A 66,087-nucleotide genomic window follows, 5' to 3' on the forward strand; every position below is an offset into this window, starting at 1 on the left:
AATTTAAAGCATAGAAGAGTTTATTATTGCTACCTCTGTACAAGAATCTAGTCAACTAATGGTCTACTTTTGACCATTAGAATTGTGATAAATAATGATCAACAGAATTCATGGGGAGGCTGGACTTGGGTCTCTTGTGGCAACACAATGATTCCAAACTGATGCCACATTTACTGTAACTCCAGCTTCCATCTGAACTTGCTCTTCTCCTACCTAGCTCAGCAATTTAAGTAGGAATGTTCCTCTCTCAAATACAGGAGGGATTGCTCCACACATGTTAAAATTAATTAAGTAATATTCATTTCCATTAGAAACAGGGACTCCCCAAAGTCTAGATTTAAAATTCCCTAAATGCATCAACTGGTCAGCCATCTACAGCTCTGAAGATACAGTGGGACTGTGGATTAGAGAATGATTTATGTGACAAAATGTCTAGTCTTACAGCTCTGTTTTGTCTTAGGGTCCTGCAGGATTAGCCTTGCATCTCATTAAGGCTTTCCTGCCTGAATCCTAATTCCCCCTTAGGAAAAAGACTGCTGCTGGATTACTGTTATCCTGCAAAAGTGGGTCAGTCTGAAATGTGCAGGGTTTATATGCAAAAAAAGTGGCGTGGTGGAAATAAAAGGATATGGCATAATGAAATTTGAAGTAGAGAACTATTTTTCTTAATGCAATGGTAAACTTGTTTCTGGAAAGTATCCCTTTGATCTGTTTGGGCAGGTAAGGAAGAATCACATAGCTTAATGCTCTTGTGCACAACAACACAATTATTCTCTTTTTATGGCCCTGTAGTCCATATTCAGGGTAGAATTGGGGCAACTGAATGGAGCTGTGCATTTACTGGTTGGATGCCCTTCTTGATGCCTATGCGGAGTGCCCAGCAGATTTTATTTTTGTGCCCTAGGAGAGAAACATCTGCCACTACATAGGATTGAACTCTCAAGTGGGAGATGACTGTCTTTACCATTAGGCCACCATGCTGCTCTGTGCATAACAACACAGTACTAAAAATCCAGAAACTGCAGAGAATCCCCAATTCAAGGTCCCCATAAGGAGTACCAGAAAGAATCAGATCTTGTCCAATTTGCTCCAGAATAATCTAGTCCAGGTTGATGCTTGCATCCAGAGCAAGATTTGGAAAAGTTGAAATCTATTTATTCCATAATCTAGAATGGCTAAAATATAAGTGACAATAATTTTGTTAGGCTTTTTTTTTTACTTAAGTGGGATTAGTCCTGCAGGAATGCCAGATCTTTATTTCTAAATTATCTAACTGTATAAAATATTTAAAAGGAGTTTTGGGGTTAGCTTTCTTTTTAAAAGGTGTTTTTCAATGTAGTTGCAATAGAGTTGTTTTGGAATAATATGAGGAAAGTTCGAGTGATAGGAGTCATTATAGCAAGAAACACTTATTCTGCATTTCAGAGACAATAACTGAGGAGATTTTAAAGAAAGTTTGAGTTTTTTGAAGTCTTTTCTTGAATATGATGAAAAACCTCAGAGGTTGAGAGCCAATTGGAATAAAGTCATTTGGAATAAATTAAGAGAAGGGTAGCTGAAATGATTAGAAGATAACAAGTACTATAGGTCTTATAAGGAAAAACAGAATGAGTGGGGTGTTTGGCCTTGCAGAAAGACATCTGAAGAGGAAAGCACACATTATGATATTTCTGACTATCTTCAGTTCTACTGTTGAACTAAACTTGCTGCTAAGATACATTATCTAACATTCAGTTTTGCTATACTTTAAATCTATTATTCCATAAACTGGTATTAAACTTCTTCAATCAAAATTCCTTCCTTCAACAGTAGAACTGAAGATAGTCAGAGATATCATAATGTGTGCTTTTGGAAGCTAGAAGTCATATCTTTATGATATTTGAAGTTGGATTCCAATATCGAGTAGCGAGACTAAATAATTCCTTCCAATTGTAGCATACTGTATTTCTTCATGTCCTTCTCAATTCTCCTTAGGTCAATTTTCATGTTGACTTTGTCAACTTGAGTAATATGAAAGGCTTCGGCAATATATGATACAGGCAAGCTTTATTGTTTCCTTTAATTAGAAAAGGGTGGGTCAAATTTTTGCTTTGTCCATTTTCTGTCAATTAGTCACATTTTTATGATTATGAGCATGTCTGACCTTTAAGAGTTCTCTGTGATGACCTCATGCTGAATAGAATTTATTTCCTCGGGGTATGTAGTATTTATTTTACCAAGGCACTTTCCATATGAAGAGGTCAAAAGGACCCTTAGGATTATAAGTATGCCTCTGGTGACACAGGGAGAGGTAGTCAAAGGACCTGAAATGTCAATAGCTCTACTGAATATGCCCCACTTTTGACTGCTGCTTGGAAGAAGCAATTTCAGCATAAGAAATTACTCAGAGTGGAAATTCCTCCTCCAGAATTAATCTATAAATATTCTCCTCAACATCCACAATTCTGTTAAGCCAGCTTGATTTTTCTTTGGTTGCTGCTTCTCAGGTTTTCCTCATTCCTCTTTTAAACAATTCCTCCTCTTTACACATTGTTGAGAAGAGACGAAGGATCACAGTGGAGAATGAAACAGAGCTATATGAGCTCCCATCATTCTCAGTGCAATCTTGTCTGGTTCAGATTTATTGGAATGAAGGATGTAGCTGGCTACGGTGAGTTTCATCTGAATGTGATGCAATCTAGATCCCATCAGTAAAACAGCACCATCTTGAAGAACGTCAGAGATGGACCATCTCTGTGGCTGTCATCTTCCCTATAGAACAGGGGTGTCCAACCTTGGCAACTTTTAAGACTTGTGGACTTCAACTCCCAGAATCCCCCAGCCAGCATGGCTGGCTTTGGAACTCTGAAGTTGAAGTCCACAGGTCTTCAAGCTGCCAAGGCTGGAACCTCTGTTCTATAGTTTATCATTCTCCCTGACATTGCATGATCCTGTTATGCTATCTTACTGCTTTAAAATGTACCGCTTCCAGCAGGCCTGGGATAGAATAGAATATGAACCACTCCATAGCAGTGGATTTCTGTCTTAGAACTGTGACTTGAGTTTGATTGTCCTTCTCATATATGGAGATTCTCAGTCATCCAGGTCATGGTTGTCCCAACGGTGCTTTTTTTAAAAAAAAATGCAACTGGATTTTCTTGTTTTCCCTTGAAGACAAGAATTGAAGAAGCTTCTTGAATGAGAAATGAAACATCTTCAAGGAAAAACAAAGAAAGTCCAGTTGTATTAGAAAAAAAAAGCACTTTTGAGATTGTCCTTTTCCCACACCATTGGGTATTATTATTACTTCTTGTTGTCTATTTTCTCATTCTTGTTATTATTTTGTTGTTTTTTATTCTAATGTGTAAGCTGGCTAGAATTGTTCTTGTGAATGAAATGAAAAAGTGGAATGATTTGATTGATTAAAATGAGCATGAGTATAAGGCTTCTTAGGAAAATGGCCCCTGATAAAGAAATAATAAATATTCTATAAATAAGCAAATGTTGCAATAAATGCTTCAGAACTGTTAAAAAGAAGAGGAATTTGTCAGCAGTTTCATCATTTTGGTGAAAAATGGTGAAGTTCTTTCATTCAGCAGATGAAAATAATGTGCTTGACTCCTTAGTACCAATGGTTTCACTTGGACTAGAGCTTGGAATCTGAATTTTGGGGAGTTATTTGTACAATAGACCAGGGATCCAGGAAAGCTTGAACAGAAAAGATGTCTTTTTAATTTTCTGCAGCAATTCCTGAGAGAGCGCCATCTTGACGTTAGAAATAGTTTTATGGTGGAATCAAAAATAGCAAGTAAAACTTTAATGGCCCAGAAGGAAATTTCACCATCCTAAATATACTTTTTTTGAATCTGTTCTTTGTGTTTTTGGAAAAGTGGCATTTTCTGACTCTAAGTGCACATTAGTTCTCGTTCTAGCATAAATGTTTATTGTGGCCCAGTCAAAATGACAATCAACTTCTTATTGAGCATCATTCTTTTGTCTTCCAAGTACCCATGGGCATATGGCTGCATTTGCTGAGATCCGTTTACTGAAATCCTTCATTTGTACTTAGAATGTAAGCATCGATGCACGAAACCAGCATCCAAGAAGCATTTTTTAATCAGTAGCAATTTCTATAGTCACTTATACTTGAGATTAATTGGTGTAGGCTCAAGGCCAGTGACAAACATTTCTGCATTTTCAGAGAAAGGCTAAAAATAATTACCTATTTCCAAATTGGGAGTGGAAGTTTATTTAATGGCAAAGAATTGTCAATGTGTCCTCTTTTCAGTTGCACGTATAAACATGTCCAGATGAATGCAGGACCGAAGAAACTTTTTTTTCCAGAAATGTGGCATACGCACAGCAGATTCAAGCATGGTATTTCACGTACATAGAGAATTAGTAAACATGGGAGCAAATACTTCAAAGAAGCACGCAAATCCTAAATTAGAGTGTTCACATGGACAAAAGAAAACTTGACTTAAATGTATCTCTATTTATTAGAATTTAGGATAGGATACTACTGTATTTCTGATAGTCCTAACCTAAGCTCCTGACTACTTTGAGAAATTAGTATTTGCTAATTATGGAGGATTTATCCATAACTGATGGGTGCCAAATTTCACCTGTCAGCAGAAGTCAATAAAAACAAGGGACATGTCAATGTACCAAAGATGGTTCTTTAATAACTTTTACATCTTCAAAAATTAACTTCCTTTCTTCATGGTGCTCTCTAGACCAGCCTACAATAGGTTGTCATTTTATTGTTTTATCTGACTTTGTATGATTTTACACGAGAGAGAGAGAGAGAGAGAGAGAGAGAGAGAGAGAGAGAGAGAGAGAGAGAGAGAGAGAGAGAGAGAGAGAGAGAGAGAGACAATGTTCTTTGACAAAGAGCTGGGCATAAGATGATGGTACGTTAGGTTTTCTGTAATTGTCTTCTTCCAGGTTTTACAGTAATAAATGGGATCTGTTGCCTGGTGTATTTGACAGCCCTTGAGATAGGCTCACTCAATAATCAGGCACATCAAGAATTCCAAGAATGCTCTTTATTATTGCCAGATAAAATAATAAAAATCTTAAACCCTTCTACTGTTACTTATACCACACAAAATCACTGCAGTGTTATGTTGAGTTTCTTTCTCAACAATCCTTTCTAAACCTCCATGTCCAATCATGACTGTAAGTGTTGCACTTGAGTATTGCTGAACATGATGTTCCATTTCATGGGCAGCAACCTTGGACTTATTATTACTGAAGAGAGTGTCGAAATAAAGATAAGTAAAATAACCCAGAATCTAAATGAAACTCTAAAATTTCATTTATTTTTCTGCCTAGCAAATTGATCGTGGATTGGCACAACATACTGAATATTATGAACTGTGAATAGAACCATACTTATTATCATGTACCAATCACAACAAGGAGAAATAGGATCTGAATGACCGAAGTCTATTTCTGAAATAAATGAACACGGGATGTTCTTATTTCATCTTACACTTATTTTTCATCTTGAGAGATTTAGCATGGCCCCCAGATTTCACATAAAGCAGGCTCTGAAGCAAATGTGAGGATTGTTCTTCGGGCAAAAGTTCTGACAGAATTTCAAATGAAGGATTTTGATTTCACACAACCTAGAAAGAAGCAAACAAAGAATGAAAGAATGGTGCATTTTACTAGGCATGTTTTGATTAGGCCCTTAAAGACAGTTAATTATTTCCTCCGTCAATTTACTTAGATTAGTAAATCATTTTTATTACCCCCAAATAAATGACCTTGAGTTCAGGGTTTCCACGCTATCCATGTTTTTAAAAAGATTGTGGGGAGAGGAAGAGTTTTTTTCATTAAAGAGAAGACCTGTGACAAACCACTGGAATAGAATACCTGTTAGAATGATGAAGAGCTTGTCAGGTAGAGATATAATATAATTCTAAAATATCTGAAGGTATCATGAAAGTTTATTCTTTGTTAATTCATAGTATGTCATTAGGTTGTATAAGTGAGCCAGTTTGGTCTAGTAGGTAAAGCGCTAGCCTAGAAACCAGGAGATAGTACATTCTAGAAGAAGAGTCTTCAAACTTGGCCCTTTTATGACTTGTGGACTTCAACTCCCAGAATTCCTCAGCCAGGCATGCTGGCTGAGGAATTCTGGGAGTTGAAGTCCACAAATCATAAAAGGGCCAAGTTTGAAGACCCCTGTTCTAGACTCACCTTGGGCATAAAAGTCATCTAAGATTTCTTTTGGGCTAATCAGCAGGAGACTGTGAGTTCTAGTCCAGCTTTAAACATGAAATCCAACTGGGTGAATTTGCGCCAGTCTCTTTCTCAGCCCAGCCCATTCCTTTAATTCCCTTAAATAGGGATGCTTGCCACCTTGAGTTATTTCTAAAAAATAACAAAGGCAGAATACAAACAAATAAGTAAGATATAAAATTGTGATGAAGCAGATTATGGCTAAGCATGTAAGCAAACCTCCAAGTAGCTGACAAGTCAGGTTTTGTGGCAGTCAAAATGTTTGACCTGGTGGGCACATTTGGAGTTTTGAGTTAATGCTTTATATTTTGCCAGTAAATGTTTGTCTTGGTAAAGGGCTTGGGATTTTTCAGAACTACTACCACAGCCAACATGCCCATTTACAAAATATCACTCTATGAGAAGGTAAATGGGCATGATTACTCTCTGCCAATCCTTCCCAGGATGTTCTGTATCATCCAGTTTACATTTCCCCTTTTCTCTGGCAAGTGGACATCCTTTTGAACCAATACTGAGTTGCAACTATCCCTCCAGAAGACTGCTTCTGGAGCATATGGGTCCCAGAGGCACTTCAGATGATGCCAGAGGTTGCTTTGGTTAGCATCATGTCCATCTCTCCTAAAACAATAACAACATAACAATGTTTAAAAGGAAAGCAAATGTGGGAGGCCTATGGACATCTAGGAAAGTGTCTATGGCCACCCTGTTGTGCTCTCTGAGCTTAGTTGTTTTCTTGCAAATGTTCCATTACCAAACTAGGTAACATCATCAGGTCTAGCACTGATGATGTTACCTAGTTTGGTAATGAAAGATCTGTAAGAAAACAACCAAGCTCATGGAGGACCAAGGACTCTACAACAAGGTGGCCATGGACACCAAGGACTCCACAGTTCAACCCGGAGCTGTAAATATTTTCTTCTGTCGGACACCTTGTTGCTTGCCTTTCACTAGGTGATTCTATGCTTCCTTCTGGCTTTTCATACTCCATCACAGAGCCGTAAAGTTTGCAGATGCTTAAAGGCTTTGCAGTGGTGGTGCTTTTGACAAGATCAAGACAAGTTGGAGCAGGAGCTTGTAATGCTGACAGGCCAGAAACTTCCCTATGATAAGAGACAGGCTCCTGATCCAACTTGGCTCGATTCCAACCTGCTCCGTGTCAGACCAGAGACTGCACCCTCTTGGCATGTGTCTGCCTGTTCTTAAAATGCTGCCAAATCCAAAGGATGCTCCTGGCTCACATAGCAAGAGGCTCTTGTGCCAGAGAAGTGGTTATGTGGGATCTCCTCAGCATTAGTTACTTACTTCCATTTACTTAAATCCCATTCACTTTGATGATCTCTTTCGGGCTCCCCATTTTCTTTTCTTTTGCCCTACTCCCCATTGCTCTTACTACAGGTTTTTTTCTGTCTGAAAGTCCCAGAGAAATATCACAGGATATGGCCAACTGATATGATTTTCTTTACCATACTTGATTTCCTTTCTTGCTATTTACTTCATTCTCCTTACTCCAGACACAAATTTTGACCATGGAACCCTAGTTTCTATCTATACTACATTCCATGTAGGCTGGGTTCCACAGTCAAAAATTTGTGCCTGGAGTAAGGAGAATGAAGTAAGTAGCAGGAAAGAAAACCAAGTATGGTAAAGAAAATCGTATCAGTATTCTCTTAATTCAAAGCACCAACCGACTTCTTCCTGCAGTTCCAGGTAGATGTGTAGAAATATTTTTTTTTTTTTTGTCTGAGGATAATGCTTTGTCTTTCGAGTGATGAATCAAAAAATGCAGTCAAATGTCAGATGACTACACCCAGAAAAATATTTAAATTTCTTGAAAGCAGAATTAAATATAAAAATAAGGTTACTCTCTGGGTGTTTTAACAATTTTCCTTCTGTGTTACATGAAAAATTACAATTGGTAACTTTTTCTGTGGAGGAGTGTAGTTGTTACTGAAGGCTGCAACCTAGGTTTTCAAGCACAACGTAGGATTTTGGGGTCCCAGATAGCGTAGCTGTTAAATAGCATAAAGGTTTGTTTGAATCCTGTTGGACATCGAAAGCCAGAGGCTTTAGATGTTGAAGAGTAGTCCATCTGCACCATTTTCTAGACAGATGGTTCTGGGCAGCACCATTTTTTGGCTGGAAGACTTAGAAGAACCTACCAAACAATGCCATCCAGCATTCAGCTTGAACAGAAAGTCCAGGATTGGTTTATGGAAAGCTTTCCAGAAGTATGAATGGCAAGACTACAATTTCATCTTCCAGTTCCTAGTGAAAGGTATCCACTGAAATAATCACAGTACTCTAAGTCTACATGAACACTTAATTCAAATAATTCATTGGTTTGCTAGTTCATCATCAGAAATGGTGCATTGGAAACTAAAACCCCAATTTCCCAGCTCTTTCTGGACCAGAGGAGATTCCTTGTTATCTTGTGATCTTCCAGAAGTCAGCCTTGAACTGTATTAAAGTAAATCATTGCACTAGGTGAGAATAGACTGGAACATGTTTTTCTCCTAGTTGCCCTAGTAACAGATCTATCAGTAGGATTTGAGAGAGACCCAGGAAACAAAGAGAGACAGAGGCGATTGCATGCAAGCAGGGAAATCCCTGGATCAAGAAAAGAAAGGCAGCGTGGGTGGAGAAAGCAGTTCAAGATATTCCAGGTTGCTAGGGAGACACTTGCAGCAAGTTGCCTGTGATCTTAGCAGAAACAAGGAATGTGAGTTTGGTCCATGTCAGGTTCTGTCAATTCATTCAGGCTTTTTTTTAAATCTGAGTCACATTACTGGTTATAGGCTTTTGGTAAAAAGTCTCCAGTTCTGGGCAAGATGGAGACAACTGGACCAAGAAGAAATTGAGAAAGTAAGACCGGTTTAGCAGCAGCAAGACATGACCACACTTTTCTTTGGAAATATGAAACACATGAGACACTGCTCATCTGGTCAACATCACAAGTGTGCTTCTTCCAAGTTTCTTCCAATCCTTCACCAGCTGCCAGAAGAATATTATAATTAATTCAATCAAGATCATGCGAAGAGTTAGTACCAATTCATAGTGTTTTGGTGAAGCCACACTTGGAATATTGCATCCAGTTTGGTCAACATGCTATAAAAAAGATGTTGAGACTCTAGAAAGAGTGCAGCGAAGAGCAACAAAGATGATTAGGAGGCTGGAGGCTAAAACATATGAAGAACAACTGCAGGAATTGGGTGTGTTTAGTCTAGTGAAAAGAAGGACAAGAAAGCAGTGATCCAATATTTGAGGGGCTGCCAAAACGAACTTCCCCAAACTTCCCCAAAGCACCTGAAGGCAGGACAAGAAGCAATGGATGGAAACTAATCAAGGAGAGAATCAACCTAGAACTAAGGAGAAATTTCCTAACAGAATAATTAACCAGAGGAATGGCTTGCCTCCAAAATTTGTGGGTGCTCCATCACTGGAGATTTTTAAGAAGAGATTGGACAACCATTTGTCTGAAATGCTATTGTTTCCTACTTGAGCCGGGGGTTGGACTAGAAGATCTCCAAGGTCCCTTCCAAGTCTGTTATTCTATTAATTGGAAATGCAAAGGAAGAGGAGGCTCACTACTGCAGATTCCAGTGAAAAGACCATGCCTTTAAAAAAATATATCTGCAGGCATCCAAAGTATAGAAATATGGAGCAGACTTTTCTTCTTCCTCTAACCGAATTGCCTGTCTTTATTATTTTACTAGCAAATATTGTAGACCAAACAATAAAATGCAATCGTTTCCTACTGACAAACTCCCACACTACAGCTATTGTTAGGGCTGTGAGTGATTCTGTGTCAGTGAAGAAAAAAAGAACAGAATCACTGTGTAAACATGTATTTTTAAGGAAGACCATTTTGTGAATGAGATTCATCTCTGAGGTTATTCACTAGTCCGAATTAAATTTCATTACAAATACCGTATATGCCGGCATATAAGACGACTTCTGGAAGTGCTAAACTCGGTGCCAAAGATGGGGGTCGTCTTATACACCGAGTCGTCTTATACGCCGGAAATACTGGTAGTTTCCGGTGTATAAGATGACGTTCTAGGAATGCGGCTCGGCGATAAAGATGGGGGTCGTCTTATACGCCGGGTCGCCTAATACGCCAGCATATACAGTAGTCCTTGAATATCTAGTGTCCTTTACAACAGTTCATAAGGCTTCTGGAAAGTGGGCCAAAATAAAATCTGGTCAGTAGATGGATAAATACTTCACAACATTGCTAAGAATCAATAGCGACTAGATGGCACTTCATCAATCAATCAATCAATCAATCAATCAGAGCAATGTATCGGAGAAGGATGGATGGATAGATGAGGAATTGATGCAAACCTCCATTGGGACAATTCAATTTGACAGAGCTTCAGCAGTTTGATCTAGCTTCTTTGTTTGTTGAACTGGATCAAATGATACAATTTTGTTGATAGGCAGGTCTTCTGTGCATGAAAGCAAGTTTTTGTTTAATCCAAACTGAATTAGCTAAGAGACAGAGGACTCCTGGGAGAAAACTGATGAAAGAAAAATGGTTGAAAGAGATTGATACAAACTTCATCTGATTGGCTCTAGTAAAATCAAGGGAAAAGGAGCAGGTGGTGTTTGCTTTCTTCTACTTTAAGAATAGATGCAAGCGGTATCGTGTATTTTGTGCTTTTATTTATTAATGAGTCTAGTGATCATCCTCTTTAATAGCTCCTATTGCAATTAAATGTTATTTTTCCTTTAAGCAACCATTTTACTCACAAAAAAGATGTATTTTCTTTTCTTCCTTCCCTCCAGTAATGCACAAGAGATGAGATTCTCTGGTTCTTAATCATGCTGGTTCAGTTGTTTTGCTCATAGTATTGAGAACATTAAGTACTTGTCGCTTCCAGCACAATTCAGGAATTTAGATGTTCTTGGGTTGTACCATAGTGCAAAATGAATTAATCTCCTGGTTATCCCGAAACTGGGAGGGTTCAGCCAGTCTTGCCTTCCAGTTAAGGTTTCTAAAGGAGAAGGAGAGGCACCAATATCTATATAATGACACTCCCATGAGGCCACTTTGTGCCTTTCTCCCATTGATGGTGTGCCAATCGTTATCTGTCTTTGGGAGAAGAGAGGACTCATTGGAAAAGACCCTGATGTTGGGAAAGAGGGAAGGCAAAAGGAGAAAGGGAGGGCAGAGGATGAGGTGGTTAGGTAGTGTCACTGACACAGTGAACATGAATTTGGGCAAACCATGGGAGACAGTGTAGGACGGAGGGCCTGGCGTGCTATGGTCCATGGGGTTGCAAAGAGTTGGAAATGATATAGAGATTGAACAACAACAAATGAAATTGATATGAATACAGCTTTGCAGCAGGACTTTTGAAGATTGTAGGAGATTGTAGGAAATAATAATAACAATAACAATAATAGTAGTAGTAGTAGAGTTGGAAGGGATCTTGGAGGTCATCAAGTCCAACCCCCTGCTCTGGCAGGAAGCCCTATACCATTTCAGACAAATGGATGTCCAGTCTCTTCTTAAAAACTTCCAGCGTTGGAGCATTCACAACTTCTGGAGGCAGGTTGCTCCACTGATTAATTGTTCTAATTGTTCTAACTAAATCTCACTTCACTTTTCTTTCTGGATCATTTCTTCCTGTAAAGGTTAAGACAAGTGATATTTACACTACTATTTCTAATTGAGTAAAGAAGTGACTTGGCATATCTACTCCATAGTGACTTTTTAAGAAGTTGTCAAAGAGGTAAATGAACCCCCGAGAAAAGATGGGGATTGGAGATGGGGTGCTCTGAATAAGCACTGATGATATTAGTTGGGACAATGACATGTCTGCAAGCAAACAATGAGCTCATAGTAAGTAGAATGCTTGCAAGAAGAAAGAGTTTGTGTCCCTTTGCAAATGAGCTCTGGAACAAACTTTCCTGCACAGCGTTTTAACCCAGTAGTTTGCTGAATGTGAAAGGTTGGAATGTATCATTTTCAAGCTGTGGTAATTGTTAGGGGAAACTGAGGATCAGTAGTTTCAATAGAAAAGAGTTCTTGATGCTCTCTGAGCTTGGCTGCTTGCTTGCAGACTGATGATGTTACCTAGTTGGGCAGTGAAACATCTGCAAACAAACAACCAAGTTCAGAGAACACCAAGAACTAATAATAAAAATAATAACAACAACAAAACAACAACAAAACAACAACAACAACAACAACAATAATAATAATAATAATAATAATAATAATAATAATAATAATAACAACAACAACAATGTTGGAAGGGACTTTGGAGGTCATCGAGTCCAACCCCTGCTCAGGCAGGAAACCCTATACTATTTTGGACAAATGGCTGTCCAGTCTCTTCTTAAAAACTTCCAGTGTTGGAGCATTCATCGCTTCTGGAGGCAGGTTGTTCCATCGGTTAATTGTTCTAACTGTCAGGAAGTTTTTCCTTAGTTCTAGGTTGCTTCTCTCCTTGATTAGTTTCCATCCGTTGCTTCCTGTCCTGCCTTCAGGTACCTTGGAGAAAGCTTGACTCCCTCTTCTTTGTAGCAGCCCCTGAGATATTGGAACACTGCTATCATGTCCCCCCTCGTCCTTCTCTTAATTAAGATCAATGGCATAATATGTGCTTGAGATATGGAAGGGCCTCATCCAACATTAAGAGCCTTGTACAGATTCCAGGAGAATTGTTTGCCAATCAGAGTAACAGAGTTGGAAGGGACCTTGGAGGTCTTCTAGTCCAACCCCCTGCTCAAGCAGGAAACCTTATACCATTTCCATTTACCCATATTACCATATCAGTATCAGTAATACATGGATAGAATGGTAGAAGTGTTTTCAGATCATGTCAGCATTTGTAGAACTCCTATGCCATCATCCAAGGATTTTTCCTTCTGGGATATTTGCACATCTGTGCTATTCTGTTCCGTCTTTCTCTTTAAATCAGTTCTTGCCTAGCACCTAGGACAAATGGAATATTGCATGCTGAGTTCTCGTTTAAGCTGACAGTTGGCTAGGATTTGGCCCAATGCATCAAATTTAGAAAAGTCTATATAATGCTCTGGAAAATTCCATGAGATTTAGTAGCAATATTTTAGTGCTGCTGACAAATTTTTGCACATATCAGTATGGGAGTTCAAAGTAACTTTTGAAAAGGAAGAGGAGGAGGAATGAGAGCAACAACAACAATAATAAAGTCTCTTTTATAGACACCCCCTTGTCATGAGGGAGAGGCTTGTGGTGCTATGATGAGCTTCAGAATTCTTTTTGGGTGATAATGTATTTGGCCACTCAGGCCAGACAGGTCTTAGCAGAAGAACTAGACTGAAATGTATCCATCAATCCATTCATTATGGTGAGGAAACAGGAAACGAATCCTATACTAGATTGATCATTGCCTGGGTCAACAAGGACTGCATCAGATGTTTGAGTTTAGAAGAGTTTGGAAGAACAACCACAGATAAGACCAAAGTATACTATATTTGAAAATCATGTCATTATGGCCTGTTACTATAAATTGACAAAAAATAAAGCAGGGATACTTAAAAGGAATGTTTGAAAAAGTGGTGGGAATAGAGACCTGAAAAAGTAGAAGAAAACAAGCAGGTTAAACTATTGTGAGATTACGAAGTACACGTTGATAAAGTCTTGGCTTGTAACACATCAGATTTAACATGATTGAAAAGAAGAAAATGTGGACAATTGACGTGGCAGTGCCAGGGGACAGCAGAATAGAAGATGAAGAATTGGAAAAGGTCACAAATTTAAGGTCTGGAAACTGAACATGAAAGAGTATAGCATGAACTGGCTGTGGAGGTTCCAGTGGGTGCCATAATAGAACATCTTGGGTGCCACTTAGAAAATCTGTATATTGACAAAATTCCTATCTGTCGAATAGAAAAGGCCACATTGATTGGATCTGCACATGTACTACACTGATATATTATGATTATCCTAAGGATATTTTTAGGAAGATGTGTATGAAGGCCAACACCAGCTAAAGAACTGGCAGATGTGATTTAAAATTATTGTATACATAATAAAGCCAGAATTGAGAAGATAGCAACAGACAGCAAAGAGACTGAAGAAGCTGTGGACAGACTGGCACCACAAAATAGCCACAGTGGCGCATTGGAATATCTGCAATTTCTCCGCAAGCAAGAAGTGATGGAATTACAAACAGACAAAGTAATGGAAAATGAAGAAGCTAAAGTGCTCTGGGACCTTAGAAGTCAAACAGTTTAGCGTCAGGCATAACATACCAGATTTAACAACTGTTTATAAGACAAAAAAGTCTGATGAAAGGTCTGGTTAGTTGACATTGCTGTACCCTGAAGACAGCAGAAGAGAAGAGGAAGAACTGGAATCACAAAAGATCTGCAAATAGAAGTAGAATGAGTGTGGCAAAGTAAAGCCAAGATAGTACCAATAACCGCCTCAGGTGCAATCCCAAAACATCTGGAGCATCACTTGAACTCCGTCAGCATTGACAATACTGTATCGCTATCAATCAGTTGCAAAAGGCACCTTTACTTGCAACAGCTTACTGTCAAGGTTTCAACTAATGAAACCAAATAAATCAGAACTCTGAGGCTTGACGTTTCCTTAGAGAACATGTTTATTGGATACATAAATATTGGCACGGGTCAAAAGTGAAACCAACTCTAAAATTCCCCTTGGGGATTCAATGTAACTAAATGTAACAAATCCCTCCCTTCTACTATGCTATAGATCATACTACCCAATAAAAGCAATTGATGGGCTCCGCAAAACTCTTCTCTCCATCTTCCAGTTCCTGTGGGAATGACCTTGGTCCCCACAGGACTGCTCCGTGTTTAATCTAGCAAAGCTGTTGTTTTCCTTTCCCTTTCTCCCCCCAACCTGTGACAAAGATGGCTTCAGCCAGGTTCATTTCAGAAGTTGATACTTACAATCCTGCAGCGATATCTTTAATATTATTAAGCAACTGCATCTGCCTATCCCAGGTCCTTGGGAAAGACTCCATAGGTACATAAAAATGCCAAATGTCTAAACTTCTGGCTGTGTGACTAATCATAAATGGACTGCAGAAGATGGTATAGGACAGGAAGACCTGGAGGAACATTGTCCATGGGGTCACGATGGGTTGGACACTACTTCGCAACTAACAATAACAACCATAATAATAATAATAATATTAATAGCTCAGCTCCAAATCACTTCATAGATGCAGCTATGTTGCATTTTTGACAACACTATAGGAAGATTGGTTTCCTACTGCCTTCTTCCAGCATACTTTTGCAATTGGTGTGGTTCTGAAAATTACAGATTACCCAAGAAATCCACACCTTAAGTCCAGTTATGTAGCAAATGGAAACTTCTGGCACTAGACAGCAACCATTTCAGGATTGTTAGAGCTAAGTCCAGACATTTTACTGCCAGAAGCACAGGACAATATTATGCATACACACACACACACACACACACACACACACACACGCACACAAACACCACTTACCAAAACCGTCTAGACTTGTAATTGAATCTTCCTTCAACAATGGAATGGAATAGCATCTCATATTGTCCCTGATGGCAGAATGTACATTTAGGAGGCTGCATCACAGACATAGAACAGAGCTCTTGGTGTTCCAATGGAGCAATTCCTAGGAGTTGCACACACGATCTTTTGCACACTACCAATAGTTTGCCGCCTAAAATAATCTTGCTTGCTAAATGATAAGACTACACAGTAAACAAAACAAGAATCTGTATCTTGAATGGTACAGCAAATCTCTTTAAGCTGTAGTCCTAGCTGAGAAGGCACATGGGCCCCATTTTAAGCAGCAAAACGTCCTTGATTCATTTTGTACATTTTTCTGAACCATAAATTGACCGTTCCCTTTGGTATTCTTCAGTGTGTTACTGCACAGGTTGTACAGAATCATCGTGTTCTTCTATGCCTCTTTCTTCCATGCTACCCTTTTGGTTTACCACGATGTAAAAAAGATGTTGAGACTCTAGAAAGAATACAGAGAAGAGCAACAAAGATGATTAGGGGACTGGAGGTTAAAACATATAAGGAACGGTTGCTAGAACTGGGTATGTCTAGTTTAACGAAGAGAAGGACAAGGGTGGATATGATAGCAGTATTCCAATATCTCAGGGGCTGCCATAAAGAAGAGGGAATCAAGCTATTTTCCAAAGCACCTGAAGGCAGGACAAGAAGCAGTGGGTGGAAACTAATCAAGGAGAGAAGCAACCTAGAACTAAGGAGAAACTTCCTGACAGTGAGAACAATTAACCAGTGGAACAATCTGCCTCCAGAAGCAGTAAATGCTCCAACACTGGAAGTTTTTAAGAAGAGACTGGACAGCCATTTGTCCGAAATGGTGTAGGGTTTTCTGCCTGAGCAGGGAGTTGGACTAGATGACCTCCAAGGTCCCTTCCAACTTTACTATTACTATTATTATTATTATTATTATTATTATTATTATTATTATTGTTATTATTATCATCATCATCATCATCATCATCACTATTTGGATGACTGTTTTCCAGATGCAGCCAATCTTCTTTTCTTGGGCCCTCACATGTTGACTTTAAGGCAAAATTTACATTACTGCTGGACCTTTTATGGAATGTCCTCCAAAGCATTCATCTGGTCAACTCCCATGTTGCCTGGGGAATTCTGGGAGTTGAAGTCTACATATCTTGAAGTTGCTGAGGCTGAGAAACACTGGTCTACTGATAAGCCTGGTCTAATAGACATCTGCACTGGGTTAAATAGGCAGGGGATTATTTTCATTCCCCCCTAAGAATCTATCACCTACTGAAGCAGTCTCAAATTAGTGCCAGATCTTTTCTCCAGTGTAGTAGTTCTTCTCCGTCTCTGTGCTGGCAGAATGCTCTAATTAGTAATTCTACTGCCTGAGCACAAAACACATAAAGACAAAAGAGATGTTCTGCCAATAAAGTGTCATTTCTTCTTCAAACACTAATCTAGCCCCAAACTTGCAATCTGTCAAAAAAACAGTAGGATGTGAATCTTCACAGAGATGACATGCTAAGTGGGATAAGACTAGATAGTGTTTTGTGGTGGTAAAACGTACCCTCCCATTGCACATGGAAGCTGCTTTGACTATCATCCCAAAACAGATGAATTGCTTAAAGTATCCTTGTAAGAAAACATTTACAGCAAGCTGAATTGAGCCCAAGAGGCAACAGCGAGAAGACTCAGTCAGGAAAGCCCAGGAGATCAAATTGTTTCTAAGTACTGACCATATTTCAAGGATAATATGATTAGCATGCTAATCTGGTAGGAAGGAATCAACAATGATAGAGACACATGGAGGGATTTATCTAAAATATTTCAAAGTCACATTCTGATTTCTGTTGCATCTGCCTTTCTCTTTGTCGTGTTTTTGCAATACAGTGGACCAAAGTTATATAAACTCCGATTGTGCTTTTTGCTTAGCGCCACTCGGCAAAGTATCAAACCTTTTCTGGGTGCCCATTGTTACACTGAATTACTGCTTGTGTGCACGCAAATAAAATTATGTTTTATCTTCAGAATGATTTGATGGCTTTAGGTGAACCAGGGTTTGGCTGCAAAAGTTTGGAAAGGAGATATTGAGGAATTTTCGGGGTTGTAGACTAGATTGGGAAGTTTAAAAAAAAACAGAGGAAAGCAGTTGTAAACCAGGTTTGCACTGTTGTCAATAAAAGAATACAGACATATCTGAGTCAATTGTGACTTAAGGGAGACTTTATCTTTAAGGACCCCAAAGGTGCTTTTTTTCAGGAGACAACTGGATGTTCTTGTGTTTCTTTTGAAGAAGTTTTGCTTCTCATCCAAGAAGCTTCTTCAGTTCTGACTAGATCAGGGGTGTCAAACTCAATTTCACTGAGGGCTGCATTAGCACTGCAGTTGCCCATGGGGGGCTGGGTAGTTATGGCCAGAGTGGGTGCAGCCTACTGGGTGGGCGTGGATGGAGTGGGTGTGACCTACTGGGTGGGCATGGCCAATTCTACATCATTCGTGTCAAGGGTGCCTGTGGGGGCCTGGGCAGGAGTGGGACAGATCTGAGGGTCTCTGGCAGAAGGGGTGGGACCGGGGCAAGTGCCAAGGCATGGTTCACTGGGGCAAGTGGCAAGATGGCCACCACAAAATTGTACATTGGCTCCCGGCTGGCCTGGGCCAGGGCCAAGGCAGCGGAGGCCGTTCCCTCACTGTTTCCAGGATGGCTTCGCGGGCCACATGAAACCACTTCGCGGGCCGCATCCGGCTCCCAGACCTTGTGTTTGACATGTCTGGACTAGATGGTGGGGAGTGGAAGGATTTATATTCCTTGAAGACAGCTGGTCATTTGCATTCCTTTAGAGAGTCGTTGAAACCATTTGGAGGTTTACCTGTGTCCTAAGGTTAACCTGACAAGTGCAAATGTGTGTGGAGCCTGCAGTGAAGGGACCCAGGGCAGAAAATATCCTGCAGCCAAGAAGGCCCCACACCCATTTGCCCCACTCAGGTGACCCTGAGGATAGAGATAAACCTCCAAGTGGCCTCAATGATTCTCTAAAGAAATGCAAATGACCAGCTGGCTGCAAGCAATATAAATTCTTCCACTCCCCAGCATCTATTCAGAGCTGAAGAAGCTTCTTGAACGAGAAGCGAAACGTCTTCAAAAGAAACACAAGAACGTCCAGTTTCCTCCTGGGGGGAAAAAAAAGCACCTTTGGGACAACCATACCTGGATGACTGAGAATCTCCATAGATATATCTTGAAGGACCAATCTCATGCTGTCAATAAGCCACATTCAGCAGATGCAGGTGTGCCAATAAGAAAGCCCAAAACCAGATCCTTGAAGCACATTGATAAGACATGCATTTCCCATTTGTATACCTACAGAACCTGTTGCCTTCCTGAAGGATTTATTGCCCATAATTGTACAGTGAAAAGAGGAAAGGTGCACAGGTCTCAATGATTCAGAATCTGATGTGTTTTCACTCTGGGGCTCTGAATAGAAAACATGGAAATAACCTCCCTGACAGATTGTGTACAATATTCCAGAAATAGAGATGCCAATTTAAGATCGGGGGGGGGAGAGTTCCCTCTTGGTGAACAGCCTTGACATGTAATTCCCATGGAGGAAAGGTTGCAAAAATGATGCCTATGTAATTCAATTGTTGTTCTTCCATGCAGTCCCATTATAACTGCTGAGTTATTCTGTTTTCCCCAGGATTAAAAAGTAAGGTTTATGCAAGCAGATGAATGAATCTGTTTCAAGAACCGCTCTTGATCCTCTCCCCAGAAAATTGTTTTCTGTAATATATGCTGTACATTTCCTGGATTTAGGATTTCTCCTAATTTCTCATTCTCTAAGTCTAGGATTTGACTTTGCTGATTATTTATACACAGCTGAAACCTGTGTTTGAAGTGGTTCTGACCCAAGTTGCGTAGGCGTATGTAGGCAGCCATAAAGTCTTTTATTGCACCGCTAAACCACAACAGATGGCCCTCCAGAGGTGTTGGTAAACCTCCACTCCACTTTAGTGTACAAAACAACCCAATGTAACTCAGTTCCACCAGCTGGGTCCCAAACCAAGCCCCCAAACAGGAAGAAAGTCAGCGTCCACAAACTAGAAGCAGAGTTTGCAAAGCAAGGTCTGTAAGCCACAATCGAGAGTCAGAGTCTGCAGAGCAAAGCATGCAAATCCAAAGGCTGAAACATGAGTCCAAGTCCAGAAGTCAATGTTTCCAAAAGTCAGGGAAGTGTATGCTGAGACAAATAGTTGTCCCCAATGAACACACCCTCCTCTGGCCGCTGGTAAATCACTCCAAGCCAGATCAGGTGGGTGAGGCAGCTGTTCCTCATCAGAGGGGATCTGTTGTCTCTCATTGCCACTGCCCATCTTCAGCTGATCCTCTCCTGCGTTCATGAAGGCAGATGGCTCCCCATCTGGTTGACCACTTTCCCCAGTGCCAGAAGGACCTGGGACATCATCTTCCTCATCCCCTGGACTCTCCAGACAAGAAGTGTCATCCCTGTTGGATGGTCCTAGTTCTGACTCCTTCTCCTTTGAACTGGGATCCAATGGGGCAATGATGGAGGTTCTAAAATCCTATCTTTATTGAATATTGCCACATATTCACAAGTCATGTGGTATCTTTGGGTTTAGAGTCATTGCTTTCTGGAAATTCTAGCTGTTCTTCTTTAAAAGAAAGCCATTGCCTAGCCCTCAGTGTTATTGTAAAAAGAATATAGTGTGTAAGTATATTTTGTATTTGCGGTGTACCTTAATTCTGATTCCCTGGTGGCTAATATAGGCTGTAAGAACTGTACCCTTGGGCTTTGTTAGTTATTCTGGGACATATAAAAGAAGCATAATAAAAACATGCCTTTCTAATAATAAATCTTCATCATCCCAAATAAAACTCACATGATACCTTCTCCTTTTCTCTCTTTTATCTTCCTTAATATTTGGGATCCAAGCTGTCTTTTTCCGATGCTAAAATAATAATCATAATTCAAAATAGTAACAAGAGTATCTACAGTGCTTAAAAAGCCACAGGTTAGTAGGATGACATTAATGCATTCATCCCATTATGTATCTTAGTCTTATAAATAGTTGCAGTTAATAGAATAGAATAGAATAGAATAGAATAGAATAGAATAGAATAGAATAGAATAGAATAGAATAGAATAGAATAGGGCTGGAAGGGACCTTGGAGGTCTTCTAGTCTAGCCTCCCGCTTAAGCAGGAGAACCTACACCATCTCTGACAGGTGATTGCCCAGTCTCTTTTTAAAGATCTCCAGTGATGGGGCACCCACGATTTCTGGGGCTGTTCCACTGGTTGATTGTCCTCACTGTCAGGAAATTTCTCCTTAGATCCAGTTTGCTTTTCTCCCTTTGATCAGTTTCCAACCATTGTTTCTTGTCCTTCCCTCTGGTGCGCCGGTGAACAACCTGACCCCTTCTGCCTTGTGGCAGCTCCTCAGATACTGGAACATTGCTATCATGTCTCCCCCATTTCTTCTTTTCTTTAGACTAGCCAAACCCAAGTCCTGCAGCCGTTCTTCATATGTTTTAGCCTCTGGGCCTTTGATCATCTTAGTTGTTGTTCTCTGATTTTTTTCCAAACTCTCAACATCTTTTTTGTGATATGGTGACCAGAATTGGCTGCAGTTAGACTTACCTTGATGCTAAAAAATGTTTTTTTAAAAAATAATAATAATAATAATGCTTTATTCCGCCGCTAACTGAGCTTCTGCAATTAATCTCATCATCTCAAGGCATTTACTTAAAGAAATAGGATACTATATTATTCTACCTTACAAGGTTATCACTCTAATATTAATCCCTTTCCCCCAGCAGTAAAGGTTTAATGCATCTATAGAAACAATTCAATAAGAGCCAAACGTTTCACATTATTTGTTCTTATAAGTTGGGTGCTTTTTGTTTCGTTGTTTTGTTTTGTTTTAAAAACTATCCACTTTTTTTAAAAAAAATGTGAAAACAATACTAGGCTTGAAAGAGTCAACAATTACAAAAAAGATGTTGAGACTTTGGAAAAATTACAAAGGAGAGCAACTAAGATGATTAAAGGCCTGGAGACAAAAACAAATGAGGAATGCTTGCAGGATTTGGGTTTGGCTAGTCTAGAGAAAAGAAGGACTAGGGGGGACATGATAGCAGTATTCCAGTATTTGAGGGGCTGCTACAAAGAGAAGGTGGTCAACTTATTTTCCAAAGCACCAGAGGGCAGGACAAGAAACAATGGAGAGAAACTAATCCAGGAGAGAAGCAACCTGGAATTAAAGAGAAACTTCCTAACAGTTAGAACAATTAACCAATTAATCACAGCTTGCCATCAGAAGTTGTGGGTGCTTTACCACTGGAAGTTTTTAAGAGAGACTGGACAGTCACTTGTCTGAAATGGTATTGGGTAGCCTGCTTGAGCAGGGGGGTTGGACTAGAAGACCTCCAAGGTCCCTTACAAGTCTGTTATTCTGTTATCTGTTGATGGCCCAATTAACCATAGTGGCATGCCTGGAATCTAGGCAAAATCTCTTAGTGAAACGGTAAGCTAGAATTTTGCACTCTTATCTGGAAAAGCACAATGGTATAGGAACGGTTTTCTACAAAGGACCATTGAGGTGTGACTTCAGGAGTTTAGTCCTTTGTGCTGTTTCATCCCCCACCAAATGTTCTTGAAATTATGAAATTATTTTCTGAGAAGAGTAAATGTACTGCTCCCTTGGAGCACCACCATTTTTTTAAAATAATAACACTCCTGAATGGCTCATTTTGAAGAGGACTTTGTGCAACTCAGATAGCTGAGATTAGCATGCCCACTCACCAATTAGGATTTCTATCCTAGGCATTTTTCTGCCAAGAAAATATAGTCTGAGCATCCATTTAGGAGGGTCTTTCTGGAAACCAGCTTGACAATGAATGCTTCCTGGAGCTGTTTCATTAGAAGGAGAAATAGAGCAAATTATCACTAGGTTGATTTTATTCAGCACCAGAAGTTCTGGACTTTTTGCCACCCTGAAGGAATAGTTAGGTGGTGTTTCCCTCATTATCTTTACCCATCCATAAAAGATGAGTTTTTGGAACAAAAATGATTAAAAGAGGTAATCACTTCCTCGTGACTAAGGCTGTAGCAATTATAGCTTTTCTGGAGTGAAAACAAATAAGGGAAGACAGATGAAGACTAAACAAATCATGCACAACATGGAAACAATTCTCAAAGGCATTTTTCTTCCTCATTCACAACTCAGGATTTTCTACAGAAAGTACATGCAGGAAAATTCAAGGCCAGTAAAATTCATCAATTAAATTAGTTGCTTTTTACAGGCTGTGGTGTCCAGAGACATCTAAGTGTTAGAGAAAAGAGGGGGAGACTTATGATGAAAACAGTGTTGGACTTCAAGCTCTGCCCCTTTTGTAGATGCACTGTGACATCACACCCATGAATAAGACTAGACTAGACTTGACTAGACTAGACTAGACTAGAGTAGAATAGAATAGAATAGAATAGAAGGGAACTTGGAGGTCTTCTAGTCCAGCCCCCTGCTCAATAACAAGGGCGGGACTGTTTTGTGACACTGTTGGTGTCATTTTGACAAAAGCATTGGATTTTGCAGACACCTCCAGTAGTGACCACCAGTTTAAAGGGCTTTAAAAGAGAGTTAGACAAATTCATGAAGAACCAAGTTATCAAACGCTTCTTGTTTTAACACTTTCTATCTCGTGAATCACAGATAACATGCATTACAAAACAGTTGCTGGGGAATCATAAAGGGCTATTAGCCTCCTGCTCCCTGGGTACCTTTGATTGCCTTTTGTGAAACAGCAAGTTGAGCTAGAAGAGCTGTTGATTTGAGTCTTCTTTTTTGATATTTGCAGGCAAAAGGAGGTTTATTCATTAAAATGATATTGACTCCCCCCCCTAAAAAAAAACCCAATCCTTAATGGCTGATGAAGAAGCATCTTCCGTAGATTATGGATTCATAGGACTGGAAGGGACCTCAGTGGTCTTCTAGTCCAGCCCCCTGCTCAAGGCAGGTGACTTTCTACAATCCCAGTCAAATTGTTGCCCAGTCTATTCTTGAAAACCTCCAGCGATGGAGCACCCACAACTCCAGGAGGCAAGCTATTCCACTGATTAATTGTTCATACTGTCAGAAAATTTCTCCTTAGTTCTAGCTTGGATTTTCCCTCTGATGCTTTGAGAATAAGTTAATTCCCTCTTTTCTATGATAGCCCTTCAAGTACTGGAAGACAGCTATCATGTCCCCTCTAATTCTTGTCTTCGATAAATTAGACCAGGGGTAGTCAACCTTTTTATACCTACCGTCCACTTTTGTATCTCTGTTAGTAGTAAAATTTTCCAGCTGCCCACCGGTTCCGCAGTAATGGCGATTTATAAAGTAGGGAAGTAACTTTACTTTATAAAATTTATAAAGCAGAGTTACAGCAAGTTAAAGCATATAATAATAATTACTTACCAAATACTTTATGTCGTACTTTCGCTAAGTTTGGCAGAATAAATCTTTATAAAACAACTTACTGTAGTTAAACCTATCTTTTTATTTATACTTCGCATACATAGAAGCATGAAGTCTGATGAAATTACATTTAATTAATTAAATTATTAATGAGATCCCTGAGGCTGATGCTGCGAAACTAAATACTGGATATCTGGCTCAATTTTTGTAAGGAACAAACAAAGGTCTCCTCTTTCGGAAATATTCAGGCAGTTTCTTTCTTTGGTCATAATATGATTAACAGAACTAAAGCCTGATTCCACAAGATATGAGGTAGGGAAAGGTATCAATAAACTGAATATCATTTTACACATATTTGGATATAAGACAGGCATTTTTTTACTTTGCCATAGGTTTTCATATCCACCACTATCGAATTTATGTTTACTTTCTTCATCATATATAATTTCTAACAGTTCTTCTTGGCAAGTTGAATGAGCCTCTTCAATATTTGTGGTAAAAGGATTTTTCATCCAGTCATACACCTTCAATTTCAAAATATCTTCAAATTGTTTTTCCATGTCCAATTTAAGTTCGTTGAGGAGGCTACTGAATCTGTCAATATCCTCTGGAGTTACATCATCTTTTATAGATGATAATTCAGGAAACTGATGAAATTCTCCCTTCAATAGATTATAACAAAGTAGTTCAAGTTTGTCAATAAATAATGACACAATACTTTGGCAACCTATAAGAGTTTTATTAGCTCCTCGAAGCTGCAAATTGACATTATGAAATCTCTTGAAAATATCTGCCAAATAAAAGGCATCATTCTTTACTGTTTTTAACTGTTCACACAGATTGGGCTCATTATTACTTTCAAAAAATTGTATGACACTATCATATAATGCTACAAAACGAGCCAAAGATGTACCCTTTAAGAGCCACCAAACTTCTGTGTGTGCAAAAGTAATGTAATAAAATCTTCATTATTGTCCTGGCAAAGCTGTCAAAATATTCTATCATTTTTTGCATTGGATTTGATCTTGTTTATGGCTCGCATTATTATAGTTAATGATGAATGGAGACTTGTACTTAGATGTTTTCCTACAAGATGTTGTCTGTGCATCACACAATGAATACATAAAACATTTGGCACTTCTTCCTTCAAATAAACAACAAATCCACAATAGTGACCTACCATTGATGGTGCTCCATCAGTAGTGCATGCAACAATATTATTCAAATATTATTTGTATTATTTTTTGTAAGGTATGATTTCACAGTATTAAATATAGATAATCCTCTTGTATCTGAAATTAGATTTATTGCGAATAGCATTTCTTCTCGTAGTGTATTGTTTTCATCAAAATAACGTACATATGCCATTAATAAAGCATTATTATCTGCAATGGTAGACTTGTCCAATTGCATGGAAAATGAAAAGTTTTGGAGAATACTTATCAGTTTTTTTTCAACATGTTGACTGCCATTTCTTCAATTCATCGCTTTACTGTGCTATGGCTTAGGGGCAACGTTTTTAAAATTTCAGGTATATCCTGATGCATTACTGTTGAGATAAATTCTTTTATAGAGGATATTATTACAGTTTCTCCAATATTATAGCTTTTACCACTTTTTGCAATTAATTGTGAAATGCGATAAGTGGCAATTAATCCATCTTCGTTTGCTGCATGTTGTTTCTTAAATGATGCAATGATTGTTGAATGATTTTGAAATTTTTTATATATTTCCTGAAAATATTCATTGGACTTGTCCTTATCATTTGGATGCTTTGTAGAAAGATGTTCTCGCAATCGACTTGGCTTCATTGCCTCATTGGATAATGTTTTATGACACAATAAACACACTGGATGTTGTTTATTTCAACAGATTCTATGAAACCCATCTTCAGATACTCTGGCAAATAGCCACAAGAGTATTTCTTTTTTTGAGACATGGATTCACAATATTTTGTTTGAAGCTGTAGGCAAGTGCTCACTCTCACAAATCTAACTGCATACTGACCAGTGCAACCACAAACAAAAGAGCCTCCGCTGTGTATCGTTGTCTGCGCATGCCTCTCGTGCATCGTGGATCGGGTTTGGGGGGGTGCCGGCTACCAGCTCTGCTTGTCTGTTACAGCTGGGTGATGTGAGGAGAGATGCGCGAGCTATTCTGAGATGAGGCTCTTTTGTTTGCAGTCGCACTATAGCGCCATTTAGTTTCACTTACGTAACGTGAACTAAACTTATGCGCGGGCGATACAAATAGTATATTTTTAGAAATTTAAATTGTCACTGGGAATTTTATGAAAACCTAATGAAAATGTTTTTAAATAATGCTATGGAAATTTTTTTTAAAGTCAATTAAATTAAAAAAAAGGAAAGTGCTTCAGTATTGGACAAAACCCCTACCGCCCACCATGAAAGCTGGAATGCCCACTAGTGGGTGTAGGGACCAGGTTGACTACCACTGAGCTAGACATACCTAGCTCCCTTAACCATTCGTTATATGATGTAGTTTCCAGATCCTTTATTATATTTGTTGCTCTTTTTTGCACTCTTTCTAGGATCTCAGCATCTTTTTTGTATTGTAGTGACCAAACCTGGACACAGTATATCAAGTGTGGCCTCACTAGTGCAGGGTAAAGCAGTATTATCACTTTTTTGTGATCTTGATGTTGTCTTTCTGTTGATGCAGCCTAGGATTGCATCGGCTTTTAGGCAACTGCAGCACAGCCACCACTGTTCATTTCTCCATCCTTTCACTTCCTTGGAAGACATAGGAAATAGAATTCCACTCTTTTTCACATAGTGTTTCAAATCATGATGGAGTATGAATGTAGCCACACCTGCAATAACTTAAACCCATCATAACTTTTCCTGGGATTGTCTGTGTTGCGCCCAGGTGGTAGAGTTGTGTTTCTGGACACTATGGAATCTGCACATGTACTCCAAAGTACCATAAAATCCTCATAGGAAGTAATGGTTCTAGTAACTTTATGAAGTCTGGGTCCTCCTCTTGCTGGTAGATACATTTTGCACAGTTCCCTTTAATGGTTCTCTCCAAGGGATACCATGGGAAATCCACATGATGATTAGATACTCCAAAATTGCTTGGACTATAAATTTGGAAATTAATACAGGTATCAGTGGTTGTGGGTATTTTGTCCTTGGCAGGTACTCAAGAACAGAGACAAGGATGGTGGCAGAGACCTGGTGGGTTTTATAGAGGGAGGAGGATATGTCACCTCCCTATCTACCAAACATGCATTGGTGCTTCTGATTCCCATAAAAATCCACCTGTTCAGGTAGGATTTCAGGGGGATGGGGGGTATACTATACTGTACTGTACTGTACTGTACTGTACTGTACTATACTATACTATACTATACTATACTATACTATACTATACTATACTATACTATACTATACTATACTATACTATACTATAATATACTACTGAGCTTATACCCAAATGATTAGGTCTCTTCATATATATGCAGAAACAATGGAAGTTAACATTAAGAAAAGGACTGATTTGAGTCACATTTTCGCTAAATAGATGTGTAATTCATTTGCTTGAAAGCAATATTGAATTGTTTCATTGTTGTCTCTTTGGGGAATTTTGTAAATTTTCCATGCAATTTTATGATAGTCTCCCATCAAAGGTCTCACCTGATGCTATCCTGCTTATCTCTGGAGGAATAAGCAAGATTAACCCAAGTCTGCCACTTGATATAGATAATATAGGAGGTAGATCTACAACACTGAATAGCAGGTGCATTATTGTACTATAGCAAAAAAAACAAACATGATTTGTTCGCAAGGTATTTCACATCTTTGCTGAAGTAATCCATTTTTTGGGTTTGTACAGTATTTCAAATCATAAAAAGATAATATTGGCTGGGCTAGTTTGATTTAACTTCACCATAACAACCAACCAAGGATAAAAGTAATTTAGCTTAGACTTTTAATTTAATTTAAGAAAACTGCATGAACATCCTCAAAGGTTGAGCAGGTAAGCTTTGGCTTTACTGTGCAAAATTGTAACAAGACATTTTAATTAGCTTAGGAAGATTCTGAATGAATTTCACATGAACTGAAGCATTCAGATTTAGAAGCATAAAAAATCCTTTTGCAGAAAGTCACAATCCAGATTCCCATAATTCAGCGTTGCTGATCTGTCTATTGGTAACTTCTCAATGTCAGAAAGGAGATTTTTTCCCCTGGCCGGCTTCAACCTGACACTGTCTGTATGCAAATCCAATGCTTTTAGTCTGACCTTCCCAGTATGGATTTGGCAATGCTCCATCACCTCTTTCTTTTTTTAATAATTTTTTATTTTTCCAAACTCTCCCCCATACACATACCGTGATATTTATCAGATGTTAACATACATTCTTTTTACATTCATATATAAGATACTTTAAATAAAATGAAATAAATACATACACATGACTTTTGGTATTCCTCGCCCATTTCCCCTTTCACTGTATCCACATTCCTTCTTCCCTTCCCTACTTCCCTCTTCTTCATCTCCTCTTCTCTTTCCTTCACCACTTCTCCCCACTTCTCTTCTCCTCCAACCTTCCTACTTCCTTCTCCCCTCCTTTACTCTTTTCTCTCTCCTCACCTTTCTTCCCTCTCATCCCTCTTCAGATACAATTCAGGGGTAATGTCCGAATAACTCCTCACCATCACCTCTTTCCATATGACCGAATGATCGCATGGCAAGCATACGCATGGCTCACACTTTCACTGGTCTAGTTTTCTATCATGTCATGCAGGAGTTTCTTTTGAGAAGACCTGGCTGATATTGAGTGAACTGTCTTCAACTCCTAGTAAGCCGCAGCACATGGACAGTGTGCCATGTGAAAACAGCTGTCATGTGGTATAATTATAAACATCTTCCACGTTTCATCAATAGCTTATGTGTAATTTGTATTTTCAGACTCATTGATTGTGGTTTCCTAGTGAGCGTACAGGTTACAGACACTGTGGGAATCCATGTAGTGTAGTCCTTAATTTGGTGTCATTAGAGAATATAATGAGAGGGAACTCATCTATTTCTGTATATTTCTGAAACAAGATGTGTCCACTTCTGTGTCTCCAGAACTTCTAAGGCTTGTTAATTCCTTTAATGAGCAAATATCCCTGTGAGAGGTATTGATCTTTAGATTGAAAGGCATATCATAACCATACTCACATGCATATTGTGATCAGAATGGGACAACTTGCCACAGCCAACTCTCCATAGCCAACTTGTCACAGCCAACTTGCCACAGAACAACTCGCCACAGGACAATTTAAGAATTCAATTTAATTATTCAAACTATATATACATATACATATACATACACATACACACACACACACACACACACACACACACACACACACACACACACACACACACACACACACACATATATATATATATATATATATATATATATATATATATATATATATATATATATATATATATATAATTGTTGTTATTCACATTCCATTCAGTCCCCTCTTTTGCATCCTTTCTTTAATGATTCTATTCCACCACTGATTGTGGCACAGTGGTTAGAATGCAGCACTGCAAGCTAACTCTCTGCTCACTCCAGGAGTTCGGTTCTGAGTGGTTCAAGGTTGACTCAGCCTTCCATCTTTCCGAGGTCTGTGAAATGAGGACCCAGATTGTTGGGGGCAAGAAGCTGCCTCTGTAAACTGCTTAGAGAGGTCTGTAAAGCACTGTGAAGTGGTATATAAGTCTCAGTGCTATTCCTATTGCTATTTCTTTGATATTAGTGTAACTCTTGTCCCATAGCGAATTGTCCCACAGTGAGTTGGCCATGGCAAGTTGTCTTGCAGCAAATTGCCCATGGTGAGTTGACCATACTGAATTGGCTGTGGCAAGTTGGCTGAGGTGAATTGTCATAGACCCAATTGTGGTTGCCAGCCTCTACCATGCTATTAAACTCCAGAAGATAGAATGCTAGCATGCTAATTGGCATGTTCTTCCAGGGAGGAGAAAATCTTTTGAAGAGTTCAAAGAATCAACTCTTCCTCATGGATAAATATCATATCATTTTGGGTTCCCATTGGAGCAGATGTATGTCAAAGACTGAGAGTAATAAAGAGAGAGAAATTCTGTCTCTACATTTATTGTGCAAAACCAGGTCCAAATATTTCTCATAATTTAAACATAGGGTAGGGGTGCTAACCCTATGACCATCCTCCTCACTATCTGGACTTGGGACTGGTTGGGTTACCTGAAAACAGTTGACCCAGGGGTCCCTTGGAATGATGCTGAAGATATTGTGAATGATCAAAACTGCTGGAAAACACTTACTACCAAAGAAGACGAAGACAAAAAAAGAAGGAAGAAGGGAGAAGAAGGAGAAGGAGAAAGAGAAGGAGGAGGAGGAGGAGGAGGAGGAGGAGGAGGAGGAGGAGGAGGAGGAGGAGGCTTAGTATAGTTTATTCTTACGGGTAGGACATGATTTGTTAGTATAGGTGCTGTGTTTTGTTAAGCTGACTTTAGGGTCCAGTCTGTTATGTGAAACCAGCTTTAGATATCCAAAATGGCACTATCTATGCTCAAGAGGGTGATGTCAATAACACTGCTGAAGCACAGAAGAAAATCATTGAGGCCTGTAGACCAGGAATGATATCAGACAATTGTGTGAGAAACAGAGAAATAGGAGAAGGAAGAAATCAAGCTGTCCACACTTCACAATGCCGTATGTGCCATATTGAAAATGTTGTTACAGCCACTCTGCAGACACCTCTGTGAGAATAGAACGGAGAATTCTGGGAAGGAAATAGCTGATTTACCAACACCCTGAAAAAAAGCACAGCATGCTATAAAGTTTTTTTTTTCCGGCCATACTTTTCCTTTACTAAATAGTCGAGATTTAGCTTGAATCAGATTGAAATAGCATTGATTGCACTTGTGGATGATCTCTGGTAGGAACAGGACAGGTATAGTGCATCCATACTTGCTCTCCTTGACTTCTTAGCAGCCTTTGATAGCATTGATCAAGCTATCCTTCTAGACTGAGAGTTAAGTGTGGGCAGCACAGTTCTGGGGAGGGGGGTTTCCATTCAGTGTTGATAGAAGGGGAGAGTTGTTGCCCACAGTTGCTGCTTTGTGGAGTACTCTCAGGGCTCAACATTCTCTCCACTCTTGTTCCACATTTATATGAAGCCCCTGAATGAGCTCCTCCAGTGGCATGGAGTGAGGTTATCATAGTAAGCAGATAATATTCAGTTGTCCCAAAGGTGCTTTTTTCAAAAGCAACTGGACTTTTTTTTCCCTTAAAGATGTTTTGCTTCTCATCCAAGAAGCTTCTTCAGTTCTTCAGACCTGGATGATTGAGAATCTCCATAAGCATAATATTCAATTGTATATCCCTGCCCTGGGTGAGCTGACCAATGATGCCGTGAAGGTCTTGACTCAGTGTCTGGAGGCTGTAGGATCAGCTCAACTCTAGAAGGACTGAGTCCCTGTGTTTTAGGGACACCTCCAGGTCTGGTAATGTTCCATCTTCAGTTCTATGTGGGATTGCGTTATTCTAGACTGAACTAGTGTGAGATTTGGACATCCTTCTGGAATCACAGCTCCTGTCCAAAGACAACCATGGCCAGGGGATTTTGTATCTCATCCATCAAAGAACGTCATCTGGCAGGACCCAGGAAGCATCTTTTCTGCCATGACACCTGCCTCTGGAACATCTTACCACCTGAGCTCAGATCAATTCCAAAGCTGCTGGCCTTCTGGAAAGCATTGAAAACCTAGCTATTTGGCCAGCTGTGGGGAATTGTGAAGCCCGGCTGGATTTATATTACATGATATTGCTTTTATCTTTAGCAGCCATTTTTCCTTTGAATTATAAGTTTTGTAATGTGTGTTTTAAGGTTTCGTACTGTGGTTCCCATTTCCAGTTTGTTTGCCACCCAGAGTTGTTGAAGAAATAAATAAATAAATGAATAAATAAAGAAGGAAGGAAGGAAGGAAGGAAGGAAGGAAAGAAAGAAAGAAAGAAAGAAAGAAAGAAAGAAAGAAAGAAAGAAAGAAAGAAAGAAAGAAAGAAAGAAAACAAGTGGAAGTGGGAAGCAAATACAAGATTGTGGCTACCACATTTCTTCTTGTGTCTTTTTATTAAGCAAAATAGACATCAGATTAAAAAAAAATCCTCAGTTTTGTTCTTTTTCTTAAAAAGAAAAAAAAAACCCCAATTCTGTAAATATGTTTCTCTACCTGGAGCTTCCAGGAGCTTTTTAAATAACATTCTTTGTAGTTCTTTCCTGTTAGAGAACATACTGATCTCAAAGAAAAGGTGTGTGATGCTCAGAAATGGTAAGAATATTTCTCCCTCCCTTTTTTTTTTAGTCTTTCTCTCTTTCATATGCCTTCTCTTTTCTGATTGTAATGCTTTGTTAAAAAAAATAAGAATCTGAGGTAAGGACATCATGTTCTACACTGAATGTTAAATAGTTTAGGGACAATCCCTTGATTGCACAGAACAAAATTAACAAGTTTAATTCTAGTGTGTCTCTGTGTGTCCCTGTCTGTGTGCATGGGCAGGCACAAGTACAAATAAAATATGATAATATAATATTTGGAATTCACCCATGAAAAAACTGTTTCTGCCATTCTGTATTCCACATGGAATTATTAATCACAGAAATATATAGAGCAGTGGACTGGATTGATTGTTAGATAAATCCCTACACTTAAGGTATGTGTCTTTTTAAAAATGAATAATAATAGCTGGGGGAGAGAGAAGGAATCATTTTGGAATTAAGTATGTGCACCCATCCCCTACTGTATTCCTGAGGAAAATTTCTCCTGAGATATTTTTGGGCATTATAACTAATTTTCCCTTCGGTGACAACAGAGATTTTAGGAAATGATCTTTGAGACAGTCTGGTTCAACCTATATCCCAGTATCCTCTGGCTGTGTAATATAACTGCAAAAAAAAAAAAAAAAAGCTAAATGTAATTTATGTTTTCATCAACCAACCTATCATATCTAAGTCATGGGAAAAGATCATGCCACTCAATTCTGCTTGGTCAACTCCTAGCTTGAGTTTTATGTCAGTTTTGGAGCACATGCTTTATAAAGGGTTCAAAGAAAATCAGCAAGAATGATTAGGAGACAAGGAAAGGGACTGAAGGAACTGGATGCGCCTGAGAAAAGATTGAGGGATGATATGTTCTTCAAATATTTGAAAGACACAAGGAAGAAGGTCAGGTAGAACCTCTTCTCTCTAATTTAAGTTTAGTGTGCAGGACCCAAGATTAATCTATGGAGATTCTCAGTCATCCAAATCATAGTCATCCCAAGGATGCTTTTTCATGAGGCAACTGGGCTTTCTTTTTCTTTTGAAGACATTTTGCTTCTCGTCCAAGAAGTTTCTTCAGCTCTCACTGGATGGTGGGGAATGGTGGGAAAAATAAGAAAGTCCAGTTGCCTATGAAAACTTCCTAACAATAAGAGCAGAGAAGCAGTTGTGCCAGTTATTCAGAAAGTGAATGATTGTCTGAGCACATCCTTCACCAGATGTGTTCAAACAGAAGCTACATATCCCTTTGTTGGATAAAGTTCTATTTAGATTCTTCCACTGAGCTGGGAGACTTCAGTAGCCTTCTCCAAGTCTGTGCTTTTTATTTTTTATTAGATGTTTATACATTTATTAAATGTCTTTATCCCACCTTTATTACTTTATAAGTAACTCAAGGTGGCAAACATACAGAATCACAGAGTTGGAAGGGACCTTGGAGATCTTCATCAATAAAAATATATAAAATTCCTTTCTCTTCCTATTTCCCTGTGCTATGAATTGGGCTGAGAGAGAGTGACTACCCCAAAGTCATCCAGCCTTCTTCAAAGGCTAAGGCTGGACTAGAATTCACCATCTCCTGGCTTCTAGTCTCATGCCTTAACCACTAGATCAAACATTGGTTTATCCTTAAACATGAGTTTAGCCCCTGAGACATTTTGGAAATTGCACCCATAATTTAAACAGTTAACTGTTTGTATGTATGAATATTTTAGTAAGGTCTGTTGGAAAAACTGTGATACCGATTTAGCATATCTAGATATGTTGATAAAGTTGAAATTCTATTGTGCCAAAGGGGATTTGCCTACAGCTCAGGGAAAATACTCTGAGGTGAGTGGGCAGGAAAGCAAATTATCTTTATTTTCCAAGGAGGAGGAGAGCTTAAGTTTTGTTTCTGTTATTTTTCCCCAAGAATTTTTCCAGATACTGAAAGACGATGTTTCTGTGGGTGTTGCATAAAATTGAGCTTAGGTATAAATGTGTATTTATGAAATACGATAGGCTCTGAGGCTTAATGTAGGCTGTTTGTAAAAACACAAAACCTTTGTCCTCAGAAGAGTTTGGGACACAGCTTTCCTTTCTCCACCTTGAGATGGAGAGTGAAATGAGATATACAAGTTTCCTTCTCTTGCTCCCATCCTGTTTACATAACATTTGTAATCTAATAAAGCTTCTGGGAAAATCCCCACAGAGGACAGTGACTGTTTTCAAATGGATTAGAATCAGGGAAACGTGAGCAGAAGATCTGGTGATCCTTTGATTTGGAGATCAGCTTTAGCAGAAGTCAGTGCTCATAGGGGAGGCTGTCTCTCTCTCTCTGTCCTGGGGATGGAATTCTGGGCCTTTGGAGGGGAAGGAAGGCTCCCCAATTGTTTGGAACATATTGCTGGTGCTCACAGAAGCCAATAGTATAGCATACAAAGCGTGGCTAGCACTAACCTGGATTAGACAGTGTAGAAAGCACGTAAACCCCATACAGTTGGATAGTTGATATTTCAGAAGTTGTGTTAGTTTAATAACCAGCTTGAGCATGTGAAGGCACTATTAAAACCAATTCTTTTTTTTTTATTGAAAGTTTATAAGATTTTACAATACAAAAACAAAACCATTTCCCCCATCCCTCCCCAACCCTCCCCTTCCCTCCCCCGACTATCCCAGAGTTGGATATAGGCTTAATTAGAATTTCTTCAAAAAAATCTTAAGAAAAGTATAAAATATTAATAAATCTAGATACATTCTTTAAACAAATTACTAAATAATTAACAACAATATATATGTAAAAAAAAAGAAAAACATAAATACCAGAAAAGAAGAAAAAAAAAAGAAATACATAAAAAATATGAAAAGAAAATTAACTTTTCAATATAAGTTATAAAACTATAAACAAATCTAAATACATTACTTAAACAAGTTATAAAATAATTAAAGGTAATATATATATATAAAAAAAGAGAAATAGAAAAAAGGAAAGAAGAAAATAATAATAATAAAAAAAAGGGAGGAAAAAAAGTTTGGCTTTTCAAGAAAATTATTAAAACCAATTCTTGTTCCTTGGGAAATGGGGCGACATTGTCAGAAAATTTCTGATTTGCCATCAAAGGTCGCCTAACTGTTCCAAGATTTGTTTATTTTCATAAGTAATATTCCTTCCGCCTCCTATTTTCTCCACAACAATTACCCTGTGAGGTAGTCTGGACAGAGTGAATGGCTCAGGGTCACCCAGCTGCTTTCATACCTAAGGCAGGGCTAGAACTCAGAGTCCCCTAGTGATCAGCCCAAAATCACCCAGTCAGCTGTCGTGCCTAAAGCAGAACTCAACACCTCTCAATTTCTAGCCTGAGTTTCTAAACCAAGACGCCCACCTACCCTTCCTTTCGCAATTAACTTCCCAATGTAGTGCGTGTTAGACTGCAGCTCCCATCATTCCCATCAGCTCCCATCATTCCCATCAGCCAAGTGAAATAGTGCTGTTACTGAGAAGAAGTAAGATGAAGTTGTAATATTATTAACACTTTGTCAAACTCTGTTTGGAGCAAGGAGTAGTTGAGTCCCATTTGACCAAAATTTGGACAAGGACTAATTGCTTTAAGGGTTGACTTGCATGTGTGAAAGGGATGTCCTAGATTTAACAGATATGACTGCATTTTCTTTTTACTACTGGAAAGTAATTTTGAGGAAATTTTCATTCTTTTATTCTGATTTTGGGGGACACAATGATTTGGTTTTGGGGGGGGGGGACTTTGAAATGTCGAGGCATACAATTGTCTTGATAAGAACAAAATACCAGGTTCATTTTTCCTACATGAAGTTTGATCTTATTTCTGCATCACTTTGCATTTTTTCTCTGTGCGTCAGCAGGAAATTTCAAATATATATTAGCATGCATTTCTTTTAATTTTATACCATTGTCCATGCACACTTCCTAATAGGCAATTTCTGTAAGTGATTTTATCTATAGAAGACTTTTTAATACACATCTTTCCCCTGAATTGACTTTTTCTGATGATATACTCTTTTTTATGCATTTTTGAGCTGAGACTTTGGTGAAAATGCATATTTCAGCACAATATAATGTTCCAGTTTATTCCTAGGTTTGGGAATGTGGATGGAGTATATACCTTTATATGTATTTATATATTTATAAATATATATTCATATATATTCTTCCTTTTGCTGTTTCAAGCAAATCTCAGAAAGAAGTTAATTTCTTGCTGAGAAAGTAAAATATTCCTAGGTTTGGGGATGTAGATGGAGTATATATATTTATATATATAATTAATTTCTTATATATATAAGTTAATTTCTTGCTGAGAAAGTAAACATGTTGGATAGCAACAACAGCAAAGAGCAACATAGATCCAATAGCACAGTGGTGGCAAACCTATGGCACACACGTACCACAGGTGGCACACAGAGCCCTCTCTGTGGGCATGTGCACCATCGCCCCAGTTCTAGGCCTTCAGCTGGGTTTTATAAAACCTTTTTGCTTTTGGCTTCCGCTGCCGTATGCAAAAAAAAAAGATTCAATTAATTAATCAATTTCAACTTCTCGCGGGGAAAAAAAAGATCTGGCAAAGGTTAGTCCCACCCAGTCTGCCGTTATCACCACAGCCACTCCCACCCAATAGGCAACACCCACCCAATGGGCCATGCCCACCCAATGAGCCATGCCCATGCCACGCCCACCCAATGGGCCATGCCACCCGGCACCCGACGATACATAAGTGGGTTTTGGGTTGCAATTTGGGCACTCGGTCTCTAAAAGGTTTGCCATCACTGCAATAGCACATGGAAAAGGAGTGACCGGTATCACAAAATGTCAGAGTAATTTTGCACAGAGAAGCATTTCTCTTTTAATGAAAGATTAGTTTAAATAGTGGTAGTAACAATACTTCATGCCTGATCAACTGCAACTATAGAAATGCAGAAAAGAAAACTGAGGCCATTCTAAAACAAAATAAGAACAATATTTCTTATCTCTTCCAAGGGTAACTTATAATCTACAGTATAATAAATCAGAAAGCATAGAAAATTCAGATGTGCTTAGGAGCTTTCAGTACAACAGATGGGAAATTGCTCTTTGGGTAGAGATGAACAATTTGTAACACATGGACAACATTTACACCCAATGGGCACTCAAAAATTTTGCAGCAAATTGTCAAAGTAAGGATGGGAATGTACTCCCTTAATTCCATCCTTTTTATTTCCTTAATTTCCTTAATTAGATATGTTTGCTACTTTATTTATAAAAATAATAAAGGCAGACTAAAATTATGTAAATAAAAATTAACATGGGGCCCCACAAATTACACTAATAATCTTTCCTAGCCTGTTAAAGAAGCATCTGCATGAAAACAAACAAGCTCAAAGAGGACCAAAAGCCTAAACAACTCAACTCTTACGTATGTTCTCTACTATGGAATACATGAATACAGTATATGGAAATTCCCATCAATACTATGATTAGTTTTCCTAAAGTAATGAGATTGTGGGACATGTCTATGGAGATTTTCAGTCATCCAGGTCATAGTTGTCCTAAAAGTGCTTTTTTCATAAGGCAACTGGACTTTCTTGTTTTTCTTTGAAGACGTTTTGCTTTTCATCCAAGAAGCTTCTTCAGCTTTGACTGGATGGTGGGGAATAGAAGGATTTATATTCCTTGCAGACAGCAAGGATGCAAATGACCAGCTCTCTACAAGGGGTATAAATCCTGAGAGAGAGAGAGAGAGAGAGAGAGAGAGAGAGAGAGAGAGAGAGAGAGAGAGAGAGAGAGAGAGAGAGGATGATACAATATACTTACAAATATGTAAGTATACGACTTAATTTTGAGGTGACGGGTTGATTTCCTGTCACCTCTTTCTGTTCAAGAACAGAATTGAGATCCACAAGTTTCGTGTTGAAGGTACAAATGATTCTCTGATGCCTTGATCCCATCATCCTTTAACTAACTCATGTGCTGCTCTGGGTGGGATTTTCCCAGCTCCCTTGTGGATCAGGGATGTGTAGGAAGAAAGAATCTCCAAAATTATCACTCTCTTCCAGTAGGAGTGGATCTCTGTCCAACTACATAAACTGTGATAATATATATATATATATATATATATATATATATATATATATATATATATATATATAATATTTTGTTTTATGTAGTATTTGTCCATATTATTTCTCTAATGTTTCATTTGTAATACTGTTAGAAATACATTTCTTTTTTTCTTCTTTTCAGCCTACCCTTCCCGCTGTTTTGCCATTCATACTAGATAATTTTGTGTCTACCTAGGAGACTTTCCTACCTCTCCTTTGTTTTATCAGTGCTAGCAGAGCTTGTTTGCTTATCGGATAAGGAAAGATTTTATTAAAAACCAATGTCCTTTTTTTTTTTTTTTTGCACACCAGCAAACCAACCACAGCTTTTGGTCAACTCCATTCCTTCTTTCTTTGCTTTCTTCCCTTTGTTTCTCTTTTTCTCTATACCATTGTTCATTGATGTATTTAGTGTTTCACAGGCTGCAATTTAAACCCCTATCCATTAACCCCTATAAAAACCTCTGCTGGGACAAAAAAATGGTCTTGTGAGATTACAGGATAGATATTACAGAGCAAAGCTCTGGGACTGGAGGGGAAGGGGGGGGTTGAAGTCTCATTGGGGATGCAGGATCCAATCACAGTGGCTGTGATCATCTGATCCTGCAGAGTCAATCCGGAGGCTCTAGTAAAAGGGGAGGCATTACAAACCAAGTAGATGCTTCGTGATGCTGTGAGCTGCTACATACACACACATACACACACACTCACACACGCACAGCTTTTATATGCAGTGCTAGCAGGCAGCGCTGTCACATTTTTGTTCAAGGAACCACCTGCTCACACAATCCGAATTATTTCCTGCCAAAGAGAAATGCTGTCCTGATAGATCTCACTGGTGATCCTAAATAAGGAAGCAACCCACTGCAGACAGGGCTGGCGGAAAAAAATGTGTTTTGATTCATTTTTATTAAAGAAAGAAAGAAAGACAGATGAATAAAAGTTCCTCTTGATTCCTGATACCATATTCCCAGTTTTCTTTTTCTGCCAAGAGCCAGAGAAAATATATGGGTTAGTGAAGCCAACTACAGAAATAGCTATCCTCTGTTTAGCCAAGAACTTTCTTTCTTGCATTTGGGATGAAAAAGAGAAAAGTCTCTAAGGGCAGACTGAGTGCCTTTGATTCCTGCCCATGACCTAACTCTAAAGCCAACTCCGATTGATTTCAGGAAAAACTGGACTTGAGCAACTGGAAAAAAAAAAGATCTGACAAACCAAATCAAAGAGACAATGGTACAAAACGTCATCTTGATTTTCTTTCGCAGGCGATTGAGCCAAAGACCAGCTGTTGAGGAACTTGAAAGACGAAATATCTTAAAACGTGAGTATTGGAATGCTTTCTCTGCTGAGCTACTCGAAATGTTTCATTGTTCTGTGTGTCAATATGGAGTGTCCTCTGCTAGAAGGAGAAAGTGTGTTTATTACTCTATGCACAATTAGAAAGCAGAAACTTTCCCCTATTTAAAGTTGTTGGGCTCAGAAAGTAATATTTATTCTTAGAATAACTCTGTAGTCATTTAAGAAAACTGACAGAGGCTACAGTGTAGTAATACATGTATTCATAGGAATATAATATATAGGATATCTCAAGTGTGCTGAATTCTTTGTTCCCTTCGGTCTCAGAAGAGTCATGTGAACTATATCACAATTATTCCCATTTTGCTTGTCGAGCACTGAGGCTAAGTGAAAAGTCACTTGGATGAGAACACCTACTGAGTCTTGCAGAATTTTTGGAGCTGTGTCTGCATTTATTAGCTTCTGACCTAGTGTACCAGTAACCAAATTTAGACTGTATGTATTTTAAGAAGGAAAATTAAAGATGACCCCAAACTGGAGCTTCTTACTGTTAAAAGTACAGTGTACTGCTGCTTCCAGGCAGAAGAATGATCAGATTATTTGCAGAATCTTCTAATTTTGCTAGGCAACACAAATTCTAATTAAACCACGAAGAGGTAAATTTCTGTGCCATAGCTGTGTAAGTTCTACAGCAATGTCATCAGTTCACATCCAACTTTATTCCACCAACTGCATCCTGTTTCACTCACTGCCCATTTCTCAGAGCTTCAGACTTTATCCCTTCTAGTCAACACCAGACTATTATAGAGGCATTGAACATTTTCTATTTTTTTTCCACTATCACACAGCACCCTTCATCAGGTTAAATGGTAAAGACCTAGCAGCTGCATTTATTCAACATGTTAAGCTTAGTAATGGAGTGGGGGAGGGGGAGGAGAGGAAGAGCTGTGCTTACATCGTTCTGTATGGCTCAATGTATTTACAAATTCAGAAAAATGGGTCGATTTAGTATCCAGGTTAAGAAATGCAGTCAGTAAGTGATCTGATTTATGCTTTTCAAATCACATGCTATCAAAAGATTAAGGCAGATGCAATTCCCTTCATCTCCAACACAGAGAGGACAAGCCCAGATATTTTGCAAAAATAAGGCAGATTGCAATCCCAAAGTCAATTTCTTGCAAACAACTATGGATTCAAGCAGGTCTCTCTCCTACGCAAACTTGCATCAGAGTGGACTGGGCATAATTTGGCCAAAGCCTATTGCTGAGTTCATGCAGCTGCTGGTCAACTCTCTTTTCTGCCATAGCTTTGTGCAATGGATTCAGATAGCTGCTTCTTCATCTTCTCAGTCCCCTTATATGCAATATAAGAACTGCAATAGGGTAACTCTACCCTATCAAATTATTCAGAGGGTTATTAAGAAAATGCATTTTGGCATCTCAGAAGCTGAAAGTGTCTTTTTAGAGTAGTCTTTACCCAACTTCCAGAATTCACATCTGTTGCAGTCTTGGCACGTCTGCACTGAGAATAAGCATACATGTAAACTATTCTCCAACCCAATGGGCTTTCTATGCTCCATAGGTTCCCATGAAGGAGAGTCAATTGTGGCATGGAACTCACATGTTATTCACATTGTGCATTCAAAGTGCAGCCAAGAGGCAGTGGGGTTACAATGGCTAAGATGTTGGAATAAGTCTGGGAGACCCAGATGGCCAATGGCTGCACTCACACAACATGCTTAAACAGATTGGATCTGTTGCACTCATGCTTGCTAAAGTTGTTCATCGTTAACCTTTTAAATGTCTTAAGATGTTGGGTAGGAACTTTGGTTTCTTGGTTTAATTTAATGGATCAATTCAATAAGCAACTAAAGTATGCTGTGGAACAAAGATACTCTTTTTTTAAGCTAACGTGCCTCACAGGTTTGTTAGTGTAGAAAACAATTGGAGAGGAAGGAAGGAAGGAAGGAAGGAAGGAAGGAAGGAAGGAAGGAAGGAAGGAAGGAAGGAAGGAAGGAAGGAAGGAAGGAAGATCATGATTATCACTTTTACTTGTACGTACACTGAGAGCTTATGCACCGGAGACAAATTCCTTGTTTGTCCAATCACACTTGGCCAATACAGTATTCTATTCTATTCTATTCTATTCTATTCTATTCTATTCTATTCTATTCTATTCTATTCTATTCTATTCTATTCTATTCTATTCTATTCTAGTCTAGTCTAGTCTAGTCTAGTCTAGTCTAGTCTAGTCTATTCTAGTCAAATCTAGTCTAGTCTAGTCTAGAGACAAAGGTGGTAGTGATATATAGTAAACTTATACACACACACACACACACACACACACACACACACACACACAGTATAATAATCTTCACAGTTAGTCATGCAAATATCTATATAGAAATGTGTGCAACTGGTGTCTAATCCAGAGAGGACTGGCAAATGTGAAAAGGAGTTCTACATCCAACATCATTTCATTATCACACTTGCAGTAAGACAAAGCGTCCCTATGTCGGGATGATCTTGCAGAACCAGAAAGAACTTTTATCTCATATCCAGTACTCTTGTCATAATGAATTGAACACTGGCAGTGAAGCCAAAGGCCTGGCCTGAGCTGACAGCAGATGAGCAGAATAAAAAAAAGAGACTATCCTCCACCCTGGATGATGATTATTTTGCAATATCAGTTACAGACACCGTGGCTACTCTACTGGGGTTTCCCGGGAATTACTCCTGTGAGAAAATGGCTGATGGATTTAATGTACTTCCATCTTTCCAATGAAAGTGCCAATCTCTTGTGTGCCAGACACGCCACCAAGCAGATGGCCATGCACATATATCAAGAAAGCTTGTTGAAAGCTGTTCAGAAAGTTAGCTCTACAAAGATATCCAAAAGCAGGGCTGGGGAGTGTTTCTGCCTGAAGGTTATCTTCATATAGGCCGGAGCTACAGTAGGTTTGATAGCAAGCTGATAGGTGATATCTCCTGTAAATTCCTTGAATCAGGAATATGATTTTTAGATGGGCTGGAGATCAAAGAGCAAGGTTTTGCTTTTGTCATTGGCTCCAATTGTGTGCACATACCTCTTGGAGCCAAAATAGCTGCCCATAGCTTCCTTTTCATAAGCCAGTGCAATATCATGATCTAATGCTGTGTGAGCATCAAAAGGTCTTCCTTTGCTCCATGAATGTGGAGCTGTCAGTGTTTTGTCCTGCTGCTTATGTGTAATAAATAGCAAGTGAAAAACAGTTGAACTATGAGAAAAGTAATTTTTTTTAACTTTCATTTTCTTTTTTTTTAAATATGGTCTATATTTTTGTTCATTTATTTATTTATTTATTTATGAGATTTATATACCGCTTTAAGTGCAAACACTCTCTAAGCGGTGTACACCAGTAAGCAATGTATATATATATTTACATTGCCCCCAACAATCTGGGTCCTCATTTTACCTACCCCGGAAATTTGGGTCAAATTCACTCAAAAGAAATGCGGCTGAGTTGCTTCTGCTTCTCACTCAGGTTTCTCCAACCAGGCTCAACCAAAGGAGGACCAAGGCAAAATGATCTCTGGGACCTCCTCACCACAATAAGGGTGGACAGCTATTTTGCAATTTCCCAGAGGTTAACTAATATTCCATACTGGTAAATTAAGATCCTGCAGTGTCCCAACCTCAGTCTTCCTCTAGAAATCTCCCACACCTGTTTGGTTCTATAGTCCATATAAGCTGGTTGGCCAGGCTTAGAACAAGCAGTAGTAGGTTACAAATCTCAGGAATATAATTACAGAATAGTTAAGCTGCGGTATCTTCATTAGAGCAGGTGCCTTTAGAACAGGGCTAAAATTATTCCATAGATTTTGAGTTTTTTCCTTCCGGGGATTTGTTCTGGAAGATACAGTATTTCTGGACAGGAAGGGGAAGATATTAGACAGATAGCCATGCAGTGATGACTGCAATCTATTCTAATGCAGTATTATGTATGGGAGTTGAGCTGAAAAATTACCTGTAAGGAGGAGAAAATAGAAACCAATGATAGATGGATGGATGGATGGATGGACCGACGAACAGACAGACGGATGGACAGATAGATGATATATATATACAGTATATATAGAAGATGAAAGGTAGGTAGGTAGGTAGATAGATAGATAGGTAGGTAGGTAGGTAGGTAGGTAGGTAGGTAGGTAGGTAGACAGACAGACAGACAGATAGATAGATAGATAGATAGATAGAGTTTTAAATCCCATGTCTGACCAATAGGGTTGCTTAAGCTTATGTCTGTGACATATACTCAGTCATGTTGGCTATTCTGGGCTTGCTGATAGTCAGAAGCATTTTTAAATCTTAAATATGAGGAACATTAGCAGCCACATCAGCATACATCCAGCAAGCATCCTGCTTTCCTGGCTGTGCTAAGAAGTTACGCCAGCATTTCCAGCAGGTAGATGTGAAAATTATTCTGACTGTATTCCGCATGATTAATCCATCATGCAGGACTGATCTCACCTATTCACTCACCCTCCTTGCACAACTGTTCAGAATAATATCATTGGTTTTGTTGGCAAGAAATACCAGAAGTATTTCCCCTGTCAGCCTAATTCAAAGTACGGCAGGGAGAAAGGCAGCATTTTGAAGCTTTCAAAGGAGAAAGTAGTGAGGGGGTGGGGTGAATTTTGGATCACTTGGACATTACACACACACACACACACACACACACACACACACACACACACACACATATATATATGACTAAATAGAATTGAATAGCAGCTTTCTAGCAACAAAGTGATGTCACTGACTCATACATTCTATCTGCTGCATTAAATGCTCTTGTTTAAACGAATGAGATGTCCAAGTGAACTGAAGTTCCCCCCACCCCCACCCCCACTAGTTTCTTTTTCTGGCACCTTATGTCATTGTCATTTTTTTCTTCCATTATTTTTCTTTCTATTCTAGTCAATGACAATGGTTCTAGCTGGACAAACCTCAAATCTTGAAATAACCTTTAGGCTTATATGTTAGCCTAAAGTGCAGTGGTTCTCAACCTTCCTAATGCCACGACCCTTTAATACAGTTCCTCATGTTGTGGTGATCCCCAACCCTAAGGACTCTCCAAGTGCGCATCGACGCCGCCCACTCACCCGCCACGCCCAGGGCTCAGCACGCCTCGCCTGTCCTCGCCTCACTTCCGAAGGTCGCCAGCCTGCCCGGCTCCAGCTGGCTGGGGAGGGGGGGCAGGAAGGCCACTCCACTGGCTCTGCCCAGCCTGGTTGGAGAAGCGCCCAGGCAGGGAGAGGGAGATAGATAGATAGATAGATAGATAGATAGATAGATAGATAGATAGATAGATAGATAGATAGATAGTGCCAAGAGGACGACAGGTTGAGAACCGCTGGCCTAGTGATTCTCAGCTTTTAGTCTCGCCGACTGTGCTGTCAAAGAACCTTGGTGCTGCTTTTCTCAAGAAGAGCCTTTCTAGGTTTACAAGAAATCATTTGTAATCAATTGTAATCAATCACATTTCTGTGAGACGGGTGGCATATAAATATGATAGATAAGATATATGGGGGGGGGAGATTTGATGATACTTATGGTAAGTTTGACAGACAATTATTTTTACTGCAGCAACTTTAGTGTAATAAAAGCTAACTAGGGCTGAACCAGCATTTGTCATTGTGAGACAAGTCTTCTCCTACTCCAGTGTCATACTGGCTTGAGAAGGACCTTTCTAATTAGTGTTACTGCTATATCTTCCTCCTCCTCCTTTCTCCTTCTTCCTTCTTTCTCCTTCTTTTCCCTCTTTTCCCACTTTAGATGTCAAGGAATTACTGCTGTGTCTACTAGTATTGCTAGTATTGACAAATATTGTTCCACCTGATGGTTTTCAAATTTGAATCTCCCTCTAGAAGGAGTGCCTTCCATCTCACCCTATGTCAGCCCTTCAAAGTAGTGCAGGCAGAAAACCAAATGCGTAAATACTAACACTAACTTTACTGTTAAAGTTACAGTAACAGAATGAAAGCTCCCTTCCCTTTCCAAAGAACTAGGGAAGGTGCCTCCTGAGATGTTTTCCCATCCCCATCCTTCCTCTGGGTTCAGGTTTCTCTTATCTATTATGTGACTCCTTCCTCCTATCTCCCAAGGTTATTCTCATAGCCCCCTTTCATTATATGGGCTCCTTGAGCCAAGGAGCAATGGTACCATTGAAACCTCAAGATTTTCCTGGGCATGTTTGAAAAGAAAGAGAGAGTGGTTTGGTTTTGCTTTCTTCCCAAGGCTGCTGGTTGCCCCGCCAGGCCTACTCCACTGATTCTTTCAGTGTTGTAGCTAATTTAGAAACCTTGTCAAGAGCAAGGGTGTAAATTACACTGGTGCATTTGCCACTTTGGAGCCGAAGGAGTTGTCTCATTAAGATGACAGGCCTGCAGTCAGATACTTAATTATTAATAGGTAGAAGAGCAGACTGCTATTACGGGGCTCATTCATTTTCCTGGCAGTAGTGTAACTTTATGATATTATAAATCCCTCTTGCATGGCAGGATTTGGTCACATTGGGTCATCAGGGAAGATCAAATGGTCAGCCCATCCCCCAAGGGCAAGAAAAAGCAGACACCTAAGCTGGAGCGGTGGCTTCTTGGGGAGAAAATGCCTTTGAAGTCATGTGGGATGGACACATGGTGGACTATTCCCACACAAGTAGCACACCTTCTTGACAGTAGTGGTAGTGGCATTATATGATGCCATGGGGACTTGCTAGATTTGCTAAAGCCATTAATTTGATGTACGATGGAGGTGCAGCCCTTTAGATTTGATTCCTTTAAGGTGCTTTGAAGCACATAGGAGCATATATATGATACCTACCTGACCTTAAAGCACTTGTGTCTTTGCAATCCTTGGAAAAGTCACGAGCATTTTAAGAAGGCTAGACAGATGCTACCTCTGACTCCTGCAAGCCCTGAAGCACCTTTAAGATATCCGATCCAAAGTACTACAAAAGAAAAACCTATTATTTATATGCAACTGAAACCAAATGGATGTTAATTCAGGGAAACACCAGTAACGTTATGTCTCAAATGTGCTTTTTCAAAAGGAAACTGGAGGAGGAGGAGGAAGAGGAAGAGAAGGAGGGGAGGAAAGGAGGGAGGGAGAAGGAGGAGAAGGGGAAGAAGAAGTAGTTTCATTTCTCATCCAAGAAGCTTCATTGGTTCTGGCAGAATGTGGGGGCAATGGAAGGATTAGATTAAGATTAGATAGATGGAAGGATTTCCATCACTTCTACTATTCTGCCAGAACCAATGAAGCTTCTTGGATGAGAAACAAAATGTCTTCTTCTTCTTCTTCTTCTTCTTCTTCTTCTTCTTCTTCTTCTTCTTCTTCTTCTTCTTCTTCTTCTTCTTCTTCTTCTTCTTCTTCTTCTTCTTCTTCTTCTTTCTTCTTCTTCTTCTTCTTCTTCTTCTTCTTCTTCTTCTTCTTCTCTCTTCTTCTTCTTCCTCCTCCTCCTCTCCTCCTTCTCTTCTCCTTCTCCTTCTCCTTCTCCTTCTCCTTCTCCTTCTCCTTCTTCTTCTTCTTCTTCTTCTTCTTCTTCCTTCTCCTCCTCCTCCTCCTCCTCCTCCTCCTCCTCCTCCTCCTCCTCCTCCTTCTCCTTCTTCTTCTAGGAAAAAACAGTCCAGTTGCTTTTTGAAAAAGCACTTTTGAGACAACTATGACCTGGAGGACTGGGAATCTCCACAGATACCAGTAATGTATAAATTGAGTGTGAAAAAGAGAGGGTCAAATTTTCTTTTGAATGGGCATGAAGCCTCTTTGTGTCCCTTTACTGGAGGAGTGCATCCAATACAGGATGGAATGGATGGGTTCAGGATGCCAATGAGAATAGTGTAGATTAGATTTCATTTAGACTGCCATGCTCCTCCTTCTAATAGGTTAGATTTGATTTAGACTGTCTTTAATAATCTATTCCATCTCATAAAAGATTAGTTTCCTACAGTAGAGGAGGACTTTGGACAACACCCACTGTGTGTGTGTGTGTGTGTGTGTGTGTGTGTGTGTGTGTGTCCAGATCTTGGACCTTGAAAGTCCTAAAAGGGGTGTATACAACCAGCTCAAATACATTTATGATTAGTAGTCAATGTTATTTCAGGAGGCTCATGAATTTTCCTATTATGCAAAATTAAGACTGCTTCCTTGACAGGTTTTCCATAGCAGCTGAGGTAGCGATTTCCATTCCTATGCTATTCCCCACTCCTTCCTCCTCCTGTTCATAAGCAAAAATTCCGGCTAAATTAGAAATTAATTATTAGGGCTGTGCAGCTATTGCATTCAAGAGCAACAGGGAGATCATAGTTGAAATCCACCCTCAGCCACGGAAGCTCCCTCAGCAAAACCTATAAGACTTTTCTAAAAAAAAAAAAAAAAAGGCTATTTTACTGCCTTAAACTCTTGAATAAAGTGCATAATATACATCTAACAAAGAAAAAGAAATAGCAAGTAAAACCCAGAAAGCTGCTTTAGTGAATGCCAGAGCAAAAGTGTAGGCTCTACAACTCTTTAAAACAGCTACATCTTTTCCTAGGAATGTGTTCTTGCCCTTTGCAGCTGCCACATGATCTTGGAAAACAAGGAAACGGCTGTGAAAAGTTGTATATCAGTGCTACAAGCATTCACATATTCATTCTGAAATGTCTTTTGGAAATAAAATCTGAAGGACTGCATGGTCCTACTAATTCTTTCTACAAATGCAATTTGTAGGTAATATGATGCCCTACAGATATGTTGCTAACATTTTATAATCACCGGTGGCATGTGTTCCTGCTTTTTAAAAATATATCTGAGGCTACCTAAACAGAAACCACATCTTTTCTGAAGCCTCTAATTCATATTCAAGACAGAGCTTCAGCTGCTCATTGTCAAGTCTGCAAAGATTTCAGTCTCTCTCCAGTTACGGTGTCTCTGAAAACAGCTACTATCCTTCCTTCCATAAATAGCACCATGTGGCTGCCTCTGTTCTGAGAGTTTGGGAGGGAGCAAATATAGAGATTTGGACTCTAAAAATACCTTCCCTCCCCCCCCCCCTTCAAGCACCATTTTTAATGCTAGTTAACCAATTGATGGATGCAGAAATTGTGCTTTTGATTTAATGCAGAAAATGCCCTCTAGTGGGGCTACTGTGACAACATGCAATGCAAATTTGTTCCACTATCTTTCTTACTTTCTTTCTTTCTTTCTTTCTTTCTTTCTTTCTTTCTTTCTTTCTTTCTTTCTTTCTTTCTTTCTTTTTCTTCCTCCCTCCCTCCCTCCCTCCCTCCCTCCCTTCTCCTAAAATGGTTTTTTAAACCTGCTTTTTTTCAGGTCACACGTGCATAGCTTAATTTAGCGACAGGCAGCCCTTGATATAGAAAATCCATTAACTCACATCTGAAAATTAAGGATATATTTCACACAGTGTTGCAGCAGCTGCAGCCGTGCTTATTTTTAGCCCCATTGTGTGAAAATGACCAAGCTTGAATACTAATAGTTTCGGTGTATGAAAGGGAAGGGATTTACAGAGAGTATCTCTTTAAGAAACAATTTCTTTTATAGACAAGGAATCCCTTCTTCCCCCGCCCTCTCTGCCAAATGTAGAAAGAATCTATAATAAGATCGGCATCATCAGAATATTAGAAGGCAAAGGAATGCATGGGTGTTGATTGCTGGCTATTGTTATAAATTAATCAACAAAATTACAGGAGCCTAACCGAGTAAGTGTACAAGGAACGTGTGTTCCCTGAAGCAGCTTCTCTACAATGTTCCAGCTTGTAAGGGCAGCACGGATGACTCAGAGAGAGATGTGGCATCACAAAACGATCATTTAGACTTTTAAAAGTCTATCGATTTTCCCTCTGAAAACACTCCTCATTGTCCTGATGGAGAAACAGGGTTGGCTGATCCACATTTGTTGAAGTCCGGTTTAATTGGCCACCAGCGAGGAGAACTGACATTGGCATCTGTGTAACCCTCATGCTAAGGAGTGTGCGATGCTTCTGGCAGAATACCAAACCGACTGAGCTGTGTAAATAGAGCTGGTGGTGAAAAAGACAGGGCAGCAAAGTTGGTCTTGATGAGGAAAGTCATCTCTCTCTTCATATTTTCTGCAGAAAGGAATGATCAAACAGAACAAGAGGAAAGGAGAGAGATCAAGCAGAGGCTGACGAGAAAGGTAAGGTCCCTCTACATCTTCTCTGTCTCAACCAAATATTTAACATATAGTTACTGCGATGCTGCTGCTCCCAAACTGATTTTCTCACTTATGTTGTCTGAGCTATTGAAACCTGACTAGCAGTGAGAAGATGCTTTGGAGTGGGTCCTGCAACTTTTTCTCACCTCTGATAACACCTTTGAGAGAATTATACAGTCTTTTGGATACAGTCCAAAAATAAGCATAATTAAATCATATCCTTTGCTGGACAGCAATTTACCATTTGCATGTAGCTTAATAAGGAATGTGTGCGCTGGCTAACATCTCAGAGGACAAATTCATGCTTCAAGCTTTTCTTGACAGCTTTGGTAACTGAGCCAAACTAAAAGTGTGAGGTTCTACTATGACAAGTGTATTATTGTTCTCTGAATATGCAAAATTAAACACATAGCTAGAGGAGACCTGGCTGGGCAACAGCGTGTATGAGAAGGTTCTTGGCCATTTGCTGGGTCACCATCTAAATAAGAGAAAGCCGTGTGATGCAGCAGCTAAAAAAACCAATACAATTTTGGTCTACATTAACAGACACATTGCATTCACATCACAGGAGGTAATAATGACAGAGTAGTCTCTACTCTACCCCTACATAATGCCTGGAATATTGTGTCCTGTTGGGGCATTAAACAGAATATGGAGTTAATTCAGAGGAGAGCTACTATAATACTAAGGAAACTGGAAACCAAACCTTATGAAGAATTAGGTGTGTTTAGCTTTGCAAATTAGATGACTAAGGTGCATGTAAAAGGCTATACAAGAGGGAATTTTCCTGTTTTCTGCAGAAACTAAGTACAAGACAAGAATCAGTGGGTTGAAATAAAAGAAAATAAGATTCATGTTCAAGAGGAAATTCCTGATTGTAAGAATTCTCAGCAGTATCATGGTTTATCTAGAGCTATGGTTGATTCCATCGCTCCTTAAGTTTTCAAAAAGGGCTGGATGGTTATCTGTCAGGAACAAATTTGGTGAATGACTACTCTAAGAAGGGGACTGGACTAGATGACCTATAAAGTTATCTCATAAATCTATAAGTTCTGCGATTCTATTAAACAGTAAAAGGGATTATGTCTGATCAGCTTGGATTTTAGATCCAGTTAGAAGACGTGCTAAATGTATCACAATTTTATAATTGAGGAAGATTCCTATTGCATCACACCTAAGCATGTTGCACACAAACTGAATAGAAGGCAAGGATTTTGCAATTTTTTTTCCTCAGTATGGATCTCTCTCTAGGTCAGGGACTCCTCACACCAAAAACTCAATATACAGAGTTAAAAATGGGACTGGGTATTTATTTACAAGAGACAGGATCCTAATGCAAGCAATTGGAATTAATGCTGAGCCAAAGCTTTCTGATAATCAGCCACATTACATTTCTCTATGCCAGTAACAAGAAGTGCTACCTAAGAACAATTCTCAGAAAGGGATGCATTTGTTCGTTCATTCCCCAAGAGAATGCACAAATGTTTTGTGGAAGTTCTAAATATAGTCTGGTATTAAAAATACATTGTAAAAGCTCCTGCAAGTTTCCCTCTCAATATACTTTCAGGTTCTATGAATAGAAAGTATAGATGAGAGTGAAATTTTCTGCCATTTCATCCAAGTTCCTCATGTAGGATTTTCAAATCCTTCCAGATGCTGAGTGACTGAATGAGTGGGAAAGTAGTACTATATCCCCTGGCAACAAATGTACATTGTGTGCTTCTTTGTTCTTGGGCATCCATTCTTGAACTGGTCTTGTTCGCGGTGAATTTCACAACGATTATCTTTTAGATTATAGGAAATTATCACAGCCAACAAATCTACTGGTTATCAGGAAGTGCCTAGCAACCCATTAGCTGCACTCTCTATTCCTTAAAAGAGAGAATATCTGAATGTAGGTGGTTATCAACTTACTACTGGTTGCTTAGCAACCATTTAGGGAAGGGGGTTGGACTAGAAGACCTCCAAGGTCCCTTCCAGTCCTATGATTCTGTTTTTATGAACCCTGAAAAGGTACTTAATTGGATTCAAACTTCCTATGTGGTCACGTAACTATGTTTTTGAGCACTAAGCAGCCAGCCTGCATTTATGGCTGTTTGCAGCATTCCATGGTCATGATTTATGACATTTTTGCCAGAAACCGATGTTGATTTGTGGTTTCCAGCAAAAAACACCCATGGGGAACAAAGGGTTCGCTTATCAACCATGGCATTTGCTTAACAATCATGGTGTTTGCTTAAAATCACTGCAAGTTATGTTGTAAAATTGGGGCAGTCACGTGATGATCTTTTTAACGATTGTCCCAACTTACAACCATAATTGCAAGCTCAATTATGGTCATAAGTTGAGGATTACCTGTAGTCCTTTAGTAAGATAGTGGACAGCATAGGTAGTCCTTGACTTACGACGACAATTGAGCCTAAAATTTCTGTTGCTGATTGAAACATTTAAGTGAATGTTACCTTATGTTACAACCTTTCCTGCCACCATTGTTAAGAGAATCACTGCAGTTGTTAAGTTAGTAACACGGTTGTTAAGTGAATCTGTCTTCCCCACTGACTTTGCCTATCAGAAGGCTGCAAAAGGGGATGACATGACCCCAGGACCCGGGTGTCAAACTTGCCACGTCACGTGACGTGTTGCGACATATCACAATTTTTTTCGCATTGCCAGAGCTGGGATGGGCACGGCCTCCACATGATGCAACCGGCCCATGGTCCGGCAGTTTGACACCCCTGCCCCGGGACATTGCAACCGTCATAAATATGAGTCAGTTGCCAAGAGTCTGAATTTCAATCAGGTGACCATGGGGATGCTGCAATAGTTGTGTGAAAAGGGGACATATGTCCCTCTTTCAGTGCCATTCTAACTTTGGACCGTCACTAAGCGAACTATTGTAAATTGAGGGCTATCTATACGGATTCCAACTTATGTTTGCACTGACAAATAGAAGTGCACGATGAAGGGAATGCAATTCAGTTTCATTACCTTGAAATAAATAAATAAATAAACCAATAAATAAATAAATTTAGCCTTTATTATTTCTCAAGGCAGTGAACACAGTGCTCCTTTCTTTTCTTATTTCCCTTGACAACAGCAACAGCTAGTCATTACTAGCCCAAAGTCACCCACCCAGCTTTCTAGCCTGATGCCTTAACCCAGGGGTTGTCAACCTTGGTTCTTTTATGACTCGTGGACTTCAACTCCCAGAATTCCTGAGCCAGCATAGCTCAGCTTGGAAACCTCTCCCTTTCCCCTCAGCATGGCTGGCTCAGGAATTCTGGGAGTTGAAGTCCATGAGTCATAAAAGGGCCAAGGTTGCCTATCTCTGGCCTAGGCCTAGGCCGCTTTATGACTCGTGGACTTCAACTCCCAGAATTCCTGAGCCAGCATAGCTCAGCTTGGAAACCTCTCCCTTTCCCCTCAGCATGGCTGGTTCAGGAATTCTGGGAGTTGAGCTCCATGAGTCATGAAAGACCCAAGGTTACCTACCCCTGCTTAACCACTAGACCAAGTTCTCCCTTTTCTTGCAGTGTTACCTCAGAAAAGATTGTTTGCAACGCAGGGTAACGTGGAGCAACGGGCTTGCTTCATGCTTACACTTACTTCTTGATCTGCAGACCAACCTCAAGGGAGTTTTTGAACAAAGCTTCATGGAAGTGAAGGATTCTTTCAAAGACGTGCCCGGTCTCAGCGCCAAGCACCCGTTTTCTCTCCCTGCTGCCAGGAGCTGAGTGAGCAAGCTGGCAGCAGAAAGGGGAAAGATTGTTAAGAACATTGAAGATGGCTGTAAACAATTTTTGGCAGGTCTAGCTCCGACAGGTGTCCAGAAGCTTTCTACTGCAGAGTTTCAAGGGATGTTTTGCCATCTAGAGCCAAGAACACACTGGAATGCACGTTAAGCGCAGGAATGATTATACACAGATCTGTAAAAATGACATCCTCCTCCTATACCCACTACATTTTTATCAGAGAAATGGCACCCACACATGCTGAAATGGGGATGGGCACATCCAACACAAGCAATGACAAGGCATGGCATTCATTATTGAATGCCAGTCCATCAGACTTTAAGAAATACTTTGCGAGACTTAGGCCTCAGAGGTCCATTTGGTCCAGGATTCTGTGTGACATAAGTTCAACTTTGATCATAGGTTTTTCATGTTCATAGTTTTAATAGATTGTGTTTCAAAATATATTTTTCAGGTGTGCCTTCCTAGTGGTATACTCTGCTGGGAACTCAGAACCTAAATCAAGAAATTATGTACCTAATGTAATATATAAAGAAGGGCATGTCAGAAGCAGAGAAGCTTTCAAAGTACTAAACACAGCATTAAAAAGTATTAAAAAGTTTCTTAGGAGGTATCCAGTTTACAACTCTGCCCATAGCCAGCAGTTCGGTTCTCACCAGCTCAAGGTTGACTCAGCCTGCCATCCTTCTGAGGTCGGTAAAATGAGGACCCAGATTGTTGCAGGCAATAAGCTGACTCTGTAAACTGCTTAGAGAGTGTTGTAAAGCACTATCAAGTGGCGTATAAGTCTAAGTGCTATTGCTATTTACAACAGAACAATTCTAAAGTAGCCCAAGGAGTGTCATACTCTAAACTTTGGTCATGAATGAACAAGTGTATCAAACAGGAATACCTTTTGCATGCTGTTTTTTTTTCTTACATTCCTAATTGTGTCCCAAAAATGTCAGCAGAAAGGAAATTTAGACATTTCCATTAATATTCTTCATCCTAGTCATTTTTTATAGCTCTTACATTTCATGAATTTTTCCTCCCAAAGCTTAATCAACGACCTACGGTTGATGAATTAAGAGACAGAAAAATCCTCATCCGATTCAGTGATTATGTGGAAGTGGCAAAAGCACAGGATTACGACCGACGAGCAGACAAGCCATGGACCAGGCTTTCAGCAGCAGACAAGGTATTGTGATGTTTCTTCTGTAACATATGCTTTTAACAGAATAAAAGAATGACAAGAGTTGGAAGGGAAATTGGAGGTATTTTAGTCCAGTCTCCTGCTCAGGCAGGAAACCCTGAACCATTTCAGACAAATAGTTGTCCAATGGTCTTCTTCAAATCCTCCAGTGTTGGCACATCCACCACTTCTGGAGGCAAGTTATTCCGCTGATTAATTGTTCTGTCAGAAAATTTATTAGTTCTGGGTTGGTTCTTTTCTTGATTTGTTCCCATCCGTTGCTTCTTGTCCTGCATTCAGGTGCTTTGGACAATGGGTTGAACCCCTCTTCTTTGTGGCAGCCCTTTAGATATTGGAAAACTGCTATTATGTCAGCCCTAGTCCTTTTTATTAAACTAGACATACCCAATCCCTGCAATGGTTCTTCGCATGTTTTATTCTCCAGTCTCCTAATCATCTTTGTTGCGGTTCTCTGCACTCTTTCTAAAGTGTTTTACAGCCACCCATTTCAGCAAATAATTTCCTAAATGATTATAAGGCTTTTTCATCAGAGGAAACAAAGAATAAGGTACCCTATTGTGATACCGGTGAATGCCTATCCCCACTTAGAATGGTTGAGCTTCAATGGTTCCTGTGCCTTATTGATTTCTCCAGTAGTTTTGAGTAGGTGGTGCTTCGTGACAGTTTATATTTCCATTTAAGATTTTGCAATATACCTTGCTTACATTGAGAAATGAATCTTTGAAATAGATTTTCCTTCCATGTGCTGAAATGAAAAATCACTGCAGCCAAGCTGCTCATATAAGAATAGTACAACAGGTCAATTGAGAATATATTCACATATTTTGGCCATGTGCCATCAAGCTGGAGATAGATCCAAAGAGAGGCATATCGATCTTTATTTAGCACAGTAAGGTGTGATTTTGCAATTCACTTCTTTATTACGATTTATTAAGAATATTTATATGGCCTCTCAACTTACAGCGCCTTAGATAACCAGGGAGTTATCATCTTTGACAGTCTCACACTGTCAATCCCCGATGTTTTGCTTTTGAACAATATAGTTAGATACACTGTTTCTCAACCTTGGCAATTTGAAGATGGGTGGACTTCAACTCTCAGATTTCCCCAGCCAACTGTGCTGACTGGGGAATTCTGGGAGTTGAAGTCCATACATCTTCAAGCTGCCAAGGTTGAGAAACACTGTTAGAAAGGTAAAAAAACTGGGATGGCATAACTGAAGTCTATAACACTATGGGCAGAGCTGGGGGCCTTACCCATACTTTTGGATGTGGGGGGTGGAATATAAAACAGAGAGCAACGCTATCCGTTTATCACTTTTGTGTCTATGTTTACAACACAACCACGTTAGGCTTTTACCTGTTCACACATGGCAATCAGCTCAATTTGATTTGTTAAGTATGGTGGAAAAACAGAACCTATAAAGGAGCCATTTCATGGAACCCTCCATTGATGGAGTTACTCTATTGCCACCCACAAGCTAGGGATGTGAAACAGACTTCAAGAAACTGTTCAATTGGAAGGGCTTATGATTCTTTACTGAGAAGGATAAGATGTCATTTCAGTTAAATTTTAAGCTGTGCCTTTTCTTGCCAGTTTTAAAGGATTAATTCACCTTGTTTCTGTTTGAATTTTTCAGGCAGCCATTCGTAAAGAGCTAAATGAATACAAAAGTAATGAAATGGAGGTACATGCATCAAGTAAGCATTTGACAAGGTCAGTTGCCCAGATAGTATGTATTCATCCCTTGAATATCATTGTCTGTCTGTCAGTCCATCCATCCATCCATCCATCCATCCATCCATCCATCCATCTATATCTATCATCTATCTATCCAATCTGTACCATCTACTATTCTCTCTGTGTCTCAAATCTATCTATCTATCTATCTATCTATCTATCTATCTATCTATCTATCTATTTATCTATCTATCTATCTATCTATCTATCTATCTATCTATCTATCCATCCATCCATCCATCCAGTGGTGGGATTCAGCCGGTTTGCATCAGTTTGGTAGAACCGGTAGCTAATTCTTTCGTTGCCTAGGCCCAGAATGGACTTCCAGAAGCAGCATCCACCCAGAGAACATATCTGAATCCCACCACTGTATCTATCATCTATTTATCTATCTATCATCCATCTCTATCTATCTAATCTACCTAATTTTCTATCTATCATCTGTCTGTCTGTCTGTCTGTCTGTCTGTCTGTCTGTCTGTCTGTCTGTCTGTCTATCTATCTATCTATCTATCTATCTATCTATCTATCTATCTATCTATCTATCATTATCTATAAAATCTGCAGAATGTTCTACCCTACTTCAGCATTCTTCCACGACTTGGAGCAGTCTGGGTTGATCATTAGGACCAGAGATTTAGTCTTCCCAGCTTTCACCTTCTCGCATTCTGATAAGAAATTCCCTCAAGATTGGCTCCAGCATGAAGCTGAAAGACCAAACCTCGGAAAACTAAACCTCTGGTCCTGGTGACCAGCCCAGTTGGATCCTGCAACATTATGCCGGGGCATGCCTATTTGCCTTCATTCATGAGTTGCTGGGGTGCCCAAGGTGATTGAAATGAAACAGATCTGTCTGCTTTTCATCCCAAACTCACCTCAATTTACTTGGTAATTCTCTAAGCATAAGTTTCCAGTTGGTCAAGTAATGAAAAATACACTGCTATTATGCAAAAAAACAGGAACAACAACAACAAACCTGAAAAGTCAAATTATCAATAAATATTCAGCACAATTTGAGTGAGCACAGACCATTTTTAAACAAAAAGTAACTTATGGTGTACACAGAAATACCAATTCAGTAGTATGATCAAGTTCAGCAGTGAAAATTACAAAAGGCAGTTCCAGTAATTATTCTCTTGAAGTGTGTATACCTATCTGTTGATGGCAATCAATTTGCAAATATAATCTACTGAGCAATTGCCTCACCTGAGCAAAATTTATGAAAGAATGTCTACATGCTTGAAATTCTTCAGATGCTATTGTACTGTATGTACTATGTTTGCTTGGCATAGGAAGATTGGCAATAATCACAGAGTTGCTACCAAAGTCCAGTCTAAACTGAGAAGTGAAATGAATTTAAGAGATTTCAGCTCAGGTGAAACATTTAACTTTAAGGAACTCAAGATAAAATTGGTGGCACTTCTTTGGGCAGAAGCCATTTAATTCTTAAATTGTTATCAAATATCACACAAAAAAATATCAAAATTCAGTAAAAACGCAACCGCTCCTCCTTAACTTTAAAATTTTGAGGAAAATAAAAGTTTTGATTTGACTACCAATAGGTAGGTAGGTAGGTAATAACTAACTGACTGACTGACTGATGCTTAGGTCATTGCATGCTGCCATTTCTTACATGAAGTTGTTTTTTGTGATAGAACCTCTAAAGCAGGGGTCCTCAACCGTGGCAACTTTGCTGGCTGAGGAATTCTGGGAGTTGAAGTCCACAAGTCTTAAAGTTGCCAAGGTTGAGGACCCCTGTTCTAAAGAATTGCCATAGTCACTGTTTTTTCCTTTTAACTTCTAGATTCCACAGGCCATAGAGAATTTCTTCTGCGAAGAATTTGTCTACTTTTTTTGATATCCACTACTGAACATGCATCAGGGAAAACATGAAGGCCTTTCTCTGAGGGTCAGTCTATGAGAAGCTGATGTTTCAGGTTCAGGAAAGACTGCAAATTCTATCTCTGCAGCTCATCTTTGAAAAGATCTATCCAATGAAGGCCGTCACCTTGGAGCCGCAACCCTCAAAGGGTGGGAAAATTCACTGACAATATTAAACTCATCCAAAAGGAAATGAATGACTGCATTCCTTTGCTACTTGTTTTAAACTGAATTGCTGCATATCTTGAGAAAGGAGATGTTGTGCATGTACAGGCTCTACCATTCCAAGGCCTCCGACGTAATGGACACGGCGCACACCATCATTCAGTATTATCATGGTGACGAGACATTGGGAACTTATCACAATTCGTTTGTACAAAACACTTAAGTTCATGTTCTATAAAGTTATTTACTATATTGTTTCTTTTCTTTTTATATATATATATAATGTCTAACAAAACACTCCTCTTTTTTTTGAACTCCTGTTCATTTTTTTGTTAATTAAATGATTGCTTACTGCAGAAAACAATTCCGCAGACCTCCATGTTTTATGGGATTTAGCATCAGAGTTTAAAGGAGCACAGGAAACAATTTGATTTCTTCTTTCCCTCACGTAAGTTTTATATTTTCTAGAAGGAAGATTCAAGCGTAGGACTGCAAAAATGGATGGTATTGGGTCGATTTTTTATCATGGTAACTGAGACGTTGAACTAGTTCATTGGAAAAATGGTAGTTAAAGGGCGAGAACCTATTTTAGGCTACAATTATTTAAAAGGCAGGATTAAAAGGCAGAATATCTGTATGTGTGAAATGGTTGCAATCTGTTCGTTTGCACAATATGATGTGAAATTTAATAACAGTCTTCCTTAATGGAGAAAGAACTCCTATTAGAAGAGTTATGGAAGTAAATGAGTTTTAAAAAAGAATATTTTCATCTGAATCCTGATGTGAACAACCACAACTGCTTCAGTATCTGGTGAATGCAGTTGTACACCCAATGATCTCAGATCACTTCCCGCCAATACTTTTAGATAAGTCACGCAAGAATAAAATCAATGGACAAAAATATGTAATGTTGCAAATTGAGTGTACAGTACATACCTATTTTCTTACATAAGAATTACAAGTCCTCCACATTGCAGACAAAATGCAAAGAGCAGCTGAATAAAACCCTGGTATGGAAAATGCAGACCTATGCAATCATTAAACCATTCAGGCAGACATAATTCATGAAGGTTACATATATAGCAACCAGCTAAAAATTATTAATCTCATAAACAGCTCACTGTTGGAAGAACTAAAAGATTAGGGATAGATCTAAAAGATCATCACAGGAAAAATTGGTCTATGTGATTGCTAAGAGTTGAGAACGTGAAGGAACATAATCAATCAACCAACCATCAATCACAAACGGTTAGCCTTGATAATTATGTGACAGCATTTGATTGATCACAAGCAGTGCAAATCTGAGTTAAGGCATTAAAAATGATATCAGAGAAAAGACTAAAATACACAGTAAAATCATACCCCACAATGAAATTCCCGACAGGACAAACACTGTCTCTCTCCTATGCACTTCTGAGTAAATTATTAATATATGTACTCGGTCTGGTTTATGCATGCTTAAAAATATTCTGGTTTTGCATTATGCAAGATGTTATTCGTAAATATGTTGCAGTTTATATGCGTGAGTAATCCCCACTCCTAAGATTGGGAGGATGATTATGCTGAAAAGTGTTTCAAAGGTCTATTACTCTTAAAATCCTGGTCTGCAGTTTCATACTATTGAACAGTTTGCTTTCCTTTTCCATAATTCATTTTAATTGGGAGAACTTTTTTTGCAGAAAAAAAATCCCTATAGATTACTGTTTACTGAAACTGAAATCAGAGTTGAGCAAATCATAATGAGCTGTTAGCTCAATACAAAGGCACAGTATCTCCAGAACATATACAATTATTCAGAAATTCTTCATAAAGTAGATAAATATTATAAAGAGACGTGCATCTGTGCAGCAAGACTCAGGTTATGAGGTGGGGAGTATGAGGTACAATCTGGAACATATTTTCATTTGCCTGTTCTATTCTAATTTTTGGTTTCACGAAAGCTGAAGACAGCAAACAAACAGGGTAGGAAGATTCCCCCCTATTTAAGGAGAGGAGGGAGGAAAAGCTTTGGATCCAGTGGAACTAGTGATTGACAAGTCGACTCTCCAATCAGAATAATTTGCAACTGCACAATCACTGATCATTTCATTCAGTGAACAGAGATACGATACCTGGATAAGAAAAGTCCTCAGCTTTTTGTCCCACCTCATTATAATCCCCTTTGGGCCACAAAATGTTGCTGAGTCTTCTGTCGTCTCTTCTATAGGTGAAGCAGGCAGAGATCTCTCAACCATTTCTCATACAACTTAAATTTGAGACTCATCATCATCTCAGTAGTTATCCTATAAACTTCCAGGACTAAACACAGGCCTCTAAAAAGAGTTTGAGCAGAGCAGCATAGGGTTTTTTTTTAATTATTAATTTATTTAAGTTTACTGACCTCCCAACTCCGGTGGCCTCTAGATAGCATACAAAACTTGTCTCCTTTAGCACCTCTTTCATAATGCTGGTTCATGTCTAACATGAAACTGATAGGTCTAGCCAGATGCATCATAACACTTACATGCATTCAGAAAAAGTGTCACCATTTTACCTGTTCCCCTTAACTACCCCCCTTTTCTTTTCACAACCATTCTTTACCATTCTCACTCTGCAGCTTGATATAGTCTCTCCTGAAATAAGTTTGTTGTTAGTTGCAAAGTCATGTACGACCCATTGCGACCCCATGGACAACATTCCTCCAGGCCTTCCTTTCCTCTACCATCTTCTGGAGTCCATTTAAGCTCACACCTACTGCATCAGTGATTCCATCCAGCCACCTCCTTCTCTGTCGTCCCCTTCTTCTATTGCCCTCAATCTGTCCCAGCATTAGGCTCTTCTCCAGTGAGTCCTTCCTTCTCATTAGGTGGCCAACTTGAGTTTCAACTTCAGGATCTGGTCTTCTAAAGAGCAGTCAGGGTTGATCTCCTCTAGGACTGACTGGTTTGATCGCCTTGCAGTCCAGGGGTTACAGGTAGGTAATTAAAAAAATTCAGAATGTGGCTCAACTGCTTCTCCCCAAACTATGCTTTCTATAAAACTTGTTCTGCCCAATTCACATGAATGCATTTAACTCAAAAATTCTCAGTTTTTTCCCCATGCTCAATTGGAGATTAGGCTTTATTATTTTCTGAATTTTGCCCAGGATTTGGTCACCTAGTCATATATGGCCATACATACAGCAGTATTTCCAAATCTGAGTACCCTCCCAAGGGGCTAATTTCACCTTCCAGAGTTTTACAACATGCTATTACTGCTAATACTGGGAGTTAAGTCTATGCAACAGAAAATTCCCCACTTATGAAAGTTGCTCTAGGATGACTTGACTTGGATTTAATGTTTTGGTTTCTTATTCCACTATGAGGAATTGGAAAAGTTGCCTTAACTGCTGATTGAAGCAATCTAACCCCACAAAATATATAAATAATATATTTACGGCACACATTACTGCACAAAAGGGATCTCTGTGTAGCTATTTTCCAAGTTCCAATCTGCTTTGGCCACATCAATCGCCTTTATCAGAAAGATGTAAGGAAAGACCTGGATTTAGAGCAACCTAGAACTAAGGGGAAATGAGGAATTAATTCGTGGAACAGCTTGCCTTCAGAAGTTGCAAGTGCTCCAACACTGGAGGTTTATAAGAGATTGAGCAGCCATTTGTCTGAAATTGTATAGGGTGTCCTGCTTAAGCAGCGGGTGGGAATAGAAGATCTCCAAGGTCTCTTCCAACTCTATTATTCTGTTAGTTTCCTACCTGCTGTGTCAAGGATGCACACATGAACTCTGTGTATAAAGCCTCAGAAGTTGGAGGTGAGGATTTTGGTGGATTAGATTAGAATCCTTTATTGACCAAGCGTGATTGGAATTTGTCTGCAGTGCATAAGCTCTCAGTGTACATACAAGCAACAAGTGATAAATCATGATCATAATCATAAAATACCATCATCCTAAATCATAAGATACAACAGTGATATCATGGGATTCCAAATAAGCAATCAACATAAGTCATAATAGGATACTAAATAAAAACAGTCAACATAAATTATAGATACAAACAACAAAGTAATAGTTATAAGAAGCTAAGGAAACAGGTAATAGAAAAGATGAGAACGATGATAGTAATACAGCCTTACTAGGTGGTTTGACATCCCAGGGCATAGACAGTGTTGTGGCAATTAATTGTTTAGCAGACTGATGGTATGGGAGAAAAAAACGGTCCTTTTATCTAGTTGTTTTGGCATGCAATGCCCTCTGGGGTCATCTTGAGGGAAGAACTTGAAACAGATTATGTCCAGGATGTGTGAGGTCTGTAGACATTTTCACAGCCCTCTTTCCAGCTTGTGTAATATACAGGTCCTCAATGGAAGGCAGACTGATTGCAATTGTTTTTTCCTGCAGTCCTAACTATCCATTGTTTGTGTCTCTCTTGTTTGCTTGCTGTGCCAAACCAGACAGTTATAGAGGTATAAATAACAGACTCAATAATTCCTTGGTTGAGCTGTATCAGCAGTTCTACAAAGCAGATGTGTACATTTCCATGTATAGACTGTTGTAGGACTAAGCGATGGGCACAACAGATTTTCATATTAGTCCCTTAAATAAGAAAAGAAAATGCCTGCAATCTCACCTTCTATCCCTTGAAGTTCTTTCTAATAAATTGAGTTGGTTTAAATCAAAATTCAGGAGGACCACCTAGTGGGAATAAAAATTACTGCAGAAAGGGAAGCACTTTTCAAAGTTAACTGCATCTAACTCAACTCCATTGGATGAAATCACAGCAAGTCTAATTGCAGGTTAGCCATTAGGGTATAAAACAATTAAAAAATTTTGAGTTGAATGAGCATTTCCCTTTAAAAATATTTTTTCAATAAAAATACTGCTCATTGTTGAAAAAAAGGAAATATTTAATATTTTAGTTCCTTCATTTGGAAATTCACAATACCTTAGTTCTCATTGCTGCCATTAAATTAATAAAACCCTAGCTCTCAATTTTGTCCATCCAATTATGTTGTCAGAAAAAAAATGGTTCTCTTGATTTATCCTCTGAATCTCAACTTAATCTTTTGATCAATCTTATTGAAGTTCTCATCCCTATTAGATTATAAATTACATATAAACAATTATACAGCAAATTTCTAGATTTGGGAAAGTAAAACCACAACAGCAGAGAGGCAGATTTAATGCCTGTGCCAATTTCAATTGTTAATGCTGTAATTATGGGGCCACTTGATTTAGCATGCAAATTACCAATCAAGGAGAATATTTGTATTCAAGTATTCCCTAATTTGGGTAATAAAAGCTCTGTAAGAAAACAACCAGCCTCAGAGAGCACCAAGGACCCCTCACAGCAAAATATAAATATCTCCTAAATGGTGGCAGACCTTTTTAGTTTGCAAACAGGTTCTCAAGCTGCAGGATTCTTCTGTAGTAACATTTGGGTGTACAAGAATGGACACTCCCCCCCCAAAAAAATATCCCCCGCTATTTCTAACTACATAAATAGAGTTGGGTTCAAACTTAGTTGCACTTGAAATCAATAAAGCAGAAATGGCTTCAACTCACTTTTCACACTGATTTTAGTGGGACATAATTGCAGGTAAGACCCAATGCACAGTACGTTTGAGGGAGTATGAGATCGTGATCCAGAAAACCATAATCTGACAGAATGAAAAATGGATAGCCAGAGAATATTGAATCAATTTCACTGATAATAATGGCCATTCCACAGAGAGCAACAGTGAGAATATAGAATCAGCAAAAATCTGAGAGGCCTAGCTTGATTCAAGGATTTAAGCCTGAGGAGGCTGCTACCTGGAAAAAAAAAAATCCTAATATGGTAATTTTGTTTTGGTAAATCAGTGAGGGGAACTTGATATCCTAAAAATATTTACTTGCTTAGCTCTAACATATTTCTTTATTTATGACATTTATTTGCTGCCCATCTCATGGTTCAGACAACTCTGAGGGGCTATAAAAAAGTAAAATTAGAAATAAAACCCAGAAGACAGTGTCATCAAAGGGAACACCAACCAACCATCTCCTCCACCCACGGAGATAGGAAATAGACAAAAGGCCCTTCAGTTACCCCAACGCAAGGCCTGCTTGGGGAACAGCTATGTTTTGAATTCTCCTTCAAAGCTTGTTCAGGTGAGCAACATGCAAATTTTCAGAGGGGTGCTGTTAAAAGGGGGCAGGAGCTACAACAGAGAAAACTCACCTCCTGGGTCCTACTAGATGACACTGATCGATGGGACCAGGGGCAAGCCAACTCTGATACATCTCAGAGGGCAGGCAGAATCAGGCAGAGAGAATCCTTATGGTATGGCCTATGCAATATAGCGCTTAAAGATGACAAGCAGCAGCTTGAATTTCCCCCTGGAAGGCCACTGTAATTAATGCATTGCACAGAATATGGGTGTTACGTTGGTGTGGGGTACTCTACCAATCACTGCTCATCCTGCTGCATTTTTATGAGCTGTAACTTCCAAGTGATTTTTTTAAGAGACCCTCATGTAGAATACACTTCACTAGTCCATCCAGGAGATGACCAATACATAAATGACTATATGAAGGAAAGGGTACAACTGGCATACAACATGGACTTGCATGAAGGTTTTCCTGATCACGGCTTCTACCAGCTATTCAAGCAGGAACTGTGAGACAAGGAAGACCCCCACATTATGCACCAGGCTTGAACAGGGCAGTGGAGGATCTCCAAAACGACGCAGTTCAAACACACACAGCCATTCAACCTTGCCAGGGTTTTGTCCGAGCTTGTTTCTCCCATCCAGTCCCCGCACTCACCGCCTTGCAGTCAGCTCAGGAAGATACCATGATCAAAGTATTGAAAGAAATGAAGAGCAACAGGATGGTTTCACTTTTGCTATCATGACACGGTCACAGGTTATCAAAAAGAGTAATCGGTGCCATTTCCAAACTATGCCCCAGCCTGAAAACCCCATACTTCACACCAGGTATGGCTTGTGTAGGTAGAAATCCCTAAATTATAATCATATAAATATAATTCAACAATATCTAGAGGGTATAATAAGCTATATTTATAAAAGAAAAGTAATAATTAGGATCGTTATTTTGCCTCCCTATTTTCCCTATACTATAGGCTTAAAAATTGCCAATATTTTCTATGTTTATCCAAGGAAAAATCTATTAGACTTTTGTTCCTCTGTTAATATGCCATTCAAATGGGAATTATATTGTAAGCAAAATCATTAACTTTAACACT

At 39.2% G+C, this 66,087-nt stretch overlaps 1 protein-coding gene across 1 annotated transcript; it reads left to right on the top strand.

Moving 5' to 3' along the window:
* Positions 1-39,194: 39,194 nt before the first annotated feature.
* Positions 39,195-59,229, top strand: PHACTR3 (phosphatase and actin regulator 3). Its single transcript, XM_039357019.1, has 5 exons — positions 39,195-39,945; positions 50,057-50,118; positions 54,925-55,065; positions 56,720-56,796; positions 58,624-59,229. The coding sequence occupies exons 1-5, from the start codon at positions 39,855-39,857 to the stop codon at positions 58,637-58,639; spliced, it is 387 nt and encodes a 128-aa protein (XP_039212953.1). The 5' UTR covers positions 39,195-39,854; the 3' UTR covers positions 58,640-59,229.
* The last annotated feature ends 6,858 nt before the right edge of the window (positions 59,230-66,087 follow it).

Source organism: Crotalus tigris, unplaced genomic scaffold (genome assembly GCF_016545835.1).
Source record: "Crotalus tigris isolate CLP2741 ecotype Arizona unplaced genomic scaffold, ASM1654583v1 scf7180000017575.500234, whole genome shotgun sequence".
Classification (NCBI taxonomy): Eukaryota; Metazoa; Chordata; class Lepidosauria; order Squamata; family Viperidae; genus Crotalus; species Crotalus tigris.

Coding starts and splice junctions, on each gene's coding strand:
- PHACTR3 (XM_039357019.1), top strand. CDS start 39,855: ATGGTACAAAACGTCATCTTGATTTTCTTTCGCAGGCGATTGAGCCAA. Junction 50,119..54,924: donor AGCAGAGGCTGACGAGAAAG/GTAAGGTCCCTC, acceptor TTCCTCCCAAAG/CTTAATCAACGACCTACGGT. Junction 55,066..56,719: donor GGCTTTCAGCAGCAGACAAG/GTATTGTGATGT, acceptor TGAATTTTTCAG/GCAGCCATTCGTAAAGAGCT.